Consider the following 70,074-nt stretch of genomic DNA (forward strand, 5'->3'; position numbering starts at 1 on the left):
TAAGGATTCTATTCCTAAAAAATAAAAATGTATTTCTTAATAAAGATATATATTTTAAAAAATATATCTGGCTCTGTTCTGTGTCTCTTAAAGTGGATAAATGCCATTACATGAGAGTATGAAAGATGCTACGGTTTAATTAAATCCTACAGGGTTCGTTTGTGTCCAATCATATTTACATAAATATTGTACGTGTAAATCCAAAGCAGGGGATTTTGGTGTGCTACAAGCTGAATGCTCACATTGTATAAACAGCTGTGTGCAGAGGCTTTTGGGTGCAAAAATAGAAAAATGCATTTCTATCTCACAGTTTATATATTTAATAAAAAATAAAACAAAAAACTCCAAGTAGTTAAAAATAAAATTTGGAAAAAACTGTTTGAAAAACGTAAAAAGAGTCCAAATTTTGCCATAAGTCTCTCATCCAAATCTTAAATAAAAGCTGCTTGTGGTCCCTGGCAGAGCCATCATATCGTATAATATAATATAATATAATATAATGTAATATAATGTAATATCATATAATATCATATCATATAATATAATATAATACATGTCCAAAAAAATGGGAAAAACAGGCCAAGAAATGCTTGGAATATTACAACTATTGGAGCAAAATGCAAATTGTGGGTAAACAAATTCTTACAAAATATTTATATCATATTTAAAAAGAGAGGGTGCAAACATTTAAGCTACTTATTTCTTAAAATACACTGTTTGATCATTTTGAAGGAACATCTGTGAAACCGAACACACTAAATATCTTATTGATATTAATTAAATGTTAAAATCGGTGTTCTTCTAGGGGGCACAAAAATGTGGACTTGACTCGATCTTTCCAGCATGTTCTTATTTATATGCCGTATAAAGAAGACACACATGCTGAAATTAATGGTAAGGGAGTGTGAAAGATAAATGTAGACAAAGCCAGCATTCCTCCTTTGGGCAAAACAATGGTTTTTAATAAAACATGTCCAAGTGGAACACAAAACAAATCAGAAAATGCTCGCTGTGAAGCCAAATGTTAATTTACAGTTGTATGATGTACAAAGCCAATAATGGCACACAACATGATAAATATTATCATGGTGCTGAGCACATGATCAATGCACTCATAAGACTGGTGTCTTGGACCCAGATTAAGCCTAGTGTTTACATGGAGTCGTAAGATAAAACAGGGTCACAGTCTAGGAAAGTTCATATATAAAGATATTATTTGTTGCCTGCAATAACATATACCTGAGGAGGTCATCGATGTCTTACTTTGGGCAGTCTTACCCATTGTACAACACAAAGTTGTATCAGATTTACTCTTTCCCCTACAGCACACAGCTGTAAAACTTACTGTATTGTAGGATAAGTTGACATGTCATTGTCTATTTTCTATTGCAAATTACAGGTCAAATTGACATTTAAATATGTTGGAATCTTGTGCACCATTACTGACATGACTTCAATACAGATCCGCTTATGAAATCTGCTTATTGCATTATTGCTCTTTTTTGCAGAATCAAATAAATTGCCACTTTTAGGAAGATTTAAACGTTTCTGATCATTTGGCTGGTGACTGACATGGAAATGAGGAATATATATCATACATACATACATACATACATACATACATACAGTACTGTGCAAAAGGAGGAGACTACAACGTTTATTTTTTTATTGACTTTGTTTCATTTACTACTGTTTACAGTATTTTATATTTAATGTAGAAACATTTAATTTCACTATTTTGAAGGCATCTTTGCTCTACAGCATTTCTTTGCATGTGCCTAAAACTTTTGCACAGCACTGTGTATATACATACACATACACATAGTACTGTGCAAAAGTCTTAGGCACCCTAAATTTTTAGTACAAACTTTGTTACAGATTTTTATTTTAATAACTTCTACATTATCGAGTTAGTACAAAAACATTTTAGATTTCCAAATATTAGTTTTCCAGGACAAAATTTACTGTTACAGAAAAATGTTTGCACGTCAGTAAAGAAAGCAGCGTATTACGTAAGAGACCACTTTTCAGACAAAAAAAATATTATGAAGGCTGCTGGGTTTTGCTGCAAAAATAAGAAGCGAGTGTGACAGTTAAAATCTCCAGAAAAACCGTGACTGGTTCTGCAAGACACTCAATAAAACTTACAGCTCATTTCCTTATAAAACTGCACTTATTGTACCCGAGACTCCAGTTATTATTTGTTTTAAAGCAAAGGGTCGTCACACCAAATACTGCCTTTTTGTTTTGTTTATTACTGTTTACTGCTCCTAGTAGTTTTTTTTTTTTTATGTAGAAACATTTAAATTTCATTATTTTTGAAGTCATCTTTGCTCTACAGCATTTTTCTTTGCATGTACCCAAGACTACTGCACAGTACTGTATATACATATATACTTCTTTTTTTAAAGGAGTGTATGTAAAATTTAGAAGGAGTTATCATGGATAAGTGGTACTCACCATCCACTTTAATATACAGTTACTATAAGCGAGTTGATGTCTGATTAGTGGACACAGTGTCAAAGACTTGTTCACTTCATGATCTGTTAGCTCTAACTCACTGAGCTTGAACTTGTATTGTAAAATGTTTCAGTTAGTAAGTCATGTGAGAGAACAACATCCACTGAAAGTGTCAAATAAGCTGGTCTCCTAAATTTTCCACAGTTCATAATAACTGGTAGTTTGCTACACTCTTAATTTGCTAGAATCGGAGTTTGATCCTGGTTCATTTCGGTGGCCATAACATAAAGTGGTCCTTTTCACTTTGGTCCAGAGAAAGGGTGAGAATGTCCTACTGGCTCACGTGGCACTGCTGAGCTGGTCACTTTCACTTTCAAGTTGTTCTCCAAGGATGTGCTTGACTTGGTCCAGAGATTCTGCCTGACGAATCTGCTCCATCTTCACCTGAAAAGATTACAGCAGCTTACATGCTTATGTGGAAAACTGCCAAATATTTGTAGGCAGAATATTCACTGGTTTAAAAACCCAATGGGTAGAGCCCTTCACTAGTGACAATCCATGCAGTGCGTCCTGCTAGCTCCATCCCTCACGCACTAAAGGTATGAACTTGGAATAGAAGCGCATGGTATAGGGTGCTATTTTGGACCGGGCCGTTTATTAGCTTGTTAGCTAGCTAGGGAATTCGCTGACTGGTTAATGTTACCTACTCACTTTCTTAATAACCTAAATGTTTGTTTTGATAGAACAGGATTCAGCAGGTTTTAGCTTTAAATAAAAGCATTGATATCAAAAAGAACCTGCGTGTGAACACCTGGCCGAATGAGCAGATGTTAGGTCTGTGTACCTGTAGTGACTGGGAGAGCTGCACAAAGTCCTTCTGCACAGCCTGGCTGGTGTCCAGCTGACTACGCAGACTGATCACCTGACTGCGCAGCTCTAAACACTGATCATGAAGCACTTTCTGAGAGAGAGGAAAGAGAAAGACAATTTGTGGGAGCCAAATCAAGAGAAGTGCAACAATGGCAGCAAGTGGTTTATTTACTGTAATACACACGTACATAAGCCACTAACCCCTCCCCCAAAAAATATATATATATATATATATATATATATATTTATCCATCTGTAACTTTGTTCAAAATGAGACATAGTACACTGTTGTTCCATAGTTTGAATCACACATCATTGCATTTATATGTTTTTTTATTTTATTTTTATAATTCAATACTTATACATATATAATCAAGATTTAAATAAGGTAATCCAAAAGTTGTTGGGAGCATTTGGGGGGAAAACAATTAATAAATATACTGCTGCAATTTTCTACATACATTAATTATACAGGTGCATCTCAAAAAAATAGAATATCTTGGAAAAGTTCTCTTTTTTCTGTAATTTAATTCAAAAATTGTAACTTTCATATATTCTACATTCATTAACAATGTGAAAAATTTCAAACCTTTTTTTTTGTTTTAATCTCAATGATTATAGCTTACAGCTCATGGAAATCAAAAATCCAGTATCTCAAAGTATTAGAATAAAAATATGAAAGTTCCACTTTTTGATTTCAAACTTCTGCATTTGAGTGTATGTTCTGAGAGAGAGCAGGTGAGTGGCGAGGTAGTGCAGATACCATCACATGTTCCACATGCAAATACACACACAAAAGCCAGCTCCTAATACCTTCTCATGTGTCTGGGTCTTGCTATCTCTCTGGAGATGCGACAGTGCCACCCGGAGGCCTTGAAGCTCAGCGAGACTTTCCTGCAGCTCGCCCTCCACCTACAAAATCGCAGAGATCCGCATGCGTGCCCACACACACACACACACAACGAACATATAAACCTCTTCGTCACCTTGTCCTTATTTAAATACACTGGAATACAGGGAAGCATTTGGAATAAATCAAAATGCATACAGGCACCTGTCCTTAGCATAATACTGGCATACAATTTTGGTTAAACTGATCTCAATCTCTAAACAGGACACATCAGAAGTTCCCGCAAGACATATCGTGACATGATCGTGTGAAACAGACAAATTGAATGTCCTATTTTTGTCCATCTGATGCAGGCCTACCATGGTGTAATACATTCACACACACACACACACACACACACCTTTTCTTTTTCGCTTTGGATGCGGTCGGTCTCTGTTTTAAGGCTGGACAGCTGGACTGAGGAAAACAAACATAGACATATATATACGTCATATATACACCACCTCATGGTGTTATTTGTGAAGCAGCCACTGTTTATTCTGTACACATGCTGCAAAAATTGAAAGATGTGTTCGACTCACCCTCCAGGACCTCTGAAGGAGCAGAGAAAGAGCAACAAGTTATTATAAGCACTAGTTAAACATACCACAGGAGGAAAAAAAAAAAAGCACTCAATAAGCAGAAGGCATTGGAAACCAATAAACATACTAACCGCTCTCTTCTGTTCGCATCTCCAGCTGTTCCCTCAAGTTCACAATTTCAATACGCAGCCTCTCTTCCGTGTGTGCTCCCTATACAGACACAGGCTGAGTAAATTCAGCTTATGCATGCACACACACACACACACACACACAAAAGAAGCGTGCTACCTGTAGAGTAAACAGCTCTGCGTGTTCATCTCCGGCTGTGCTCTCTTCCACCTCTCCCCCTTTCAACCTGGACAACTCACTACATACTCTCCTCTGAGACAGAGACAGCTCTTTCTGCAGACGAGAGAAGCAGGTTTACCGTACAATACCCCCAGCCACATATGCATAAATACACAAACATGCTAGACTTGTAAATCAGTAAGCCACTATGGATAAGACAGTCTTCCAAATGACTAAATCTTTCATCACCAATTTATCCAAAAGGATCATTTTGCTCACTGTTTTATCCGTCCTTACTCACCAATCTGCTCTGTACAGCGCTCTGTGATTGGCTGAAAGATTTCTGCAGGTCTTGGAGGAGAGTCTCCGAAGTCTGCACCTGGGACTGGAGCACTGCCACCTGTGTTTCACATACACACATACACATCTTATTTACAAGGTATAACTACTCCTCTGTGATTCTGAATGGAAGCTTGAATTTAAGCCACAGCTGATGTCTAAGAAAAGATTTTTATTTCTATCATCCCCAATATCCAAGAGTGCAGACTAGTCAAAGTGTGAATCGCCATTACATTACATTTCTGCCACATTCTTTTAAGAAAAGTGAAGCTCAAAACCACACACATTTTATTGGGTCATAAAATATAATCTTAAGGACTTATATTTATATAGCATAAATATAATAAATATTAAATCTATACATAACAACCATTATACACTGTGTTCAGCTTTTCAATATGGCGGTCACTTTTTTCACAGTTCTTCCTATGACTTTTAATCCAGGAGCTTTTCTCTACCTGTTTCTGGGTTTCTGTCGTCTGAGTATCCAGCTCCTTCTCAAGTTGTGCCTTCTGTTCTCTCAATTGGGACAACTCCTCCTGAAGTTCTACCACCTGATAATCACAGTAACACACTGAGCAGCTAAAAATGAACCACATCTGCACAGTGACCAGATATTACATACACTGATCAGCCGGAACATTAAAACCACAGACAGGTGAAGTGAATACCATTGACCATTGTTATGTCATTTCAATGGCACCTGTGAAGGGGTGGGCAGCAAGTGTACAGTCAGTTCTCGAAGTTGATGTGTTGGAAGCAGGAAAAATGGGCAAGCGTAAGGATTTTAGCGATTTTGACAAGGGCCAAATTGTGATGGCTAGACGACTGGGTCAGAGCATCTCCAAAACAGCAGGTCTTGTGGGGTGTTCCCGGTATGCAGTGGTTAGTACCTACCAAAAGCGGTCCAAGAAAGGATAACCAGTGAACCGGAAACAGGGTCGTGGGCGCCCAAGGCTCACTGATGCATGTAGGGAGCGAAGGCTAGCCTGTCTGTTCCGATCCCACAGAACTGTACTGTAGCACAAATTGCTGAAAAGTTACTGATGGCTATGATAGAAAGGTGTCAGAACCCACAGTCTAGGCGGTGTGATGCTCTGGGTTTGTTTGTGCGTTTGTGTTTTAACACCATGCCAGCTTCTATGGCTATATTCATGGTGAGAAATGTCTCATAGACTCTATATAAGGTTTTTTTTTTTTTTTTAAAAAAACTAATTTTCCTTAAAAACTCTGAAATTGCATTAGGTTTGACTTTGTTAAAAAAATTTCTTCTAGAGTGTTGACTGAATAAAAAAGGTTTCTCAAGAGATTACAGTACAGTCTAATAAAACATGTTTCAAGGATAATGGATTCTGACAAAAGGTACATGTTGGCGAGTCGTCTCCTAATATTAAAAACTTGTGTGTCGTCCTGGAGTGACCTATTCGACAGCACGTGTAGACGATCTGGTCCCAGCGATTTGAAAACCAAGAAATGTTTATTTTGCCAACAATAGGGCTGATTACATGGAGTTTGTTCATGGTGCATTGGTCCCACTCAGTTTGCCATTTATTGCTAATGTATTATTATGGGTTTATTATGGGTTTAAGGTTTTTCAGTGGGAGGTATTGGACACTTTTTGAAATCTGCTGACAGTGCTTCTTTTGCAACAGTGTCTGCTTCTTCATTTCCCAGGATTCCACAGTGTCCCAGTACACAGCAGACGTAGATATTAAAATTTTGAGCCTCCAGATGCAGAAATTTGCAAAGAATCTTTACAAGCATTGGGTGCTCATGTTTTAGGGATGGCCTTGCTTGAAGACATGATTTTGAATCTGTAATTATCAGAAAGTTTTTCTGTTGCATAATCTTTATGAAGTCCAGTGCTAAGATGATAGCGTTTGCCTCTGGTGTAAAAACTGAACTGTGGTTGGGGATGGATATTCCTTTTTTTTTTTTTTTGGTGATTGTTCATGAATGCAGATGATACATGGTCTTTAGATTTTGATGATGGATATATTTCTCTAACATAGAGGAATTGTTGTTGAAAGTCATTTGGGCGAGTTTCAGATTTTTTGTTTCTTGTTAGGTCTGAAATTATTTGGGGTTTTTTAAAGTTCCAGGAGGGGGGTGTTATACAGAAGTGTATCGGTTCCAGTATGCTCAGATCTACTTTGAGATTTTGTAAATGTGGTTTGATCCGTAGACCAAAAGGTCAGGTATATCTTGGTTTTTGTTCGTATAGGCTTGAAGAAGGGGTTGAGAAAACAAGATGGTAAGCTGGGTTTTCTTTGTTGGTCTTCACCTTTGTTGTATATTGTAGGGCTAGTTTGAGGCCCCTAAAGCCAGTCGTATGCCTTGATGATGTACCGTGTCCAAGAGTCGGAGGTACGATTTCCTAGCTGATCCATACACTATACATCCATAATCCAGGCATGACTGATTTGGCATTCTGTACAGATTTAAAAGAACTGAACTTTCTGCACCCCATTTTGTTTTAGCTAAAACCTTTCAAATGTTCATGGCTTTAAGACATTTATCTTTTTAAATCTTTATGTGAGGGATAAAACTCAGTTTACTGTCCAGAGTTATTCCAAGGAATTTGGTTTCCTTAACCACTCTGATGTGTTCAAGTCAATATCTCTGCATCAAGATGGAGAGAGCGTAGCTGGCAAAGTGATGCTCTGGGAAAATGTTCTGCTGGGAAACCTTGGGTCCTGGCATTCATGTGGATGTAACTTTGACATGTACCACCTACATAAACATTGTTGCAGACCAAGTACACCCCTTCAAGGCAAAGGTATTCCCTAATGGCATCCTCTTTAAGCAGGATAATGCACATGGACACATCAAAAATTGTTCAGGAATGGTTTGAGGAACATAAAGAGTTGTCAAGTTGACTCGACCTCCAAATTCCCCAGATCTCGATCCGATCGAACATCTGTGGGATGTGCTGGACAAACAAGTCCGATCCATGGAGGTGCCACCTCACAACTTGCAGGACCTAAAGGATCTACTGCTAACGTCTTGGTTCCAGATAGCACAGCACAGCTTCAGAGGTCTTGACAAGTCAGAGCTGTTTTGGCGGCACAAGGGGGGGCTTACACAATATTAGGCAGGTGGTTTTATGTTATGGCTGATCGGTGTAAGTACCAGATATTAGTCACAACAAATCTCCCAAGGATTTAAGCTCCATACTGAAATGAAGCAGCAGAAGCGGACAATAATAATGGTAATAACCAATAATAATGCTCATATTTACTCAACAGTTCCTGTATTTATTAAAACTGTAACACAGAGCCAGACAGCTTTAAGTGTTGAGTAAACAGTATAGACTGTTGACAAACTCATTCTGAGAAAGAAAAACCCAGCACTTCCCTATATTTGCTGCTGAGCATGCAGGTGTTGTGAAATTCAACCCTAGTATCAGACTGACAATGGCCTGAAAAACTAGAATGCCATTAGACCTAATTTGACTTTAATACAGCCACACTATTTTCCAAAACAGCATGTCCTGAAGTGTTTTACTCCTCTTACACAACAATCTGCCAATGATTACACTTATTAACTAAATAATGACATCATACTTTTGAACCGATTTGCAGCTACATTTAATGTTGCAGAACATCCACAAAACTATTTAGTTCCTGTTACCATTTACATTAAAACAAAAGCAAGCAGTTGGTCATACACCAGCTTCTCTTTTTCACGCTGTCATACTTAATAAGGCAAAAAACATGCAGCTTATCATGTTAGGTTAAAGTCTGATTTTTTTCAACCTCAAAACTAGCATCAGAATATAGGTTAAATCAGGGACCCCTCCTATAAGCCCATGTATGTTATCTGAATCAACACCTGATTATAGCTGATATACAAATACTGCTATATACAAGCTGTACTGGAGAATACGCCCCCTTGTGGGCCGCCAGGGGGCGCCCAGGGGGCCTCAACAATTTGGTGTGAAAAATAAATAAATGCATGATTTTCTCTTTCTCACTCTCAGACAACCACACACACACAATCAATTCCTAATCTAATGTAATGTAAAGATGCAAGATGTAATTATTAATAAAAGAAAAAAAAGGGGGATATATTCAGAAGTCTGTATTTTTAATGTGTTTTAAAGACATCTTGCAAAAGGGGGGGTCTCGGTCAAATGTTAAATGCCATTTGGGGGGCCTTGCCCTGGAAAAGTTTGGGAACCACTGCTTTAAAGTATCCAACACTATTGTTCCCCATTAAACAACTAACTCTTGAAAAAAGCCGTTGTACTGACTTGTGCTTGGAGTCCATCCCAGTCTGCATGTGTGACCAGCTGGTGTCCTGGTGGGGGCAGGTAGATAGCTTCAGGCACCAGCGTTCCCGTAGAAACCAGGGAAGCAGTGTCATCCTGAGGGGGCGTGCGCCGCGGCAGGGACGGGGTATCCAGAGAGAAGCAGGACAGAGAGGAGGAGTCACTTTGCTGTATGTAGAATCCCTCCATATGGAGCCCTGTCCTCTCGTCGTCAGAGGGCTCGGTCAGCAGCTCCTGAGCCCCGCCGTCTCCCGCCACACCCTCAGAGGACTCATTCTTCAGCCTCTCACTAGGTGGAGAGGTCCTCTCTAGCCTTCCTTTCTTTATGCTGTCCTACAGTTCAAGAGGGTTCGAGTTAAAAAAAAAAACAAAACAACAACAACAAAAAAAAACCAGACCTAGGGTTACACAAAGTGCTGGCAGCCGCAAACTTGTTTTGGAACCAAAAGTGACAGTATGAACTGAATAGAATAATAATGCTCTTGTATGTTTTGCATTAAAGAAATACACAATCTATATTATGTCTTCATCTGCTGCACGTGCGTGATAAACACAGCATGAATTGCCACAAACCAGACATTCAACATGTACCGAGGAATGAATAGATAACTACGTGACTCACACTTTATATTGTAATTTAATGGCAGCTGTTGAGAAATACATATGCAAAAAAATATTTTTGTAAAACACCTTTACGGATTCTTGAGTGAAAGGTACAGCTGTGATCATAAATTTACACACCCCTTGAAGAATATGCAAAATGTTAATAATTGAAAAAATTCAATAAAAAATAAGAGGGATCATAAAAATTGCATTTTTTAAATTTTTTTTTATTTAGTCCTGTCCTGAAGAAGCTATTTCACATAACAGGTGTTTACATATAGTCCAAAGATGCAATTGTTATTATTTTGTACCATTTAGTACTGCCCTTCAGAAGCTACAGAAGATATTTACATTTCCCAAAAGACAAAATAATAACAATTTACAAAGATAATCCTGTTCAAAAGTTTACACCCCCCTGGCTCTTAATGTATCATGTTGCATCAGTGAACGTTTGCACCTTTTGTAACAGTTGTGTAAGAGTCCACAGCTCAATTGTCCTAAGTGTGAAAAGATGGATCTCAACATAGTATAACCGCTGTTAGAAAGGAGTCAAATATGCAGGAAAAGCAAAGAATGTGCAGGACCTGGAGGATTTTTCTGAAGAACAGTGGGCAGTTTAACTGCTCAGGACAAACAAAGGACTCATAAACAACTATCACAAAAACATAAACGCAGATCATGCAGGTAACAACACACAGTATTAAGAATCAAGTGTGTGTAAACTTTTGCACTGGTTCATTTGTGTAAATTCGGGTTATTGTTGTGTCTTGTGGACGATTTGTAAGCACCTGTTATGTGAAACAGCTTCTTCAGCTTCAGGGCAGGGCTAAAACAACGAGATGAAATTTTTACGATCAACCTTTTGTTTTTTTAATTATTAACATTCTGCAGATTCTGCAAGAGGTATTTAAATTTATGAGCAAATAAAGTTCTAAATGTGTACATTTCATCCTCTTTAGAAATGGGACTAATTTTAAGAAAGTGCAAGCCACTAAGGCATTACTCTTCACTGTACTGCTTCATTTTCGGAATGGTGTTCATGTTAATGTGCACAGGTTCTAACGTTTAATTTGTGTTGCACAGAATTTTAAATGTATATATATATACATATACATATATATATATATATATATATATATATATATATATATATATATATATACACACACATATACATTATATATATATATACATTATATATATATATATATATATATATATATATATATATATATATATTACACTTGCAATATAAATAAGCTTCAAATAAAAGAGGATTTTATTCTTTTCTATGGTATAGCTAACTAGATTGAGATTACCGCTCTTGGAAATTGCACATACACTACAGAACCAGACCACGTTGAAAAACGCTGGACTATTCCTTTAAAGTGAGACTGTACTTTTAAGAATTTCCCTCTCACGTAATGCCTTGCTCACATAAACAAACACGCACACACCCTGTTTTCTGGACTGAACCCTGCTCTCCTCCACTGAGCACGTTCTGATTGCAGGGCAGATATTCTTGCTTCATACTGAGAGGCTGTTTCTGAGAAAGGAAGGCAGAAAACAAAAGGTCAGCGAGAACAAGCAGCTTTGTTAAAAAAAAAAAAAAGAGAGAAGCTAAAAATAAGCTATTTTATGCTATTTGGTCCTATTGAAACCATAAACATCTGCTGAAAGTTCCCTTTCACTTTCTCTTCTGCTCCACACCTCTCAGGGCTTCATGCAGTGACTGTATCTCCTGGTCACACTGTCTCTGCAGGTCCTGTAGCTCCTCCTGTTTGCTCATCTCACAGATCTTCGCCACTCCCTGCCAGTGCTCCAACTGCGCTCGGCACTCGAGCAGCTGGAACTGTATATTCATTTCATCTTCAGCCAATGCTGAAGATGAAATGAAAGCGAGAAAGAGACAAGGTTACAGACTGACCCATGCCTTACACACGCCAATGCTTTTTAAACGTGTTGAACACATGGGATTAAACACTGTCTAAGCAGGCAGGAGTGATTTAGGTCTAAAGCATGATTGCAGATCTGAAGGGATCAGATTAAGTCAAAATCAGACAGAATATCTCTCTCTCTGCCTTTGTATTTGATATACAATTCTAAAGCATTAACATCACTGGATGAAAGCAGATTTAGTCTTTTTGATGTTAAGGTGGCGTGCAATTGAAAGACTCGCCTGAAACACCTGTTGATCACAGAAAAAAAAAAACAACAACTTTTCCAGATGCTAAACAACAGTTTAAACCTGGTTATAATGCTTTAATTAAGATAATCCGGCTAGGTGTTTAGCTTTCCATCTGTCAAAGGACAGCAAAGGAAATATTTCTGCCACGTAACAGCAATTACAGCTGCTTGTTATGGTGCAAACAGCACAACAAAATACAATACAATACAATAAAATAAAATGAGTTTAACTGAATAAGACATTACCAAGAGAGACGACTGAGTAACTTTGTTTACAACAATACGCGCCTTGTTTGCTAGTTAGCTAACGTCTAAGATTAGTTTACATACCAGCAGACTCGCTGTCCTCTTTGCTCGTCACCTCCATGCTCTAAAATTCTTTAAACACGACACTTCCTGTCCGTTTCGGCATTATTATCTGTCTACATGAATTTAGTCCTGCTGCATGGCCATGCTGAAGAGTTCAGCCCCGAATGCATAAACCGAGAAGAAACGTCCACAACTGCAAGTGTTCAGGAAACAACTTTCCCCGGTTTAACCCTGCGGAAGTGACGTCACCATCCTTCCTGTAGGCTAGCGCTCTCATGGAAGAGTAGGAAGGGAATTGACCAACATGGAGGGTTTCATTGAGCGAGCTAGTTTATTTCTCAGCTTGTTATCTCAGAATATAGACTTAGACAAGCTGCACTAGCGCCAACAGACTAATCTAATCTGTTCAAATATTAACAGCTGAACACTGCAGGGTCATTCAGACCTTGTGTATAGTACACACACACACACAGACTTGCTGTCTGGGTAATTTCAGATTACAAAAATTAATTCTGGCTAATATGGTCAAAATGAAATATACTAAGAGAACTTTATTACACTACTGCCAGTCACAATATTCTTAGAAAACAACAAAGCAACACAATTTATCTACAAAACTTTCTACAAGTACAAGAAGGCAGGCATTCACAATGTGTGGATCTGGCAGCAGCTTGTTCCTTATTAAACAAGCAGAAGTGTGCACCAGTGGCACTGCCAACAAGTCTAATCCTTCTTGTTGCATTTTTTTATTTTTATTTTTATGCCTGAAATACACTTAAAATATTGCAAACAGGAAGGAAGCTATTAAAGAAGAACTATTTCAGGCATTTGACTTTGCGGTGACATTGACCCTGTTTAGATTGATTCCAAAACCTAATCAGTTCATCTGCGGGTCACGGTGATAATTTCATAGAAATCCTACAAACATTCAACCACTCGTTCTTGAGATCACTTAGATAAACACCTGAGAGGACGGACGGACAGATGGACCGAAAACTGTAGAAGCCAGAGCATTGGCCTTGGCTTCCTAAATAATATGTAATATTATCTCTGTATGAAAAACATGAAGGAAGCTATTGAAGAAAAACCATCCATCCATCTTCTACCGCTTACTCCTATTCAGGGTCAGGGGGAACCTGGAGCCTATCCCAGGGAGCATCAGGCACGAGATGGGGTACACCCTGGACAGGGTGCCAGTCCATCGCAGGGCACAATCGCATACACACTCACACACCCATTCATACACTACGGACACTTTAGACACACCAATCAGCCTACCTTGCATGTCTTTGGACTGGGGGAAAAAACCGGAGTAGCCGGAGGAAACCCCCGCAGCACGGGGAGAACATGCAAACTCGAACCCTGGAGCCTGGAGGTTTTGAGGCGAATGTGTTAACCACTAAGCCACCGTGCACCCCTGAAGAAAAACCATTTCAGACATTTGAATTGCTGTGACCTTGAACCTTTACCAGCTGGTGAGTTATTTTCCAGCTTTCTTATTACCTGTCTAAACTGAGCAATAAACATTTACCATGATCTAATTCTAAAACTTTCTTTGTCTGGGATATAGCATTAATTCGGAAACTTTTTACTTTGCACCAGCACTTACTATCTAGAGGACTAAGTCCAGACAATTTTTGGAACCATCCCCCGGTTCTCTCTCCTCTATAGTACCGAAGTGCATGACTGTATCCGGGAATTTGGTCCCAACTCTCAGATTGTTATCTAGACAAATGATTCATAAAAGATCCAATCAAATTGTTGCTTTATTATTATAATAAGGGAAAAGTAAAATGGTAAAGGTATACAAATTTATGCTTAGTAAAACTTGCATAACTAAACAATTGTCTGTGTATCTTTTGTTATTGAATTAAAAACATACAGTGACACAGTGAGGTGTATATTTTAAGCTGTTACAGTATGAATGACAATCCTGTTAAAGGCAAAGAAAAAATCTTTGGTTTAACACATGGTGTAATGCTGTACGGTTGTAGTGAAGTACTGTATATTTGGTAGAAAGCCTGTACATACAAGATATTGAACAATGCATGCCTTGGTACACACAACCTTGGTTGTGTGTAAACTAATAGTAACCTTCAGCAACACAGTGTGTTGGCATTATAAGGAGAGAAAAACAGTTGATAAATATATTTCTCCTCCTCTATAATGCAGGGAAGTTTAGTGGTGTTTTACTGATTTCCTTCCTAACACTTGTTCATTGTTCTTTCCATTTATCACTCCAGTAGATTTCAACCCAAATGCTTTAGTCCATATCCTGAACACTCAAGCGGAGGTACTCCACATACAGCTTCTTCTGTGGATTCACAAACAGATTTATTTATTTATTTTTAAATTAAAATATACTATGTACAGTCTTCTCTGAAAGTACTGACTTTCCAAAAAGTAGACTTCCTGAAAGTATTTGAGTTTGAGAGCAAAAGATAAATATGAGAAGAGAGTTTAGAATTTCAGCTGTTATTTCCTGGTATTATATGTAGATGTGTTAAATGGCATAGAACATAGCACATTTGGCTATTCACACATGTCCTGGTAAAAAACTCCACACAACTAGTAAAAGAAAAGAATTACACCCGAGGACATACAGTTAGAGTGTACAGGCATATCAGATGTGTGGGTGTATTTGAAGATTTGTTGTCTGCATGTGTATTCAGTATCAAAGCCTCATACAAGTTGTTTAGATGAAGTTCTAGTTTTCATGTGTTGTAATAGGCAGGTTAATTTTCTTGCTGATGTGCTGGTCTTCGGCTGTCTGTTCGCCAGTATGGAGAATTTCTCCAGTCTGATAAGACAAAATCACACACACACACACACACACACACACACACACACACACACACACACACACACACACAATGTAAATTTGCACTACAAATGCTACTTAATAGTCATAAACCAACAGAAAATTCAATTAAAAATGTATAAATGTAGTATGTAGGAAATGATCCTGTAGCTCAACATTACCTGTGTTGTCCTCGATGGCTCCATTGTTGACCTGTGGCTTTACCTGCTCTGCTATCAGATCCATCTGAGGTATCTTAAGCACCATGCCACCCTGACCAATGACAAAAGGTAACACCAGATCAACAAAACACTACCAGCACTCCAATTAGACCTATTCCATGGAAATGTTAAAATAGAAACAGAGGAAAAGATGAAGATATTAATCTGACCTTCTGCAGCGTGGTGTCTTTCTTCTTCAGCAAGGGCGTGGTCTGCTTTTCAGCCGGCATCTCCTACTTCATCCTCTACGTATTTTCCTGCTCCATTTGTTGTCATGGACAGAGTACGATACAGTTTAAAAGTCTGAGTCCACTAGGAAGAAGTTTCTTCTCAGTCAATTTTATTCTGTATAATTAATATACAGATTTATACAAATTTGTGCAATAATGCTTCCTGAACAAAATTACATCATTCTTCACTAATATACAAATAAAAAAAACTATTTAGAAAAATATATAACTTTATAAAACATTTTTGAAAACTAATTAATGAAATAGTTCTTGGTGCACAACGCAGACTTTTGGACTAGGTTTAGAATTAATGAATGTTTAAATGAATGAATTTATATAATGATTAAAAAATAATAATATGTCAGTGTGTATTTTCCCAGTAAATGCTCTCTTCCTAAGAGAAAATAGCCAGTTTAATAACACTGTGGAAGCAGGGGCGTGGTAAAATGGAAGATTTGTGTATGGAGGGTGGAGATGGAGAAGGTGAGTTCTGTGTTTCAGTGAAATGGTGATGAGGATAAACTGGGGAGAGGCGAGCACTGAGAAAGACAGAGAGAGAGAGAGAGAGAGAGAGAGAGAGAGAGAGAGAGAGAGAGAGAGGGGAGACCAGCAAAGAGCCGTTGTGTGCATGTCTGTGTTTGGTGTACTGAAAAGCAAAAGTAAAAATAAAGAGCCCTTTTGAATTGTCCTCAGCCTGCCATCTGCTTCCTCATTTCCGACCCAAACCAGGAGAAGTGTTACACTGGTGCTGAAATCCGGGCATTGAGGAAGAGCGCCGTCATGGACTCCTCACCACTGGCCGAGATCATCAAGTCCCTTGCCAGCGTTCCCCAGATCCAGCATCAGGCACGTCCAGAGAGCAGAAAGAGTCAGGATCACTGGCATCTCCATAAAATCATGTGTGGCATGCGTGAAGGAGAAAGGGAGAGGGTGGTAAAGAGAGGGAGAGATTGTTCGGTATGCAGAGTAAATATGTAATCAGAAAGCATACTTCTAGCTGCACATGGTCCTAGTAGAAGTAGTTCTGTCTTATCAGAATTAAGTAAAAGGAAGTTAATAAGCATCCGATGTCTAATGTCCTTTACACATTCCTCAACTTTATTAAACTGCTGTCTGTTGTCTGGCTTTGCTGAAACATACAGCTGTGTATCATCAGTATAACAGTGGAAGCTAATTCCATGTTTACGAATAATTTGACCCAGAGGTAGCATATGTAAAGTAAAAAGTAGTGGGCCTAAAACAGATCCTTGTGGAACACCAAATTTAACCTCAGTATGCAATGAGAAGTCACCATTTATATCTACGAACTGATAGCGATTGGTCAGATAAGACCTGACCCAGGAGAGGACCGTTCCCTTAATGCCAACAACATTTTCTAATCTATCAAGGAGAATAGTATGATCTATAGTATCAAAAAGATCAAGATCACTAAGATCAAGCAACACAAGCAAGGAGACACAACCCTGATCAGAGGCCAGTAGTAGGTCGTTTACTACTTTAACTAACGCTGTCTGTGCTATGATGAGGACCTGAAGCAGGCAATGTTGCAATGGGTTGGCTGCACCCTGAACAGCACCATCAGCATTTCCACTCACTGACACTCGGTGAGCATGGCCACCCATTCGCATTCGCCAAGCAGCTCGGGGAGACCTGCCGAAGATTACTGGTGGCAGATGGGCATAGACATCGGGATGAGTGAATGATAGGATTTTTATTTTATGTTAATTATAACAAACAATATACATCTCAAATTTATTATGACAGCTTCATATCCCTGCAAAAAAAAAGAGAAAAGAAACCGTAACAGAAATTCTAATGGTTTCCATTACAAACCACCAGCTGGTAACAATTAAAACAATTACCATTACTATTATTGGTCCTTAATGGTATTCACTAGACTAGTGGTCAGCAACCATCTTCTTTGAGATCTATCTTCCAGCAGGTTACATCTCCAACCAAAGTCTAACACACCTGCTTTAGTTGATCAAGAACCTCTTAAAGCAATTATTAGATGGGCAGGTGGGCACAATTATGGTTGGAGCTAAAGTATTCAGGAAGGTAAACCTCCAGGAACAGGGTTGCTGACCACTGCACTATCCCACCAATAGAAGGCAACAAATTACCAGTAGAGACCCACAGGGACCATTACAATTTCCATTAAAACCAATACAAATTCTTTGAGGGTTTCGGTTTGTTTGTTTTTTTTCAGCAGGGATGGGCTAGCTGCAGAATAATAGCATCATATAGCTGTCTTCCCTGTCCTGCTCTCTCCTCTTTTTCCTGTTTTTCTTTCATTTTGGTATCCGAATTTTGGCTGTGCCAGCTCTTGCCATCTACCTGATGCCCATGTGTGAAATAAACCACTAATGTCTTAAGGGGATACACACACTTTGCACAATCTGAGGGCAGTCATTATAGCATGCTTCTTAACAGGTTACTTGTGTGAAGAGGCCAACAGTAACATTAGTCTACTTTAACCATTCTTTGGTAGAACGACTTGTGTGCTTAGGGTCGTTGTTTTGCTGCACTTTCTCTTGAGATTCAGGTCACGGACAGATGTCCTGACATGTTCCTTTAGAATTCGCTGGTATAATTCATAATTCATTGTTCCATCAATGATGGCAAGTCGTCCTGGCCCAGATGCGGCAGAAGAGTCCCAAACCATAATACTACCACCACCATGTTTTACAGATGGTATAAGGTTCTTGTGCTGGAATACAGTGTTTTGCTTTCTCCAAACATAATACTTCTAATTTAAACCAAAAAGTTCTATTTTGGTCTCATCTATCCTCAAAACATTCTTGGAATTAGCCATCTGGCTTGTACACATCATCTTTAGCAAACTGCAGATAAGCAGAAATGTTCTTTTTGGAGAGCAGTGGCTTTCTCCTTGCAACCCCACCATGCACACCATTGTTCTTCAGTATTCTCCTGATGGTGGACTCATGAACATTAACATTAGCCAATGTGAAAGAGGCCTTTAGTTGCTTAGAAGTTACTCTGGGTTCCTTTGTGACCTCACGGACTATTACACTAGTAGTCTTTCTCTTTAAGTGATCTTTGTTGGTCGACCGCTCCTGGAGAGGGTAATAATGGTCTTGAATTTCCTCCTTTTGTAAACAGTCTGTCTGACTGTGGATTGGTGGAATCCAAACTCTTGTGAGATGGTTTTGTAACTTTTTCCAGCGTGATGAGCATCAACAACTCTTTCAGACTTTAATAGATCCCTGTTCTTTAAATAAAACAGGGTAAGCACTCACACCTGATTGTCATCCCATTGACTGAAAACACCCGTCTCTTCAAATTAACTGCTAATCAAATTAACTACTAATTGAATTAACTGCTAATCCTAGATGTTCACATACTTTTGCCACTCACAGATATGTAATATTGAATCATTTTCCTCAAAAAATTAATGACAAAGTATAATATTTTTGTCTTATTTGTTTAATTGGGTTCTCTTTATCTACTTGCAGAAATATAGACAATTCCAAAGGGTTCACAAACATTCAAGCACCACTGAAGATGGCATCTCTCAAACATCACGTTGTAACCATGGAGACGTCGTGGTCACTAAAATTGGCTGGCTGACCTCTCATTCAGGATCACTGTAGTGTCCTCGATGGTATAGCTGCAGATTTCTGAATCGCCTTTTCAAGTGACAGATACTAATTTGGAAAGTGTCTAGCACTGACAACCATGAGGCTGGATAGACAGATGTACTTTATTGATCCTGAAGGGGAAATTTGTGGAAAATATAATCTAACTCCATGTGTCACCCAAGCTCAGGTTCGAATGCAGGAGAGAGAGAGCGAGAGAGAGAGAGAGAGAAAGAAAGAGAGAGATAAAGAGTACTTTATTGATCCCCAAGGGGAAATTTGGTGTCATGACAGCACAAGGAGTAAAAACAAAGCAAACAAAATCACAAAAATACACAAAAAACCAAGTACAAAAAGACACAAGCTGTTGCAACCGGCTGCCACTCACACGGCACCGGAAGTGCAAGGAGCTTGGAGCTCTAAGGTGGAAACTGTGCCACTACACCAGCTAATTTCTCTCAAGGCAGTCCCTGATTAAAGCAAAAACAGATGCATTCAGCCATTACGTATATATATTCTCTTAAGCACTCATCATATTCAGTGTATTATCCTATTACAACACATACACACACACATACTACCTTTTTAGTTTTCACCACCTCTTGCACATACTCCAGTTTTTCCTGCAGCTGTATCTTTTGTTTTCCAGACAGAGTCGTGTTAGAGCTGCAGAAACAGAGAAGCAGATAAGCATGAAAATTCCAAGGATGTGTACACATACACCCAACAAACACAGGTTTACTAACTGAAAAAGGAGGCCAGCCAGGATGAGCAGAACTATCGAGAGTTGTATCAAGAAACCAGAAATAATGAGCTGAATTTGCACTGGCAGATAATCAAGCGCCCTTATGACTGGAGCCTACAAAAAGAGAGCAAACACACATAATTAGTATTAAAAAGACATGCATGGGTAAAATCAGTAGAGCATGTAGTACATTATTCACACACTAAATTCAAATTCATACATACAGGTACCATACAGGGTTCATACGTACAGGGGAAAATGTCATTTCTTTCCGTAATTAAATTCAAAAAGTCGAACTTTCATATATTCTACATTCATTGCACATAAAGTGAAATATTTCAAGCCTTTTTTTGTTTTAATCTCGATGATTACGGCTTACATCTCATGGAAATCAAACATCCAGTATCTCAAAATATTAGAATAAAGAAAAAAATACATTTTTTCCACGATATTATAATTTGTTGAGATTCACCTGTATACCAACAAGCTAGACGCACTGTAATGTTCTGCTAGATAATTTCATTGGTCCTAAAATAAATAACACTATCTGTATCTGTTTAGTAACCATTGCTTGATGGCCTAGATAGGAAGTGGGCTTTTATTTTGGAATTAAATATGAACGCTATCACTATGCCACCAGAAACACTGGAACGCTGCTGGAAAAAAAACTACTATCAGCGTGGTCTGTGAATTCTTGCTCTGATATCACTCGAGTTGAGATGTGCACTGGACCGGTCACAAAGTTGTTGTTTTTTTTCTACAAGCTTCCGACATGTTCTAACAAATTATGTTGGGTCTTTCCCAAATCAAACTGGTAACCTCACTGAAAGCACCTCAACCTGGACCAGGCAGTGAATAAGAATGAATGAACTGCCGTGGTAACTGGATTGTGCATTCAGCACATTCCTGTTAATGAATCCGTTTATGATTAATGTTAATGGATCCGTAATGTTAATGTATCCGTTTAGAGCACAGTACTGATAGTATTGATTCCAAATAATGTATTCATGTTGCCTAGACAATGACACTCACCAGACAGAGCAATAGTATCTCAGTGCCATAAACACCCAGTGCCAGCTCCAGCACCTCCCTGTAGAGGCTACCCAGCATCACGGTAAAGAGCAGCAGCACACCGAAGCTCAGCAGGGCCAGGACATAACTCCTACTGCAGGCACGCTGGTTGTCCTTGTAAGACTGTCTAAATCAGCAATACAAGTGCTTGTTAGGGCAGTATTAGTTCAACATTTAAAGCTCTGAGTTAATGATCAGCAAATCAGGGGTTCAAGCTGCCACTGCAGGCCCTTGAGCAAGGCTCTTAACTCTCTCTGCTATGGGGTGAGATATCATAGCTGTATCTGTGCTCTGACCCCAGCTTCCTAACACACCGGAATATGCCAAAAAAGAATTTCACTGCGCTGTAATGTATATGTGACAAATTCTTCTTCCAGGCACCAGTAGTTAACTGTTATGTTTCCTTTGGGTTAAAAGGTCCCACTTTAAATTTACACTAAGGGAGCTTTCACACTGGCAGTTTAGTCTGAAACAGAGCACAGTGTGCATGAAAAATTGGCAATGTGAAAGCTGTCATGTGGACCGGGAGTACACCACGGCACCCAACCCGAGACTACCTGTAAGAGGTGGTCTGACTTCAGTTGCACTGGAACTGTGCTGCGATTCCCATGAATGTGAACGCAACTCGTACTCTGTACTCTGCATGTGTTCAGGAAGTAAAGTAACCTGCGCATGAGTTTTAGCCAATGACGACAATATTAGTTTCCACAACACATGTGTACCATGAGTGGCGGGGGAACGCTGTGGGACACAGAAGAGGTCCACTGCTGTACATAATATCTGCTGCGCATAATAGCACAAAACATATGGTGAGTCGAGTTGAGTTCTCCATGGGTGTTTGTGATGACGTAAGATGAACGCAAATGTACCGGGGCTCAATAGAAGCAAGTGAGTCTGAAACCATACCAGTGCTGTGGGGGGTGCTGGCAACAATCAATCGCACTCAGATTCAGACTGCAGAAAATGTGCCCAGTGTGAAAACTACCTGAAAGTCAAACTACACCAACTGGAAACTTTAGGTGTTTACTATATTTATGAATTGTTTTTATTCTTCCCCAAAATCAGCTTAATTCTATATTTAGGTCATTCCAACCCCGGAAAAACAAGGAGAAATAAAGCTGTTAAAAATTAAGATGTGTGCATCCAGACCATCAGAAGGGTGTGGATTATTTATATATTTCCATCAATTCTGCTTATATTGCTAACAAACTAGATTAACGGGGCACCCACTGACAAAGTATTGAACATAGCATGAGCATTAAGTATGATACAGATTATGTAAATGTGTAAAGCTGTGCTACCGGTCGTTGTTGGACGTATCAGTAACAGCCTCCAAGAGGAACTCGCAGTCCTTCTCCATCATGCTGAGGGTGTTCTGTACTGTGTAATTGATGGTCTTCTCTATGGTGTGACACACCTTTTCGATCTGATTCACACATCGACTGGGCTTAAAATATTAAGACAAACAAACAAAATATTAAGAAAAATATGAATACTATCAGTCTTCATTTCCCACCATTTTATCTTTTCGCATTGGTAGAGCTTTAAAGACATATGTTTTTAGTCATGAAAACAGAGGCGACTTTAGCACCTTGGTAGTACCTTGTTGGGATTGGGGATATAGATGCTAGGCATGTCAAAGTCACGCTTGTTGAATCCTGGACGTTTACACAACTCTTGCATAATCTGCATCATCACTCTCTGTAACAAGCAAATCACATCCTGCCATTAGGTCTGACAAAGTGTGACTATGTCGTAAAGAAAAACAAAGACTAGCAATTATAGCACCTCACACCTGTCTGTCTGACTCTCCGCCAGCCTCATCAGCTTTGCTGAGGTAAAAGTGGAGTCGATCTCCCTGCCGTTTGCTGAGTTGCTCCACGATGTTGAGCGTGCGTTCGCACAGAGCCTGTCCCATCGGGTCGAAGAAGACCAGGATCAAGTCACACACTTCACCTGAAGAAGACAAACATCACAACATATGTAGCTAACATCGTATTTTATAAAAAGTCAAAGAAGGTGGACAAGACACAAGACAATTAGACAACAGCCTAAAGCCTTGTTGGCAGAACACACACACACACACACACACACACACCTAGCCAAAGGATTGCCTGGTCCACGTCAAAGGGATACTTCATATCCTCGTCCACCAGTCCAGGAGTGTCCACAAAAGTCACCAAACTGAAACGCTTCTGCCGAGAAGTGCAGATCTCGGTGCCAACATATTCAGACACGCCTTAAACAAAGAGAGAGACACACGCCCTTAATTAGATGATTTATTTATCAAAAGGTCGTTTCAAATGTGGCAATTTGGGATCATGTTTCTTAAATGCAAGTACATTTAGTTTTCGAAAGCAAAGTGCGGCATGCAAAGTTGTAGTGTATTTATGTTCCAGATAAATATGTCTATAAATATGCACTGTATATTCAGGGAAACTTTATTACAGTGCAGGAAGTGCATTCCATTTCACACACAATAAACTTATTTTAACGTCTGCTTTTTGATAACTAACCTTTAACCTCCTGAAGTGTCTTAAAGTGTGGATACATTTGGAAGGTTGCATTGCCCTAAAAGAGTAGAGGTGAAAGGTCAAATGAGAGACAAATCTGTAATACATGAGGCCAGATTTCACACATGCACAATCTCTAAAAGAAAATAATGAACCTATTTTACCGTAAGAGACGCTCTCTTACGCCCACTAGTAACAAAAGTGAAGCCCTGTGTCCCGATCGCAACTCCGGTCTTTTGGATGTGCTCCTCTACATACCTGCAAAGAAATGTCTGAATGAGAAGCATATTTACTTGCAGGATCATCTTAATCATGCATTTCCAAACACAATGTGTCAAAATGCACATATATACCAGTTGATGAAGGAGCTTTTTCCAGCCGAGTGGTTCCCAATCAGCATCACAGTGATCTTCTTCCTGGGAGGCAGCAAAGTCACGCCAACGGACTGAGCTATATCTATTAATCCTACAAAAAAAAAAAAAAAAAAATGACCTAAGTCCAGTTGTATTTTAGTAGCTTCTACTTCATTACTCCGTTCCCAGTTTCCTGACATGCTAGGGTTTGCGAAGAAAAGAATTGCACTGTGCATATGTACATGTGATCAATTAAGTCTCATTACCATTATTAAATGAAAAAATACTGTATAATTTTTTTTTTTTTTCAAAATTCTGAAAATCATGACCACAAATCTGCTATTAGACTAGCAGCGTTAGGCAGGATACTACAGCTGAATAAGATTATTTTCTTGATTGGGGGGCTGTAATGATGTAATGATGACAATTGTGTATACATATGAATACGAACTTATAAATAAACATGTAAGGCCCAGAACGATATTCTTTCAGAAGGCCCAGAATTCCTAGCTATATTCCTGTTGAGCACTTACAGTGATGTTGGTTAAACCAGGGGTTCCCAAACTTTTCCAGGGCAAGGCCCCCCAAATGGCATTAACATTTGACCAAGGCCCCCCCTTTTGCAAGATGTCTTTAAAACACATTAAAAATACAGACTCTGAATATATCCCACTTTTTTTAATTAATAATTACATCTTACATCTTTACATTACATTACATTAGGAATTGATTGCGTGTGTGTGTGTGTGTGTGTGTGTGTGTGTGTGTGTGGTTGTCTGAAAAAAAATCATGTAAAAAAAAATCATATATTTATTTATTTTTCACACCAAATTGTTGAGGCCCCCTGGGCGCCCCCTGGCGGCCCCCACTTTGAAAACCACTGGGTTAAACCATGCGTGCTGCGATGTAAAAATTGTTTTGGTTGTCAAATGTGGCTTGGAGACACAAATATATTCAGACTTGTAGTTTTGTGAGCCAGACTTAGCTTTCACTAGAGAGACTGGTGCATTTGGTCATTTCCAAACCTTGCAGCCTTCAAGATTTCGAAGCTAAGTGTAAAAAAAGATATGAGAAGCTGCATGAACTGTGGGCAGAGCATCTGAGACTGAAGCTAACATCTGGAAAACATGTCTCTTGAAGTGATTTGAGTGATTGGATTTCAATCTGATGGGCAAAGTTTACATTTTTGCTTAAGTACGACAATTTATATTCACTAGTAGTTAGTGGTAATAATACTACCCAATGTTTATTATCCAGAGGGAAGGTTATAACACAAGAATTTCTGAAACAACAAACCCAACATGTTCAGAAAGTGGATTCACAAAGTAGAAATAAAGGACATAGAGATCAGTGCATCCATAAAACAATCCCATACTGGTATTTTGGAGCCATATAAGTGCACTCCTATGTCCAGGAAGTGATTCATGACTGGGATTCTTTTCTTTTTTTCGCCCTCATCGTTGTTCCTGGGCATCAGTCACTGACATAACTTAATTATGCCTTATCATTCCACAATCTCGCAGAGTTGTATAAAGCAATACAATAAGCAATTTGTTTGAAAAATAAAAAATCAAGCCCTGCCTAAATCACAGATTTGCATGTGTAGTCTACTGAAATTTGCATTGGAAATATCCTTTCAAAGTCAAACCTGCCTGGCACGCCAGAAGGCTTTACTAGTCACTGACAGGACTGTGAACAATGTTACAGATCAGACTGGTCACATTTTGAAGAGGATTTCATCCCCCTGTGTGGGAAACGTTTAAAGTTATACCTTATATACATTATAAAATAGCCTATACATGTTTACAAATCCAAATTTGAAAACCAGAAACTAGCTTGCTGCAGTTTATTTTCTCACGTGTTATTGTATCATGGATTTGTAGTCAATGTAATTCTGAATAACTAACCCCAATGTTCTCAAAGTGGGGTGTGAGGACCTTCAGGGGTCCATAAAGCATAACCAGTGGGTTTATGAAGTATTTTTTATTTATTTATTTATTTTTGGGAGGAAATCAAAGCTCACCATTATATTACGTATAGAACTGAGTTATTAAAGTTGTTCACCTACACCGGTTATTTGAATTGAACAGCTTGAAACCAAACCCTCATTCATTCAGTCATTCATTCATTCATTGTGTGGTTAAATCCAAACTCTCATTCGTTTATTTATCTTCAGTAACCGCTTTAGTCTGGTCAGGGTTGTGGTGAGTCCAGAACCAAAACATGAGAATACACCCTGGACAGGAAACTCATTCAGACATGGAAAGAACATGCAAAACCTTGCATAAAGAGTGCTGAGCTCAGGATTGACCCGGGGATCCTAGACCTGTGCTAATAAATGAAAGTCAACTTATATCTAATGTGAACTTTAATAGAAGCTCTCTGGCTTAATAAATAACCACAATATTTTTGGTACCTGTTTAAATACTGAGTCCAATACAATAGTTATATAATAATATAACACAATATTATATTATATGTTATGTTTATTAAATAAATATGTACTGAAGGAGTCTATGTCTTTCTTTTTTTTTACAGTCAAAGGGAAAAGGAAAATATGATACATGTCATATATTGTTTAAAACACACACACACACACACACACACACACACACACACATATATATATATATATATATATGTATATATATATATATATATATATATATATATATATATATATATATATATATACGTATATATATATATATATTTCCTTTCCTACCTGTATAGAAGAAAGCTATGGTTCATAACCAAAAAAATAAATCCCTCCCCTGCACGTCGCAGTGTGTGTGGTTGTGTATGTGACCAATAAAATTTGAATCTGAATTGAATTAGAGGCTACAAAAAGTTTTTGGAACCCCTGCACTAACTATAAGCTCTTTACCACAGTGAAGTACTGAATAGACTTCTTACCTTTGTTTAGCACACTTGGTAAGGATCAATTAAAGAGCACGAGACGAACCGCATAAGGCTAAAGTACAGTGGGATAAAATGAGCTGATGGTTTATTACCGCTGTCTGTATCCGTGTACATCTGATGGCAGTCGGTCAGGATGCGCTCATCACAGGACCCCGAGTCCGCTTTCTCCACGTTCCTGCTCTTCATTATCTTTGACATTCTGAAAACTCTAGCTTTGTCCAAGCAGTGATGCAAGGTGAAGACACTGAAGCTTTGCAGACTGTGAAATGTCCCTAAAGCAGTGTCGCCTTCCCACAGTCACGTGATCGACCACACCAAAACACCAAAAGCGCACACTTTCACCTTGTTCCGGCGCTGATGGATGGATGAGACTACATTTGCTCTGTAGTGAATATATATATATATATATATATATATATATATATATATATATATATATATATATATATATATATATATATAGTATTAGCCTATTATAGAAAAGTTGTTGATAGATTTTTCTGATATCTCTACCTGTTTGGTTTACAGTTTACGTTGAGTCACATTAATGTATACTTTATTTTAGTGGGATAGTGACTATACTTTATTTTACACTTCAACCAGTTAAGCAAGTTGGAAAGAAAGAAAAAAAGAAAGAAAGGTTTAAATTATACTATTTCTAAACATCTAAACAGTCACAAACAATGCTTAAAATGTTGTGTTACTGGTTTGACTGTGAGTCATTCCTCAATCCTGTTCACGAGAAAGCATCAATTCCATCTGTTTATCTATCTATCTATCTATACGGATATATCTATATCTATGCATATCTACATATACATCTATCTATCTATCTATCTATCTATCTATCTATCTATCTATCTATCTAAATCGATAGATAGATAGATAGACAGACGCTGAGTTGCTTTAAACCTCCAACTGAAGTAGTGACGTGTCGTTCGCCAACGAGTCGGATCTTTGAATCGGCTCTTTTAGGTGAACATTCAAAGCCGAGTCTCACGCGTGAGTCGGCACTCACTCACTCTCTCACTCACTCTCTCACTCACTCTCTCTCTCACTCACTCACTCAGTCACTCATTCTCTCTCACTAACTCACTCAATCACTCTCTCACTTTCTCTCTCTCACTCACTCACTCTCTCTCACTCTCTCTCGCTCACCCACTCACTCTCTCACTCTCACACATTCACTCACTCTCTCAGTTTCAGTTTACATGTGCTTCACTGAGATGACAAATAATTGTACATTTGTATTGCCAAAGCAAGTACAAAGGAAGCACAGTGCAAAAGCAGGAGAAATAGAATGAAAAATAAAACAAAACACTATACTCTGGGTACTTCGGTTTCCTCCCTCAGTCCAAAGACATGCATTGTAGGCTGACTGGCATTTCTAATTTGGCTATGTGATTGTGTGTGTGAGGGTGATTTTGCTCTGAGATGGGCTGGCACCCTGTCCAGGATGTCCCTCACCTTGTGCCCCCATTCCCCTGGGATAGGCTCCAGGTTACCTGTGACCCTGTGTAGGAAAAGCAGTACAGAAAATGGATGGATCTACATAAATTAAGAACAAAATAAAGGTACTGTATACAGAATTTTTTTTTCAAGAAGGATGAGTAAAATTACAGAACAACAGTGAATATACTAATAAAGGTAAGAAAAAGATATAAAACAATAATAATAAAGGAGAGCAATCATAACAATTAGAAGGGTAAGGCAGATCGCTCACTGTCCCTCATATTGTGTCGCTATTAAACAGCAGTCTTCATGTTCTACTAGTAGGAGAGGGAGTTTGGTGTGCGTTTAATTTTGGGGTAGAATTTTTCTCGGATGTCTATGTATTTTGTGCATTCTGTTAGGAAGTGCAGCTGTCTCAACTGTGCTACGGTTGCAATGTAGACAACCTTTCTTCCTTTTGGGAGTCATGTTTTCATGTGTCGGCCTTTTTCTATTGCTAGGTTGTGTCCACGGAGTCTGTACCATGTCAAGGTGGTTCTCTCTTTATTGTTCGCCACTGTATACAGATAGACTGCCATGGTGTACTGTCTTTTTACGGCCAAATAACATTGCATTTTACTCTGCTGTTGTGTTTGGGTTTCCCAATAGGTGACTTATATAACTTGGTCTAATCTGATCTTTGACATTGTTGTTCTTGTCTAAAGCATCAGCATGTTGGGGGTTAGTAGGTGTTGGTGATCCTTCAGGACTAAAGCATCAGACCAGCTGAGAGAGAGGACTGTCTTCCTTGATCGAATCTTTGTATTGCAGGGCTTTGTAACAATATGATTAGGGGTCACTGAGTTTTAGGTGCCCCCCTCTCTCTCTGTCTGTCTGTCTGTCTTTCCCCTTCGTTTGTAAATGTACGAAATGTCATTACTATCTCAGTTTAAAAAAAACCAAATGTTTCCACATAAACCTCTGAACTATTTATTGAATGAATAGAGAGATGTATTTGAATCTCAGGTGTGTAAGAGGCAGCATGACAGGGAGGATCTGCTTAACTGCTGCTTGTTGAAGAGGAGTTCAGTTACCAGGATAATGCAAACAAACATTCTTATAAATAGAGAATACAACTTAGAAAAGTGGCTACAAGTTCAGGAAGAGCACAGAAGTGAAAATCTGACAGGAAATATTAAGGCAGGACATTTCCAATAAGGCAAAAAACTCGATTCAGTCGGACCCTACTGTGACTTTATGCACTACTACTGTATGTACATGGAGCAATTTAGGATTCTACCAACAGCCCCGTAAGAAATTATGAAGAAGCCTGAGATATTTCACCTTTAATGCAAGCCATGAGTTCAAGGAACACACTAAAGAGCCAGTACACTTGATCAGATTGTATATTTTACTTTATTATGAGTGCTACAATAAGAAAACAGTTAAAAAAACGACAAAAGGCACACAAGCACTGTATTCTTGTTTAGTAAAATTGCTGTCCTGACACAGCTTTCGTCCAAGCTTCATTTGGAAGTTGTATTGTAAACGATAAATGATCGTTTCTTTTCATGGTGTTCAAATCACACAGTGAGGTATACGTTTTAAACTTGAAATGAGAATTCAAAAAAAAAAAAAAAAAAAAAAAAAAAAAAAAAAAAAGCACAACGAATGCACGACATAAAGGCAGTGCAAGGCATTTGCTTCAAAAACGGATCATGCAAAGCTGTAAGGTTGTAGTGGAGAACATGTGGCAGGTAACATGTTAATAAGATGGTTAAAAAAAAAAACTGAACAGTGCATGCCTTGGTTTGGACATGATCTAAGTGCGTGCTACAACAGCATCCTTGAAAACCATTGATAAACATTTGATAAATTTACACCCCTCCCCATCAGAGTTGAAAAATGCTGGTGCGTAGCTTCTGGAGGGTGATCCTGAAAAGCTTGAGTCTACACCATCACTGCTCTTCTACAGTACAGGAATGATTTGTGGTTATTGATTTCATTATTACTATTTGTTCACTGCTGTTTCCATTCATCACTCCAGTAGATCTTCAACATAAAACCTTAGTTCATATCCTGATCACCAACACTCTGCCGGAGGTACTCCTCATACAGCTTCTTCTGTGGAGTCACACACAGAGTCTTTAATATACTGCATAGTTATCCCCCTTTGTATATTGTCATTTTAACAAAAAAAACAAAATACATTTTTAAAAACCTTCTCAAACTACCTTTTTTGTTTTCACCACCTCCTGCACATACTCCAGTTTTTCCTGCAACTGCCTCTTTTGTTTTCCGGACAGAGTCGGCCTCGTGCTGTAGGCAGAAAGAAACAGATAAGCGAGATGATGTCAAAGGCACAAAAAAAAAATAAATAAAAAAACCAAACACACAGTACAAAGAGGGCTAAAAATGTTTGTGTTAATTTACGGTAATGATCAAGTGATTTAAATATAAGATGTAAATCATCTGTAAAAAAAAAACATGTATTTTTTTTTTTTAAAAAGAGCCTTAAATTGACTGTCCATGAGTGTGGACACGAAGCATGAAACATTTTTGGAAGGAGTCGTCAGTGTCAGCACTTAGGTAAAGCAATAACCTCTATATACACAAGTTTTCTGGCACGGGAAAGTCTTAAGCATGGAAGATGTCACTTTTTTGCTGTTTATTAGTAACAAGCTGCTTTTTGGGTCCTGTTTTGCCTTAACTCTTGTCAGGGACTAAAAGAAGAACATGGGCTCTTCAAATAGCACTCAAATCGTGAAATCTGTTGAGACAGCCTTAAGGCACACAGACGTACTAACCGAGAAGAGAAGCGGGCGAGGATAAGGAGGATGAAGGAGAGCAGCACAAGGCCACCACAAACATACAACTGGGTTTCCACAGACAGTGAATCAAACGCCTTCACTACCGGAGCCTGAAGAGAGGAGGGGGGGGGGACAACAAAAAAACAAACAAACCAGTAAATAAAGAGGAGCCATACACACTGAAACACTTCACTGTTTCTCTTCAGATGAAAAAAACATGTGCTTATGTACATACTCACCAGATAGAGTGAGAGTGTATCAGTGCCTTCAGAACCCAATGCTAACTCCAGCACTTCTCTGGACAGACTGCCGAGCACCAGAGCGAAGAGCAGCAGTAAGGGTACGCTGAAGCCCAGCAAGCCCAAAAAACAACTCTTACAGCGGGCACGCCTGTTCTCCACACTGCACTGCCTGTGGATTTTAGGGAACCAAAAAAAAACAAACCATGTGTTACATCTTTATCATTTGGGTGTGGGTTCACATTACATCCACAGAACAACCAACTGTTTATTTTAGTACCGGTCGTTGTTGAGCGTATCAGTAACAGCCGTGCAGATGATCTCGCAGTCCTTCTCCAACGTGTTGAGGGTGTTCTGCACCGTCTGGTTTATGGTCTTCTCTATGGTGCGACACACCTCCTCGATCTGATTCACACATCGACTGGGCTGTGGACAAAATCGAGCAAAAACAAAGTTTTTTTTATTATTATGCAGTTAATTATTTGTCATGCTATACGTTCAAACAAACGACAGCTTGAAGCCGTGGGCTGCGTCCGAAACCGTGTATTTACCTACTATATAGCAGGTCAGGACATGGTTTGGGACGCAGCCGTGCTCGTTTGCCGTTAAACAGTTGAGCACTTCCGTGTGTGTGTACCTGTCCTGTAGCAATATGCGGTGAAAACTCACACGGTGTTAATAATGTGATTAAGGTGTGTACATGTCTGTAATACACTTCGATAATGCGACTAAAACAGGAATACTCCACACGTCTCAATTCGATTTGTGTTTACTCCGAGTATGACTTTAGTCGGATTAAGGTCATCAATAATCGCTGTTTACATGCTAGTTTCTTCAAGGTCTCTTTTGAGTAAGAATAAGAGTGCGTGTTAATGGTACCTTGTTGGGATTGGGGATATAGATGGTAGGCATGTCAAAGCCACACTTGTTGAGTCCTGGACGTTTACACAACTCCTGCACAATCTGCATCATCACTCTCTGTTACAAAGCAAATCACAGCCTGCCATTAGGTCTGACAAAGTGCGGAGTCGCAAATGATTCAAGAAAAACAAGGACTAGCACCAACACCACCACCCTCACACCTGTCTGTCTGACTCTGATCCAGCCTCATCAGCTTTGCTGAGGTAAAAGCGGAGCCGATCTCCTTGCCTTTCATTGAGTTGCTCCACGATGTTGAGCGTGCGTTTGCACAGAGCCTGTCCCATCGGGTCGAAGAAGACCAGGATCAAGTCACACACATCACCTGAAGATGGGAAACTTCACTGTAACACATGTAACTAACATTTGGATTAAGAAGTCATAGAAGACGATCAGACAGTCCCAACACTGCTAAGAAGTAAACCGTGGCAAGCAGAGAGGAATAAGATCATTTCGCTACAAAAACTCATCTCTATGTCGATACAGTCCCACCCTCTTGTTTTCTATTGGTTCACAATTCATGAATGAAGTTCACTTTTATAAAGTCAGGGAAGTGGATGTAATCGTGACGAGAAGCAAGTGCACAACTTTCACATCGTTTCAGTGAACTGGTTTTAGCACCATGTGAATTTCATGCACAGTTTGCTGGTGTAGTGAAGAAAGCAGAAAAGCGTTAAAATAGTTTTCAGGTGTCTCCTGCATCGTCGCTGTACAGACTCAAAATTGTAAATGTGAACCATAGATGCTGGCACGTCTGAGACAAGAGTCTAATACGCAGACATCAAATAAATCCTACCTAGCCAAAGGATTGCCTGGTCCACGTCAAAGGGATACTTCATATCCCCGTCCACCAGTCCAGGAGTGTCCACAAAAGTCACCAAACTGAAACGCTTCTGCCGAGAAGTGCAGATCTCGGTGCCAACGTATTCAGACACGCCTTAAAAACACCGAGAGAAGAGAGTCAGAAAACATGCATGGCAAGCACAAGATGTTTATTAAAACAACTGCTTTTGGTTACTCACCTTTAAACTCCTGAAGTGCTTTAAAGTGAGGGTACAGGTGGAGAGTTGCATTTCCCTAAAGTAGAAGAGGTGAAAGGTCAAACCAGAAACAAAACGGAGATCATTCATTTCAGCTACTCGGAAAAACTTCACAAGAATTTCATGATTTCATGCTACAATTGTTTATTTACCGTGAGCGACTCCCTCTTACGCCCGCTAGTAACAAAAGTGAAGCCCTGTGTCTCAATCGCAACTCCTGTCCTTTGGATGTGCTCCTCTATGTACCTTAAACAAAATGTTTGAGAAGAAATGTTTGAAAAGACCTCCTAAACTGCACACAAGTCATTAAAACATGTAAGAATGCACATATATACCAGTTAATGAAGGAGCTTTTTCCAGCCGAGTGGTTTCCCATCAGCACCACAGTGATCTTCTTCCTGGGAGGCAGCAAAGTCACGCCAACAGACTGAGCTATTGCTATTAATCCTACAAACGCAGAAAATAAGATTTCATCAAAGTTATCTCTTTATCAAACCACAGCTGCTCTTAAGACTGCATTTTATTTGCTAAGGAAAGCCCAGCAGGCTGTATGGTTCAATGCTATAAATGATGCCAAGTCACATGCATAAGTTTGCACACCCTCAGGTCAATATTAAGGGTACGGCTCAATCAGCTCCGTAGTTCAGTAGTCAGGGCGCTGATCAGGGAGTTGATCCCAAAATCCTTCCAGTGCACTGGAACCTTCACTCCCAAAACAAATATCCCTCAATGCACTGCAAAAACCAGGGAGCATCGATGCTCACCATGCTCCCTTACTGGAAACGACGTCATATTTTCTGAAGCCTCTGAGCTCGAAACAAATGGCAGATGAACTCTCAAGGAACTTCATCTACAAATGTAAGTAGCTCATTATTGTAGCTCTCAAATGCTTTTTAAATCACTACATTTTTAAAATCCACTACAATCCTGCCTGAAGTACCATGACAGAAACACACATGATTAAGCTAACAAATTTCTATGAGAGATGTATGCATTATCTCCGGGTACTCCGGTTTCCTCCCCCAGTCCAAAGACATGCATGGTAGGCTGACTGGCGTGTCTAAAGTGTCCGTAGTGTATGAATGGGTGTGTGAGTGTGTATGTGATTGTGCCCTGTGATGGACTGGCACTCCGCCTTGTTCCCGATGCTCCCTGGGATTGGCTCCAGGTTCCCCCGTGACCCTGAAGAAGGAGTAAGCGGTAGAAGATGGATGGATGGATGCATTATATATATATATATATATATATATATATATATATATATATATATATATATATATATATATATATATATATATATATATATGTGTGTGTGTGTGTGTGTGTGTTTCAGAAAAATATCGGTCCTGCTTGTTGTTGATAAATGCCTGCGGTGACGTTTTACAATACGAGTATGTTGTCGTGTTGCCAGAGTCATCAGTGTCCCAATGCATAGTGAGCGCCATGGTCCTTACCAGCGCCCCAACTCGTGTACACCAAATATACTGATTCACAAACTAGGGAGCAAGGAAGCTGATTGAGATGCACCTTAAGACAAAAATATTATTTGACTCACAATGGATCCTGAGCTTGAATTACTGACTGTAACTGTCCAAGTGGCTTTCCTCCAGTTTCTCAGGCTTCCTCCCACCTCTCAAAAACATACCGGTAGGTGGGTTGGCTACACTAAATTACCCCATGGGGTGTGTGGGTGTGTGTGTGTGTGTGTGTGTGTGTGTGTGTGTGGTCCCAGTCAGGGTGTACTCCCACAACCCTGATCAGGATAAAACACTTATGGATGTATGGACAGACTTCCACAGGAAGGACGGTCAAGCAAACATACAAAAGCACCGACAAAAAGGTAGCAAGGCTGGAAGTAAGTATTGAAGGACAGCTGGATGAATGGATGACATGAATGAATGAATGAAGACATTTTGGGTGTTTAGTTTTACAGGTGCTCCTTCCCTGAGGCAGTCAGATTACTCAACACCAACGCTCACCTGGGCTAGTCAAACACCTAACCTAGTATGACTCAGTACCACTGCACACCTCCACTGTTGTGTATTTGCACTTTATGTAGTCTTGTGTACGGCTCCGGGTTCCACCGTGGTCCAGAAGAAACGACGTTTTGTTCTGACGTATACAAGTTATGAAGAGGAATGACAAAATAAAAGACCCACTTGACTTTCCATGACTAAGTAGCGATGCTCTTGTGTCAGACCCACACTTGTTCTGGATGTTCAGAGGGGTTTGGGAGGGTATTAATATTAAATATGAATAGGGGTAAATGTCGATCTAATGCAAATGAAATTATTTCAGAATGAACTGTTTAAAAAAAAAAAAAAAAAAAAAAAAACCTGGGAAAGGTAGTTAAAATCATGATGAATTTCTTCCATGTGTTTCAATTTCTATCTTAGGTGTCCCAAGGTCATTAATTTCTATCTTAGGTGTCCCAAGGTATTAATAAAACTGCAAGTCGGATAGTTTTTCTATTATTTAAAAACTCAAAGCTAGACAAGTAGTCAAGATGAAAGTTTTAAAATACAATAGTGCTACCAAAAGGTTTTGTGTTTGTTTGTTTTGCGTCCTTTGACTCTCTAGCAAACTAGCAGAGAGTTTAAGAGAAACAAACAAAATCAACGAGTACTACAGACAACATTAATACACGTTAACATAACGAATAAAAAAAGAAAATTCAGAATTAAATCCGATAAATTTCAATGAGTTCAAACTCGCCTTAGCAACAGAAGTTCTCACAGCGCGAGCCGGCTAAATGCTATTAGCTTAGAGTCACCGCATTGAAGATAAGAGTGCAAATCAAACAGAAGACTGGAGTTATAACAGCCTGCAGTCGTGATTTATTATTAAAATTATTATCATTACCGCTGTCTGTGTCGGTGTAGAGTTGATGGCAGTCCTTCAGGATGCGCTCATCACACGGCACGCTGCCCGACACCGAGTCCGCGTTCGCCGCGTTCCTGCTCTTCATTTTCCCCGACATTTTCTGACGCAGCTACAAAGAGATAGACGGTAAAACGTCAAGAAGAACAACGGACAAGAACCAGTTTCTTTTTTTTTTTTTTTTTTTTTAACCAGCAAACCGGAGGAGGACGAAGCAGTTAAGGGCTGAACTGAATTTAAATCGGCCCGGTATGCTGAACAACGCCGGCCACGTCAACCGACGGTCGTAAAGTCGTCTGGGATTTGTAGTTGTGTTCAGATTTGGTTTGCGACAGGTCCTGTAATTACGGTAAATTCTGAAATGCGCGTATATACCGGGTTATACGGTAACCACCTGGGGCTTGGGGAAAATAAAAGCTACCGTTTGTCTGTTTCTGTTAAAGATGGGGTGTCGGACATACTGCACAGGTCCCGATAAAAGAGCACAAATTTAATTTAGAACCTGTGTTTTAGTATTAAAAACGTTTTGGGGTTTGTTTGGACCGTAACGGAATTAAAGGGTCCATAAAAGAGCTAGTCTCTGTTATGCCACTAGGGGGCAAAATAGAGCAATAAACTCAGGGCAGTAAACACGGTTACTGGCTACAGGCATGTGGTAATGATATGAACAGCAATTCTTCATTATCAAGATAAAAACTGATTGTGAAGCCATGTCTCCTTCCAAAATATCTAATTTAGGGGTTTCCCAGCAACGTGGTGAATACTTATTGCAATCATAATAAGTACTGTTTTCATTGTAAATAATTTCACAAACTATATTAGTATATATAGTATATTCACTTTTCCAACATTTTATGTCACAGCCTTATTCCAAAATGGATTAAATTCATTATTTTCCTCAAAATTCTACAAACAATACCCCATAATGACAACATGAAAGAAGTTTGTTTGAAATCTTTGCAAATTTATTAAAAATAAAAAACAAAAAAGCACGTTTACATAAGTATTCACAGCCTTTGCTCAATACTTTGTTGAAGCACCTTTGGCACCAATTACAGCCTCAAGTCTTTTTGAGAATGATGCTAAGTTTGGCACACCTATTTTTGGGCAGTTTCTCCCATTCTTCTTTGCAGGACCTCTCAAGCTCCATCAGGTTGGATGGGGAGCGTGGGTGCACAGCCATTTTCAGATCTCTCCAGAGATGTTCAATGGGGTTCAAGTCTGGGCTCTGACTGGGCCACTCAAAGACATTCACAGAGTTGTCCTGTAGCCACTCCTTTGTTATCTTGACTGTGTGCTTAGGGTCGTTGTCCTGTTGGAAGATGAACCTTCACCCCAGTCTGAGATCCTGACTAGTCTCCCAGTTCCTGCTGCTGAAAAACATCCCCACAGCATGATGCTTCCACCACCATGCTTCACCATAGGGATGGTATTGGCCAGGTGCTGAGTGGTGACTGGTTTCCTCCAGACATGACACTTGCCATTCAGGCCAAAGAGTTCAATCTTTGTTTCATCATGGTCTGAGAGTCCTTCAGGTGCCTTTTGGCAAACTCCAGGCAGGCTGTCATGTGCCTTTTACTGAGGAGTGGCTTCCGTCTGGCCACTCTACCATATAGGCCTGATTGGTGGAGTTCTGCAGAGATGGTTGTTCTTCTGGAAGGTTCTCCTCTCTCCACAGAGACACACTGGAGTTCTGTCAGAGTGACCATCGGGTTTTTGGTCACCTCCCCGACTAAGGCCCTTCTCCCGCAATCGCTCAGTTTGGCCGGGCAGCCAGCTCTAGGAAGAGTCCTGCTGGTTCCAGACTTCTTCCATTTACGGATGATGGAGGCCACTGTGCTCATTGGGACCTTCAATGCTGCAGAAATGTTTCTGTACCCTTCCCCAGATCTGTGCCTTGATACAATCCTGTTTCAGCGGTCTCTAGACAATTCCTTGGACTTCATGGCTTGGTTTGTGCTCCGACATGCATTGTTAACTGTGGGACCTTATATAGACAGGTGTGTACCTTTCCAAAACATGTCCAATCAACTGAATTTACCACAGGTGGACTCCAATCAAGTTGTAGAAACATCTCAAGGATGATCAGTGGAAACAGGATGCACTCAATTGAGCACAATTTTGAGTTTCATGGCAAAGGCTGTGAATACTTATGTACATGTGCTTTTTTTGTTTTTTATTTTTAATAAATTTGCAAAGATTTCAAACAAACTTCTTTCACATTGTCATTATGAGGTATTGTTTGTAGAATTTTGAGGAAAATAATGAATTTAATCCATTTTGGAATAAGGCTGTAACATAACAAAATGTGGGAAAAGTGAAGCGCTGTGAATACTTTCCGGATGCACTGTACATGGGCCTTCCCCCAAAACTGTTGCCACAAAGATGGACAAATGTGACTGTATAGAGCAGGGGTGTCCAATCTTATCCACAAAGGGAAAACCTGCACCCACACCACCCCTTGCTAGATAAGATTGGACAACACTGGTATAGAATGTCTGTGTATGCTGTAGCATTACAATTTCCCTTCACTGGAACTAAGAGGCCCAAACCTGTTCCAGCATGGCAATGCCAGTGTACACAAAGCAAGATCCATGAAGACATGGCTTGTAAAGCTTGGAGTTGAAGAACTCGAATGGCCTTCACAGAGCCCTGACCTCAACCCCACTGAATACTCTGGGATGAACTGGAACACCAGCTATGCCTCAGGCCTCCTCACACATCATCAGCGTCAGACCTCACTAATGCTCTTGTGGCTGAATGAACACAAATCCCCACAACCATGCTCCAGAATCTAGTGGAAATCTTTCCCAGAAGAATGAAGGTTATTATAACAGCAAAGGGGGAAAATTAAATTAATATTAATTCCATGCATTTGGAATAGCTTGTTCAACAAGCACATATGGGTGTCATGGTCAGGTGTCCACTTACTTTTGGCCATATAGTGTATCATTCGGATAAATTGCAATTTATGAACACCGTTAAGATGGGTTGTTATGTTATTGGTCACTAAACCGATTTTATTTGTTAGGCCATCTTGACAGTGGACTAGTGTAATGTGGCCCATCACCTAACAGCCTGCAAAAAAGGCTTCCGCAAATATTGATCACAATTTGTTGGCTCGCATACAGAAAACGTTTTCATGAAGTTTCGCTTTGAGCACAGGCTTCCATAAACCAAAATACTACACAATTTGAAACCAAAACTGAATCGATCAGTTGATCCTCCGAAACGGATTCCAAAGAATCAGTAAATTGAGTCGATCCATAATGTGACTCATTTATAGCAAACATTGACATATTTAACAAGTAATGCTTATGGAATCAAAAACTTGTGCATGCACCAAATGTGTGGATTTAAACACATTTATGTGGTTGTTAAACTGAGAAAATTTTGGAAAAACACAGGTTGCGACACAGGTTGGCTTCAAGCACAAGTTGATTTGGATAAAAACAATTGCCAAATTTCTTGTACTCATTCACTTTCAGTAACCATTTTATCCTGGTCAAGGTCATGGTGGATCCAGAGCCTATCCCAGGAACACTGGCCATAACACAGGAATATACCCTGAGTCACAAGTCCATTTCAGTGTACCGCGTGCACACAAGCACACACACACACTCGGGCGATTTAACTTGGCCAATCCACCTACCAGCATGTATGTGGGAAGAAACTGGAGAACCCATGGGGAAACGCACTTGGACAACCACTGCCACCCAAATTATATATACACAACTTTTTAAAATAAATAAAGTTTCATAACACATTAACACCACATGTAAGTAACAATCCTTTTTTATTTATATATTCTGTATTTACATACACTAAAGTAAACATTCATTCATCACAATTTAACAACACAAATTGATAAAACAAACCTAAATGATTTTGCATTTACAGACATTTGTACACTGACTAACTTTTTAAGATTCTAACATGATCAAATGACTGCCTTTATTTATAGTTCCTTAAGCAAAAAGTCACAATTACATTCTAAATTAAGCTGTAACTGATCTGTCTCAGGAAATAATGTACACCATCTGGCCTACATGATACAAGCCATTAACATTCCCAGGATTCCTTTATACCTTGAAACATTTAAAAGAAAAACGACAACATTTGAAACACTTTCACTAGCTCAAACACATGCACACATGCACGCACACAAACAAACATATTGCACATCGCCTTCAGTCTCTCAATGCATTTCACACTGAAATAAAAATGATACCTCAAGTGGTAGATACCACACAATTATGCAGAGTAAAACATTTCTCCAAAACAATCATTTGCTACCTCGTGCTTTTAAACCTGAACCTAAAAATGGAAAACAAAAAAAAGTCACTGGATCTTTCAATAAAGGTAAAGTTTGCCCAGCCTACACTTAATGGACTGGGTTTCAAAAGCTGTTTATTTAATGTCCAGCAAAGTTTTGGAGATTAATTTAAGCTCCTACTTTTTTTTTTTTGTACAACTCTCAGATACACAAGAGCGTAACGCATGATTTTTCTGATTTTCAACCACATTTAAATGTAAAACTGATGAACTGGGTTATCAAGGATGAAAAAAAGTGCTCAATAGTAATGCAAAAACGTGTATAAAAAAAAAAAGCGCATCATGCTTATGTTAGGCGCCGAGAGCTTCAGTCCCAGCCGTTGTCCTTAATCATGTGGGAAAGTTCAATAATGTACTTTCCCTCCTTATACTTCTGACTCAACTCAAACGCCTGCTCCTGTGGAGAGACAGAAAGAATCAAGTCTGAGGTAAAGCTCTTCACATGGTTAAAAGCAGCGAGCAGCTCACACAATGACTACATTTACATGGACAGCAATAATCTAATTATTGACCTTATTCTGAATAAAACAATATTCTGATTAAGGTGTTTACATGAGTCGCTTTTAGAATATTCCTTTCATGTTCCCGTTTTACGTTATAGAACATAGATCGATTAACAGCAGACGTCATTATGTACCCATGCCATGCCGTCCGACATTCCCTCCAGAATTTTGTTCTCTTTTTACGAACGCTTCAAGTGCAGTTAATCATTTGTCATGCTATATGTGTTAATAGATGACTGCTTGAAGCCGTGGGCTGCATCCCAAACCGCGTACTTACCTACTATATAATATCTGAAATACATGCATCTCGCCTACTATATAGCAGGTAAGTACACCGTTTCAGACACAGCAGTGTTCTCTTGTTTGCCGTCAAACAGTTGAGCACTGCCATGTGTGATCGTGTCCTGTCGCAAAATGTGGTGAAAACTCCCACACGATGTTAATAGTGTGATTAAGGTGTGTATATGTCTGTAATGCAAAAAATTTACTTCGAGTATGACTTTAGTTGGATTAAGGTCATCAATAATCACTGTTTACATGGTAGTTTCTTAATCTGAATATTGTCATAATCGGGTTAATATTGGATTACTGTTGTCCATGTAAACATACTGAATGTCAGATCAAGACAATAAGTTTTTACATGTAGACAAACGGATAACTGGAGGAAAATCTGTCAGTCATCTGAATTATTTTAGTAATGCTGTATAATTTAAATATTTAAATGCTTGTTCCTGTAGCAAGGTGGAAGCGTTGCTACTTCCTAAAACCAAGCAGCTTGTAGGTGGTATTTTATCCAACTGATAGCCGGACCATGCAATATTACTTTCTAAATTTCACAAGATTTGATATTTAGCCTTTCATATTATCTATATTTCTAGTAAAATTTACAATACGCACAATAACACGTTTTCTCATGTTACAATAGACATCTAAATCCATCATCATTTGGATGACACAACTAACGTTAGGTTAATGGCTGCTAACAATTTGCTTTAATGGTAAATATTTGGGAGTTGGAATTCTTGCACATTGCATGCAATACTGTGCTTCTTTGATCGGTCTCCATTTATATCCAAACACACACACACACACTGCCTCTTTTCCTTCATGCACTGCACAGATGTAGAATAACTCGATTTGTGGGCTAAAGTTTATTAAGCTTTCCTGAAATCCAATAAAGATATTGCAGTATGTTGTTTAGAGGAACACTGGTGACTGCCAAAATCAGATATGTAAGGAATAAGATGCTTGGGGCATGCTGTAATAAGAAAAACCAACAAAATCCCAAAAACGTTTCCCCAATAGCAGCACATCCCAAAATGTTTAATTCCTTGTATAACCACTTCCTAACGAATACTAGTTTGAATGTATTAATGATTGAACTATTTATAGTTACATTCACCAGCTCTAATTTAATAGGACAAAAAAATAAATAAATAAATAATAAAAAAAAAAAATCTGCAAAGCCCTGAAGACTCTCCTATGGTGTAAAACGTACTATTACAAAGAGCAGACACTGGAACCTGTTTCTTTGTTAAATAAGAGTTACATTTGTATTACTTTTATATTTTGTGGTGTGTCCACCATACTTCATGTGCATTTATATAAACCTGCAATTTGCCTTACATCCAGAACCACAGGGTGTCTCAAAAGTCTCCATACATAGGGGAAATTAACACTTTTAAGCAAAATGACTCCCAATGTTTCATACTTAGTTTATATTATACTTTTTTTTTGCCCCCCTCCAGATAGACTTTAAGCTGGATCAGGAAGCTGTCGTAAGGTTGGGATGGACTTTAACAGGAAACATGGCAAGCACATCACACACACAAAACATTGTAGTTCTAACAAAAGTTAACAAATTCAAACAGACTGGAAGTGTTGTGAACCAGTTGAGAACTGGATGTCCACCAACATCCACTGACGAGGGCACAACTGACGTGGTGCTGTCAAACTGAGGCCCTGTTTACACTAGTGCATTTTTGTTTTAAAACTGCGTTCTAAAATGAAAACAATCCTGGTCCACACTGCCATTTCTGCTGTGTTTCAGAAATGATCCGAGTCCACACTTCACGACCGAAAACGCATGTCACATGACCATTCATGCACACTGGGTATGCGCATACAAGTGTAAACAGGAAGTTGGTTGCTAGTCCAAACCAGCGTTCCATGTAGGGCTTACACCGCTTGAAATGAGATTTGATGCCGATTACTCTAATCATAGCTTGCTTCTTGCACATGTGGGCAGCTGCAGTATTATAAAATACAGAATTTAACTGCACAATGGCTGCGAAGAACGACAACAAAGCCAGCAAAGCTTGCGGTAGAGTATGTAAGGATGTGCTTACATATTTCCAGCCCAAAGTGGTGTGACAATTCTCGCAGTAAATATCAGCCACAGCATGAAGTCCAGTCAGCAGCAGCCTCTCCTCAGCCGGTCCACAGCCCACGTTCACCCTGAAATCGTCAAGCACCAAAACAATATGACAAAAAGATACATGCCAATACTAGATTCACTACTTTATGAACGGGTCCAGATACTCACACTGAGTTGAACAGATAGGCACGCCCCTGGCTGCCTTGGAAAGACTGAAAATGAAGAGGTTTCTCAGGCTTGTGCTCACAAATGAGGTGAATTTCTATATGATGATAATCACAACCTTTAAATCTTTACATCAGCTCACCTTTGAGATGAGCTCATCGTGGTTGGCTAGGTGAGCGCGGCAGTGGACACAGCTGTAACGGCGGTGACAGGAATCGAGGTACGCCTGGAAAGTTTTGGCTTTAGTCTCTTTCACCATGGCTGAAGAGAAAAGGGAAAGAAAAAAAAGAAAGAAAAGAAAAACAGTCAACAGATCGAATTCCAGAAGGACGAGAGACCCATCCAGACCGGCAGAGCAACATTTACATGAAATGCAAAGGTTCTCAAAGCATGGTCACAGTGGTGGACAACACAGTACTGAGTTCTTATAGGAATTAACTATGAAAGTATTACTGGAGCAATCGAGCTCCTGTGACCTGGAATTTGTAGTTGTAGAAAATAGTCTCAGTAAATTTGAAGTCACACAGAAAAATGTTTCAAGTTACAAACTTGAAGGTTTTTTTTTTCTCCTCTCCCCCAAACAGTTAAACCTTCTCAGATTCTTCACTGCAGGTGCACAATTCCTACTCTATGAAATCACACATGGGGACCCCCCCCCCAAAAACCCTCAAACATTCACTTTTTTTTTTTTTTTAGCTATGGTGAACATGGTGCAAAATATATTCACACGCCCGAATGGGAAAAAACGTGAAGTCATGGCCAAACTATGCACATCCACAAGTCAGTATGTGAATTCATGCAATGGAGAGTTGCACACCTGTAGAATATTTTCCTCACAAATAATTTCTCTGATTGGCAAATGTGCAAAATTTGTCCACGACTTCACATTTTTTGATACAGGTGTGTGAATGTGTTTTGCACCATATTCACTGCAGCAAAGTGTAACAAAAATGAGAGTTTCTTCATTTGCGATTTGTAGAATAGGATTTGCAGCTGCAATGAAGAATTTGAGAAGGTGCGACTGTTGCGTTGCGTTTGTGGGGGGGAAAGGAAAAAAAAAATTTTAAAAAAAAGGGAGTCCGGCCTTAAAAAACCTTAAACTGACTTTGCCGATAATCTTTGCAGGCGTTAAGGAAAAGCAAGTTGTCTTTTTAAAAAAATAAATAACGTAAAATCAACAGCATCCGTTCAGTACCATTTAATGTGTGATTACTGAAAACAAACAAAATCATACCAACTATCTCAGAAAAGTGTCTTGCATATAATCATTTATCACGATATCCATATTACCACCGATATATCGCCCAGCCCTACAGTTTTCCACAACGCCAGATTCCACGGTCACAAATGCTCAGTTGGTTTGCTCCAAAAATACCTTCATATCAGATCTTCATAGTTAACCTGCTTGACTGGTCTCTTGAACTAAATAAACTAAACCTAAATTTAAAAAAAAAAACAAAAACAAAAAAACCATGCAGCCTGTAAATAATAGCAGCTTGGACCGAATGTTTTTAATGGTTCTAATGAATACACAGAATATTATTGTATACATTTAAACAAAGAGGAGTCTGACATGTAAATAGTTGGGCAGATTAATGTTGAGAAAAGTTGAGTCTGTAGAACGGTACAAAAAAACAAGTGAAAAATGAACTGGTTTATAGTCTAGAAAACGTTAAACGTGTAACCACTGAAACCTGCTTTGTGTATGTTATCAGCAGCGTGTCGAAATAATTCGAGCTACTTCCGGGTTTAATAATCCAACAGGACACACAAACCCTATATCCGCCTGACCTACTTGGCCTGGTGTAGCCTTCCTTCACTGTAGCTGTGCTAAGCAATATAGGATGTCAGTGCCATGCAGAAATAAAGAGAATTCGGTATTAATATTACATTTTTTATTAAATAGAACATGCTGCAAAACTGCGCAACGTCGCGGGCCTCAAAAACACACAAGACAGACTGCAATGCAAACAGGATAGAACAACAACAAGAACAAGAACAACAACAACAACAACAACAACAACAACTTCTACTACTACTACCACCGACTAGCATGACGGACATTTATATCACATTAATACATATCTGAATAGTTGTGCATTGCAAACGCACGCATCTTGAAATAAGCTATAAATAAACAAACAAACAAACAAACAAACAAACAAACCGTCCACGAGGCAGCTAACGACAGCTAGCTAGCTAAACATCAAAACAGACTCACCTAAATAGGAATAATTTGCGATGGTTGAGGTATAATTCGTATAATTACATATAAAAATTTAATTAAAAAAACCCCAGCCAGGTGAAAGACATCAGAAGTTGACGTTGTTATGAAAATCCGAACGTCACTCGGTTTTTCCCAAAAACAAGTAAACAAACGTGCGCCACTACTACTGCACTCTCTTCTCCTCTCCTCTCTTCTCTTCTTCACTGTCCGCCTTCAGACCTCTCCAAAACGCTGAGTCTGGACTGAAAATAAAATTTTAAAGAACCCAATAACGGATAATGCACAACAAAATGTTAACACAGGTTCCCCAGCAGGTACGCAACCAAAATATTTGCTGTTGACGTTTGTTTACCGCGTCGCCTTAAATAATTTCACCACTCACGTGGGGTAAAAGTGACCCACCGTTGACCAATCACGATTCAGAAAGCGAATTCTAGGGAACCGGATCAGCCAATCACATGCGGCTTTGCGTGTTCTAACAAGTTCTCGTTTCAAATTTTGTAATAAACACGTTCTGCCAGCCGGGGCTGTGCTGGTATAGGAAGATAATCACCACACAGGATTAATAATAATTACCACACTGATGTGGATTATTTTCTCATAACGTGTCACGATTGCTGTTTTTAATATTCATGATTGACGTTTTTTTTTTTAACCTTTTAAGGTTACATTTAATGTTGTGGAGTTGTACAAGTCATTATAGCAGCTACACTATATTGCCAAAAGCATGTGGATACCTGACCATCCCTTTCCAGATTTTGTCTGCCTTTTGCTGTTATAATAAGCCCCGCTCTTCTGGGAAAGCTTTCCTAGATTTTGGAGCTTGACTGTAGGGATTTGTGTTCATTCACCCACAGGAGCATTAGAGAGGCCAGGTGATGTTGGGCAATGATGTTGAGACCTGGGGTGCAGTCGGTGTTCCAGTTCATCCAACACAGAGGTATTCATTGGGGTTGAAGTCAGGGCTCTGTGTAGGCCACTCGAGTTCTTCTGCACCAACCTTGGCAAACCATGAACCTCGCTTTGTGCACAGGGGCATTGTCATGCTGGAGCAGGTTTGGACCCCTTAGTTCCAGAGAAGGGAAATTGTAATGCTAAAGCTTACAAATGCATTTTATACAATTGTGTGCTTCCAACTTTGTGGCAACCGTTTAGAGACGGAACACATATGGGTGTGACGTTCAGGTGTCCACAAACTTTTGGCCACATTCGTTCATTCAACTCTCTTTCTTGAAAAAAATTAGCTTGTTATGTTACAGAGAAACAGAAGAGCACAAAGTCCTCTGTTTCCTGTAATGATAAATGTACTAACTGTTACAAAACCCTGACACTGGAGACTCCTTCCATAAATTTTAAATAAACATTCCCTTACAGAAAACGTCACCATATGAACAGTTATACATTTTCTTATTCCGTATATTATTCAGCGTAAATTATGTAGATCATCTGCTACACAATTATCTGTGAATGAATCATTACTATAGAATAACATCATCAATAATATCAACAATAACAATCATTATTATAGAATAACATATTAGACAGAGTGTGTTAATGTAAACTTGTTTTTAGAATTCCAGCCAGAGCTACAGTTAGAGCTGCTGTTATAGAAAATTACTGAACAGCTCCAGATTCAAGAATTGAACAGCGTTGTGGTATAAATCGATTTATTTGACAGTGATCATACAGTTAAACATTATGACATCAAATGTATCAGATATAATGTCATGTGAAAATATGAAATCATTTTCATTAAAGAAAATTATAAAAAATAATCTACAGTTGAAAACATTGTTTTGTTGCTGTTTGTTGCTGTAATTGAGTGCCTCTCTGCACAACAGTATGCTGAGTTGATTAGAAATGTCGTCTCTGTTTCGAAATGTGACACTGATTTGAAGTTCAAGATCAAGTCCAGGTTGAAGTTCAAGTGGCTTTGTTGTCATTTCAACCATATACAGCTGGTACAGTACACAGTGAAACGAAACAACGTTCCTCCAGGACCATGGTGCTACATAAAACAACATACCAATCACATGACACGACACAGAACAGAACTAAATAAGATCTACACTATGTATTTCTGAGAGAATTGCAAAATCCAGGAATGACAAACTATTTTTGAGAACAAGTAGTCATATGATTTGTTTTATTGCTTTGGACACTATTATATATTCCTCAGAACCTGATGTTCTCACAGAGATGATGAAATCTGTAATCTGGAGCAAAACCAAAAAAAAGAGTAAAATCCAGAAACAGGGAGGTCAGTAGGCCATTCAAAACAATATTCTCGTTCTAAAATGATATATTACTCATTATCAATTTTAACAAATGTTTACAATCATTTAAAATAATCTTCCCTGCTGTGTATTACTATATTATTATTATTATTATTATTATTATTATTATTATTATTATTATGCAGTGTAACATTCAACTCGTCCTTCACGTGGCCTGTCTGTGCCTCCTAATGTAGTCTGATAAGAGAGTAGGATAATCAGTCATGACTCCCGTTGCTCCCGCTGCAAAAGCAGCCTCAATGTCCCGTTCTTCATTACAAACAAACAGATGGATCTGAACAACACAAAAAGAAAGAAAGAGTAAAAGACAGAGAAAAAAAAATGCTGAAATATAACTCTGGCATGTGTAAACTGTAGACTGTTCTCCAAATTAGATTTCATCTGTAATTGAAGACACAGAATGAAATTGGTGAATTTCTACCTGAATTCCTCGGTCTTTGAGATGCTGAAACAAGCTTTTCCTCAAGGTCAGCCTGTACCACAAATGAAACAAACAATTATTCAGTAGTACAAATCTTGCACGAATACAAAAGAGTCTGATGCTGTTTTTTGTTATAGCGTTTAATCTTCTACTTTTGTAGTTTGCACTGTTTCGAAAGTGCAAAACGGTTTCATTTTTACATACTTTTGAATTAGTGAGATGACAAATCTGTTCCTCAGAATGCCAGGCTCAGGGATGTAAGTCCTAAAGGAAAATTCAAATTGATAAATGATTAAAGCCTAGTGCATTGTACAAATACTGTAATGCATGACATGACAAGAGATATTGTACAGTCTAGAGCAGTGGTTTTCAAACTGGGGGCCGCGGCACCCTCGGGGGCCGCCAGGGGGCGCCCGGGGGGCCTCAACAGTTTTGGTCGGAGCCACCAAGCCCATCCCTCCCACTAGTGTGTTTTCTCTTTCTCACTCTCAGACAACCACACACACACACACACACACACACACAATCAATTCCTAATGTAATGTAATGTAAAGATGTAAGATGTAATTATTAATAAAAAAAAAGGGGGGATATATTCAGAAGTCTGTATTTTTAATGTGTTTTAAAGATATCCTACAAAAGCGGGGCCTCGGTCAAATGTTAATGCCATTTGGGGGGCCTTGCCCTGGAAAAGTTTGGGAACCCCTGGTCTAGAGACACCACGTATACATTTAAAAATACACAATAAACACTTTATATATACACTGATCAGCCAGAACAAGCCAGGTCTGACTGATCAAGGCATGGACTCTACAAGACCTCTGAAGGTGTGCTGTGATATCTGCTATCAAGACGTTAGCAGCAGATCCTTTTGTCCAGATTGAGATCTGGGGAACTCTTTGTCATGTTCCTCAAACCATTCCTGAACAATTTTTGCAGTGTGGCAGGGTGCATTATCCTGCTGAAAGAGGCCACTGCCATAAGGGAATATTGTTGCCATGAAGACGTGTACTTGGTCTGCAACAATGTTTAGGTAGGTGGTATGCGTCAAAGCAACGCCCACATGAATGCCAGGACCCAAGGTTTCCCAGCAGAACATTTCCCAGAGCATCACACTACCTCCGCCAGCTTGCTTTCTTTCAGAACGAACTGTCCACTTACTGCCTGATATATCCTACCACTTGACAGGTGCCATTATACCGAGATAATCAATGTTATTCACGTTACCCATGAGTGGTTTTAATGTTATGGCTGATCAGTGTATATGAACACTATGAATAACTAATGAGTTAATAAGAGTAGAAAAACGAACTTGAGAAATAAAACACACATACGTGTTGATGACTTGGGGCAGGTAGTACTGCAGGAAGCTTTCTCCCAATGCGACGAAGGGCAGAAGGCCTGTGTAGTAAAGCAGGAGCAGCTGTAGGCCACGCATTTCCGTGAACATGTAAGGCATAGTGGAATTCTAGCACAACACAGACAGGGAGAGCACAACAGAGGACAAGGGTGAGACAGTCAGAAAAACAGGGAACGAAGAAAAAAAAAGTAAAAATCTTCAGAAATCTTCTAACCAATGTCTCAATACTCAATGTAATGTGATTGTCAGTGATTTTGGTGGTCAGTTTGCTGAAGCGAGCAGTTTTAAACACTTGTCTTTTCACATTTCCGCGCCTCCAAAACACGCCACCTAGGCTCGAATATTTAATTACTTTTGCAAAAGGCATTTTCTGAATTGAATGTTAATGATATTCGGGTGGAGATTCCCCCTTGTCCTGATTGGGTGGATGTTGTTGGTCCACATCATTTGTGTTATCCTCCTACTGTATTTACAGAGTGTGGGGCACCACAGTGTTATGTAGTAACGCACTCACACACACACACACACACACACACAGACACAGACACACACCACTTTACGACATTCCTTCATGATAGACGACTCCACAGATGCCCAAACTGTGATGTCCTCTCGGTTATACTTCTTCACAAGAGCAGATACCTGAGAGAAAAAAAACCAAGAAGAGCAAGAGAACATGAGACAGAGTGAGATGTTGTGTGGCATACAACTGCACAATAGAAGGTGTAAAATGGGGGTTTCATACATAGCAAACCAGATACCTTGGGCGGAACATCTATGTTCAAGTTGGAATGAGCCCCTTAAGACAAACTGCAATCCAGTTGTAGAATGAGCTCTTACCTTTTCAATCAGCTCCCTGTTGTGCTCTTTCACCTCGACGTTCACAGGCATCCTAGGAAACTTGCAGAAGACGTCTTCTAACAGGACAAACTTTCTGTCTGAGCCAGTGCTGTAGTGACCTGCAGTGTATGTTAGAAATGACTTATAAATATATAATACATACTGATTTTGTGATTGTGTGTGTGTGTGTGTGTGTGTGTGTGTGTGTGTGTGTGCGTGTGTGTTTGGATACCCACCTGTGTAAAATGTAACCTCAAGTTGTTCCTTATATAGTGGTAGCTCCTGAACAACAAAAATTAGAAATGAAATTAGCCATCATGAAAATATTTGTTATTTTATTGTATTTATTATATATACACACAGTATTCTATTGGCGATAATCTGCCTCTTCGATCTTTCTCATCACAGAAACAGAAAGAAATATCTGTCTAGCTGCGCTTTCTTTTGTTATGCTGTACCCTTTTGAGGTGAATGATGATCTGTATTCCTCGAGGTTACATAGATTTTACTTAGTTTTTATGTATTATTATTATTATTATTATTATTATTATTGTTAGTATTATTACTAGTGTGCATTACTATTATTATTTGTAAGTCTTATATGTCTATGAGATTATTTGTGGTTTGATTGACTGTTTGGGGAAAAATATCCTGAGAACTAGCACTGAAGAGTTAAGCTAAGAGCTATTTTTAATTAATGATAACCAAAAGTACAAAAGTAAATAAATTAATAAGTTGAAATAATTTTTTTAAAACTACAGCTGAACAAAATTGGGTATATTGTTTTGAAAATGAGAATAACATAAAATGCAAGTGTGAATTTGTTGTTGCACGGCAACAATGACAAGTTCTAGTTTATAATAACATACTGTATATAATTATTTTAACCTCATTCAAGTATTCACTTATTTTATTGAGTGCTTAAAAAAATGATTTAATTACATAAAAAAGGTATTCTAGTTAAATGTATTCTTTGCAAATAAATACTCATTTTACAGAAACATGAAAATAAGTATGCAATATTTACTGTACGTAAGTATATGATGACTCCACGTTTACTTTTCTCACATTCAGACAAATGCATATTTTACTCATTCTAAATTTGAGTAAAATAAAAAATTTGTAAATGAGAAATCAATTTTAAAAACAAAAATATCTTCCCCATTTCAATTCTATTCAGTATTATTGGTTATAAAATCCAAATTAAGCTGTAACACTACAAAAAAAGGAAAAGTTCAAAGGGGGTGAAAACTTATGCAAAGCGCTTTATATGTCCTCTTTATGAACAAAGGAAGCATAACATAGTCAGCGTGTACAGTGCCCTTCATTAATACTGGCACCTTTGGTAAATATGAGCAAAGAAGGTTGTGAAAAATTGTCTTTATTGTTGAACCTTTTGATCTTTTTGTTAAAAAAAATAACAAAAATACTCTGCTCTCATGAATATCAAATAACTGCAAACACAACACATTTTTATCCAAAAACAACTTTGTTAAATATACGTGTGCAACAATTATTGGCACCCTTTTAGTCAGATAATTTGTGCTACCTCCCTTTGCCAAGAGAACAGCTCTGAGTCTTCTCCTATAATGCCTGATGAGGTTGGAGAATACAAGGGATCTGAGATCGTTCCTCCATACAGAATCTCTCCAAATCCTTCAAATTCCAAGGTCCACGCTGGTGGACTCTCCTCTTCAGTTCACCCCACAGGTTTTCTATGGGTTTCAGGTCAGGGGACTGGGATGGCCATGGCAGGACCTTGATTTTGTGGTCAGTAAACCATTTTTGTGTTGATTTTGATGAATGTTTTGGATCATTGTCCTGCTGGAAGATCCAACCACGGCCCATTTGAAGCTTTCTGGCAGAGGCAGTCAGAGTCCATGATACCATGTATCCTAACAAAATGTCCAGGTCCTCTGGCAGAAAAACAGTCCCAAAACATTAAAGAGCCACCACCATATTTAACCGTGGGCATGAGGTACTTTCCCATATGGCTACCTCTCTGTGTGCACCAAAACCACCTCTGGTGTTTATTGAGAAAAAGCTCTATTTTGGTTTCATCTGACCATAGAACCCGATCCCATTTGAAGTTCCAGTAGTGTCTGGCAAACTGAAGACGCTCGAGTTTGTTTTTGGATGACAGTAGAGGCTTTTTTCTTGAAACCCTTCCAAACAACTTGTGGTGATGTACGTGACTTCAGATTGTAGTTTTGGAGACTTTCTGACCCCAAGACGCATCTAACTTCTGCAATTCTCCAGCTGTGATCCTTGGAGATTTTTTGGCCACTCGACCCATCCTCTTCACAGTGTGATGAGACAATATAGATACACGTCCAATTCCAGGTTGATTCATAACATTTCCAGCTGATTGGAACTTCTTAATTATTGCCCTGATGGTGGAAATGGGCATTTTCAATGCTTGTGCTATTTTCTTATAGCCACTTCCCATTTTGTGAAACTCAACAACCTTTTGCCGCACATCACAGCTAAATTCCTTGGTCTTACCCACTGTTATGAATGACTAAGGGAATTTGGACTATGTGTTGCCTCATATTTATACCCCTGTGAAACAGGAAGACATGGTTGAACAATTTCCTGTTACTAGTCACCCAGGTGTACTAAACAATAAAAATAAATAAATTATATATATATCTATATATATATCAAATATATTTTTCTCATATGAATTCATAGAGGTGCCAATAATTGTTGCACACCTATATGTAACAAAGATATTTTTTGGATACACCTGTGTTTTGTTTGAAATAGTTTGATATCCATGAGAGCACGGTATTTTTGTGAATGTTTTGAACAAAAGCTTAAACAATAAAGACAATGTTCACAGCCTTCTTGGCTCATATTTACCAAGGGTGCCAATATTACCGGAGGGCACTGTACATACAGTACATGCTTAGTCAAGAATAAGCACTTAATAGAATAATAGAAGTTACTTTAATTTGAACTCTTATCCTCTGACCTCTAAGTTTAGATCTGAGATGTTGGCATCTAGCCCAGTCTGCCGCAGGAGGTTCTCATCATGCGATACGATCACGTGACCATCTCGAGTAAGGTGACAGTCCAGCTCGAGCATCTCAGTGCCAACCTCCACAGCGCTGAGGGAGAAGAGGGAATTTGTGAGACATCAGTAATGAATAACAGGCGGAGGTGATTGATGTAGCATGATTATAACGAGGGGTGTAAGAAGAACAATAAATAATAGAGTCCCGCCATAAGAACTGGCTAGGCAAAGTGAGTTTATGTGACCTGATCTGAGATCAGTTATCACTCACTGTGTGAAGGCCTCCATGGTGCTTTCGATTCTCTCCCCAGAACCTGGAAACAAAGCACTGAGTCAGAGATACATGCCGGGTGTACGGGGTGGAAAAGCCTTTTAAAAATGAACATGCCAAATATTTAAAAACTCATAAGCCTCAGTACGCCCAAAATACATCATTTTATACGGTATGACTATTCACAGCATAGGTTCATGTGAGCAATGATGTACTGATTATATTCTGTCAGTTGGGCATTTTTTCACAGTTCAGAAAGTGTTTATATAAACTAATTTGCCAGTTTTTGGCCCATTGTACTGACTATTATTAACCACATGATGAATGTTGTAAATTCATAATGACCGTAAGTATTGACTGTTAATGACTGTAACCCAGATCTGCCATGAACGCTGTCATATATATATATATATATATATATATATATATATATATATATATATACACACACACACACACACACACACACACACGCTCAATCCGGTTTCTACTATGACGAGGTTGAAGAAAACCAGCGTTTTTTAATCTCTGTCTAATTATCATTACCGTTAAATTTATTCATAAAGTGTTAGAATTGACACTTAGTTGAATAGCTGAATAAGTGTTATTTTTTGTCTATTTTACTCCAATAATTTAAGGGGTTGTCGAGTAATATCAGAGCGCAATGGTCAATCATTCCAGAGTCATATATTGATTGGTCATGTGCCATTTTTACTGAGGAAATAAAAAGAAGACGACTCTTTTGTCGTAGCAGCAATGTTAAAATGTGAAATACTTACATACTAGTTGTATACAAGTTGTATACGTACTAGTATACAAGTTGTCAGGTCTGTGCTACTCTCCATGTGTCAGTCCCTCTCTACACATTCATATCACTCAATGGAAGGGGAACATCAACCAATCACTACTGATTAACTCTTTTTACCAGAGTATTTTGGAGGTGCCCGTGTTCAGCATTAAATTTATTTGTGATGTCATACTCCACAGTAGTGATTGACGTATTAGATGAAAGTAAATACTCAGGGATTTAAGAATTCGCAGTATTTCTTAAGTATTTCTTTTTTACATAGCCTAGTAGGTTTACATGTCATAATTTTGTTGTGGCAGTTGTATACAGTTATTTTATTATCAAATAACCTTTGGTTGTGCTGTCCATTTTGTCTCTGTAACAATGTCATTGTGGAGAGGTGTGAAATTTCGCCCAGCAGGAGGCTCACACGTCTCCCCTTTCTCATTGCCCTGCTCACCAGCAGCTAAACACAGAGTCATGATACTCTACACACAGAAACCCAACAGTGTCCTGAGTTATCTTATAACAGACTTGCGGTGATAAAACAATTCATTTGTTAATACTGACTGAAAATGTCTGATAAGTCAATTTCCATTACGCTGGCAGAATGGAATGCAGTGTAGTGTGAGAAAGGGTTAATGGTGGTTTCTTCACATCACAGCAGGTACACTGGCATGATGATGTCAGTGTATGGTGCTGGTACAGGTGTATCATGTGCAGCAGCAATGTTTTTGTTGTTGTTGTTGTTTTCTTTCTAAAAAAAAACCTCAATATCTCCATAGGGTTGAGGAACCATCAGCCAATGAAACATACTGAACGGTGGTGCTTTGGTGAAAATCACTGATGACGGCCTAGAGGATGAGTAAAGATATTCTGCATAGGAAAAATTAGCTTTCGGTTCTAACTGTACACATACAAGGTGTCTAATAAAGTGGCCTGATACACCCATACCACAATACCATATGAGTATCACCATATGTTCTTAAGAAAATAATCCACCAAACAGATAACACCTAGGCAGTGGTGGTCTTATGGTGGTCCCTTTGGATTGGTAGAGTGGGGGGTTATATATTGTACATAGCAACAGATGCACTACAGTCAGTAACTGACTTGCAAAAGGAGCAATAAGTGTAGATACAAGGAACAATAGGGTTAATTAAGTGAACTGTACACCTGTTATATCAAGTCATTCTTTTATTCTGATAAGAGAGTAGCACAGTCAGTCATAAAATCCATAACCCGATTGTGCAAACACAGCCTCAGTATCCTGTTCTTCATATGATCACAGGGTAAACATATTTCATAGGGGAGCGGTTTTCAGTCTCAGCTCTAACACTCCCATGGATTACATTCTGGCTTCTACCCCCCTGGACCCAGCTAACAATCGGTGTATGATAATTCCTTAATGTCTACTGTTAAAAGCACTATGCAAATAATGTGAATAAAGTGAATTGAATTGCATGTCTCTGTATACAGGTTTTAAGGAAGTTTGCGTTCCTTCTGCTGCTGGTTCTAGGCTAATTACTGAGCTCTGAGCAGAGCAAATCCATTGCATTCCGTCATGCTAGTATCGTTTGTCTGTGTAAGTGATATAAGGTGAGGACAAAGTAAAAGCAGGTGAAACTCCAGACAAAATGTACCCATGTGAGACTTCAGAGAACAAACATATACCAGTAGGACTTTCACCAGAAACAGTGGTATGGTCACATATTGTAAAACAGCTATCATGCATCAGATCTTTTATTTGTTTATTTATTTTGATAAATCTTTGTTCAACGTAATTATTTGTGCGCCACGGCTCTCAAAGTTGGGTCGGTATGGTCTGGGGACCTTCAATTTGAAAATTCACTAATTTATTAATTAATTAATTTTTAAAAACAATGTAAGGATAATGGTGCTCACTATCAATGACTAAGGTTGAAGTTGTTAGTACATATCTTGGTAAATGCGCACTTATATAGCGCTTTTATCGAAAGCTGTTTACACTGTCTCATTCACACACACACTCACACACCAATGGGAGCAGAGCTGCCATGCCAGGCGCTAACTTGCCATCAGGAGCAATTTGGGGTTCAGTGTCTTGCCCAAGGACACGTTGGCATGTGGAGTCACGTGGGCCGGGAATCGAACCGCCAACCCTACAATTAGTGGACAACCTGCTCTACCACCTGATCCACAGCTGCCCCATCTTAAGCTTCGTTGGTTGGTCACGTAAATTGAAGGCGCTTAACCACTATTGTGTTTCTCATAGAAAATCCAATCCAATTTTCTACATGAGCATAAAGTCATCTTGCAAGGTTTCAGGTATATGGGTGGAATATCCAGGAATATATCTATTTTTAAAAACCTCTAATGACTCCTGTAATTAAATATGACTAAATGTGAAATGTGAACACCTTTCCTTAATGTGTGCAATATTTCAGTTTTTGGATTGTGTTCATAAAAATAAATCTGTGCTGCTATCATAGGTAAAAACATTTTTTTTTTTACAAAATCGTACAAGTTTTCTCATGAAAAACTGAGATGTTACATGTCCTATTCACTATATATTGCACTTTTTTCCCCCAAGGATTGTCATTTTTTTATTGATGAAACTATTAAAATTCCACAATGCCCTGTGACGAGTATTATCCAAACGATGAACCCTAAGTCTTATGCATTGTGTTTGGTTTCATTTATGTGCACATTTATAGGAATGACAGTGAGCTACAGTACAATAGCACCATACCTTCAGACTTCTTACAAATCAAAAGAGAAGATGAATCATTTTGGGGAGTCATTTCTATAAATTCACATGTTTGTTTTATGACTGTTCTCCTGAGGTCTTATACAGGCCAGAATGTCTTGTGTAATACAATGTACTGTAAATCATTTCCTTCATGTGTACAAGTGAGATCATTAACTTTAATCACAAACTCTGTTCCTTATAATAATTGCCTGTGTACAGGGACAGGGATTAATGATTTGCACACACTGAAATGGACCGGGAATGTGAGAGAGACCTTACCTCCTCTGTGCGAGATGTGAGTGCAGTGGAAGGCTGTCTGTTTTTCCTTGTGCAGTATGTGTGGATTCTTCAGCAGGTAGCGGGACGCTAAAGCGTACCCCCCTACTGCTGGGAGCAGGTAATACATGAAACTGGACATAATTTCCACAGGCTGTCAATCCCAAGGAATCCGGAGAGTGGCAAGTCACTGCAGGAAAAGAATTCAGCAGTCAAAGCCAGCCTAGGCTGATTTGTATTTGGCATTAAGAAGGTATTTCCAGATTACCTGATTCTGATTTATCCTTTGTGTGTCCACTTGTTGCTTTATCCTTATGGGAGGAGAATGCAGAGAGAGAAAGAGAGAGATGGTTTTGATACCGTTCCCACAGACTTTGCTCGCTCTATTTCACTGCTGACCTGTTTGCTGTCTTTATCTACACCTTTCCTTTCCCCCCAACTTTCCCCTCCTGCAGTGATTAAGCCCAGAACTAGTCAAACCTGACTGAGCAGGCAAAAGACTGAAAAAAGGTGAAACTGCAGTCACTCCTTCTAAACAGACCATAAAACCTAAATGTTGCAACAATTCCCCTCCTTTCCAGTCATGCTCTCTCTGGAAGTGCATCTGTGGTTAGTATAACACTGTTTGTGGTTAGTCAATGATGACCAGCAGCTCTTTCATACCTTCTGTTGTCCCTCCTTTCCTGCAATTGTGTGTGTGTGTGTGTGTGTGTGTGTGTGTGTGTGTGTGTGTGTGTGTGTATACATGCAGGTTTGTAAAAGAAAGAATGCGGTCATTGTTCATGTTTCATTGCTCGTGTCTGAGTGTTTGTCCATTTTTCAGAATTGCATGTGTGAAGTTCAAATAAAACTGATAATAAAGTAATGACTGAACTGTCTTCTTCTTCTGAGCTGTTGATTTGGTTCCAAGGTTCTTCTTGATGTTGACCGAATTTCATTTTATAGTCAGGTGTCTACTCCATGATAAATCCAGGACAAAAGTGGGGTTGGGGTTAGGGTTAACAGAGAAAAGAGCCATATATATATATATATAGAGAGAGAGAGAGAGAGAGAGAGAGAGAGAGAGAGAGAGAGAGAGAGAGAGACACACATACATACACACACTTCTTGTTCTTCAACTAAAAAAAAATTATTTGAAAAACTAAAAGAGCACAACGTTTTTTTTTTTTTTTGGTGTGTGTTTGTGTGTGTGTGTGTGTGTGTGTGTGTGTGTGTGTGCGCGCGCACATATGGATATTTGACAAAGGTTGGGCACAGGGAGAATGTAAACTGTATCACACACACAAAAAAAACACCTTTGTGATCTTTTAGTTTTTCATATAAATACTTTATAATTTGAAGGAGAAAGAAGACGTAAAAGAAGATGATTTATGTGAGGGCCCAACTCTCAACATGTTCTAATACTTCTGCATATTGTTATGGGCACATTTGTTCTTCACTATTGGCTGAACCATGCAAACACACACACACACACACACACACACACACCCCATTTCTAAAGTGAAACTTCTGTCTGTCAGCAGATGTTTTCTATCGTGTGGATTTGTATAGAAAAGCTGACAGGCAACATATACAGAAACACACACACACACACACACACAATCACACACACACACACACACAGAGCTAACTAACTTATCTATGCATAGTTACCTAAGCAAATACGTTAATGTTAGTTAGCTAGCTAACTAACTAACATATCTTTTGCTACAAACATAACAGAAACATAAGACACTAACTAACTTAGCTATCAGTCTTGGCTTTCATTCATCTGTAGCAGCTGGCAGGGTCCTGGTGGTTTAAATTAGGCTACTAGTTTGTTTATATTTTGAGAAATAGGACCAGCAAAATCAGAGTAAAACACTGGAATAAAGTTGGTTTGACATTCAATATTCGCAGAAATGCGGAAATTAAGGGACCATCTCTAAAGTTACATACGCCATTGTTAAACACGTTTCTAACTTCAATAGCATTTGAAGGGAATGACTTACAGTCATATAACCAACTGTAAAGTGTTCATCTAGGTGTCAGCTATAATGCACACCTCTTAGATTTTTGATATTTTTGAACACTTTACAGTTGGTTGTGTGACTGTAAGTAATTCCCTTCAAATGCTATTGAGCTTTAAATAATGGTATATTTCGTGTATGGGCCCATTCTGTAGTGAAATACATGGCAATATTTATATATGATTTAATAGCTTATTTTGTTAAATATCAAAAATCTAAAAGGTGTGCGTCATACCTGACACCTAGATGAACATTGTCCAGTTGTTTGTTTGACTGTACATCATTCCCTTCAAATGCTAGTGAGCTTTAAATAATGGTATATTTAGTGTATGAGACTATGCAGTAATAAAATACATGTCAAATTTAAATGTGATTTAATAACTCCGTTTAATAAATATCAAAAATCTAAAAGGTGTGCATCATACCTGACACCTATTTGAACACTTTACAGTGGGTTTTGTGACTGTACATCATTCCCTTCAAATGCTATTGAGCTTTAAATTATGGTATATTTTGTGTATGGGCCCATTCTGTAGTGAAATACATGGCGATATTTACATATGATTTAATAGTTTATTTTGTTAAATATCAAAAATCTAAGAGGTGTGCATCATAGCTGACACCTAGATAAACACTTTACAGTTGGTTATATGACTGTAAGTCATTCCCTTCAAATGCTATTGAAGTTAGAAACGTGTTTAACAATGTTGTATGTAACTTTAGAGACGGTCCCTTAATTTCCACATATCCGCAAATATTGAACGTCAAACCAACTTTATTCCAGTTGTTTACATTTTGAGAAATAGAACCAGCAAAATCAGTGAAAAACAAAAAGTGCTTCAACTTTATTTTGTTATGCCTATATTTGATCCAGGACCTGGCTCCACCTCCTGTCCTGTCATTGCTCTGTTCTCTAAAGTATGCACCTGTTTTCAGTTCAGCCGTTGATTCGTTTTTCTATTTATACCCTGTTGAGTTTTTTTTTTTTTTTTTTTGGTCTAGTTGTGAATTTTTACCATGCCTTTCTATGTCACCTTTATAAGTCCACGCCCTGTTTTCTAGCTCTAGTTAATTAATTGATTAATTAGAAAATAATAAAAATCAGTTCCAAACTGAAGCTAAATAAGCAGCCGGATGTATCTATGATTTACGCATAATAAGGATGATTTACAATAATTTATTAATTATTTTTCACATTTCTGGTATTTTGATTATTTGTGTGCTTTTGTAAATCGTTGAAAATTGAGATGTCTGTAAAGGAGATGCAATTTAAATTAGGTTACTAGTTTGTTTATATCAGTGGTTCATATCTTTTTTGCAAGTGCAAAAGAAATGAAGAATGACAATGTTTTGCGACACCAGTGTTTTGGATTACTCGCTCAATGGGAAGGTTGGGCTTTGATGGGACATGAGGTGATCCAGTCGTGGCTCAGTAGGGCTGAGGGAAAGGTGCAAACTATGTTCGTCTGGCTCTATACTTGTTCTTCAGGTACACCAGTGCTGAAAAACCAGCCTCACAGAGATAGGTCGATGCAAATGGGAGAGTTTTTTTCAACGCCATGTCCCTCAGTTCTCGGCATTTGGCGTGCACAGATATCCAAAAACCTGCCAGTGGCTTCTGTGTGAACTTCTGTGTACAGTCGGTTTCCCACAAGCCCCCTGCTACCACTTTGCTCACCTACAAATTGGGTGGTCTGATACAAAACGGGCTATGTTCTATGTCGTTTAACACATCTACATATAAATACCAGGAAATAAAATCTGAAATTCATCTCATATTCATCTTTTGATCTCAAATGTCTTCAGTCTACAGCAAAAAAATTAAAAGAAGAGAGGCCTGTACGTATGTATATACATATATTCTTTGATTCCTTCTGTATTTCATACAATATATCTCTTTTTTTGCATCTTGTGGCATGACCTCTATATTTCTGCTCTCAGTACACCAGTGGATCCTTTCTTTTCAAGACATTTTAAATTGTTGTATTGGCTGTGCCCAATGTTTGTGCAATTCCTCTGATTGATTTTCCCTCTTTTGTCAGCTTCAAAATGGCTCGCTTTTCTCCCATACACAGCTCTCGGATCTTCTTGTTGGCACATCCTTCTTTTTAACAACAAATGCAGTCTTCACAGGTGAAGCTGAAGGCTAAAGCCAAGAGTACATGTTCAGAGCTGTTTATTCTGTAATCACTCAATCTAACAGGACACACCTGGGTAACAAGAAACACCAGTCAGTTACATGTTCCAATATTTCTGCTCGCCTACAAATCGGGTGGACTGATACAAAATGTTCTGTTCTATGTCACCTACACATCTATATGCAAATACCAGGAAATAAAAGCTGAAAAATCAAAACTCCCATCTCATATTCATCTTTTGACTTCAAACCCAAATGTCTTAAGTGTATAGCAGAAACAATAGTATTATCCTTGCTGTTCCAATACTTTTGGAGGGGGCTGTATATAAAAGAAAGGAATAAAATCCCCCTTCCAGATTAGGCCATGCCCACTTTGGGGTTAAATCTGATTACAGATACAGATATGGGTATTTGGAGCACTAAACAGAAACGGGCGTTATGTTACACCCATAGCCTGCAAGGGTTAACTCTGGGCTCTCTGGTTTTTGTCACCTTCCAAAAACATATGAGTAGGTGGACTGGCTACATTAAATTGCCCCTAGCTGTGAATGAGTGTACCAATGTATGTGTATGGGTGTGTGTGTGAGACACCTTGAGTTCTATCTAGGGTGCCCAGTTTTTCCAGGAAGATGAATGAAAGAATAAATGAATAACATTACTGATGGAGATATTCTTGTAAACCTAAAATGTGCTTCAGGTGTGTGCTCTTCTGCTAGATTTTATAGTGTGGTTTTAGCTGGAGTAGATGCTTTAGATATTAAGTAGGATGTTGTATTTTTTCTTCTTTTGTCTACAGCTTTAAAACCCTTCTACATGGTGAACGGCTTTGCCAGAACATGCCTTGGAAGCTGATTTGTGGTTGAACTGGATAAACTATCCAAGAGCAACTGGAGGACACAATCCCTGAGAGAACCTCATGGACAGACTGCTTCATCAGCTCAAAGCATTGCTAAGAGTAAATCAGCATTGATTAGAAATGTTTAGAGCACTAAAATAATAACTGGTGAGGTTTATCGGGTCATTACTGAAGGAGTTATTGCTGGTGGAGCTCTGTAGTTGCTTTTGTAATCCTGCTCCTCAGCACAGCTATCAGCAGCTGTTGGGACACGCCAAGCACTCGAGTAAAAACAGGACAAATAGCCCAGCCTAAAAGTCAGTGCAGTTCAAAATATATCCATCAAACTCACCAAGCAAAGTTGTAGTTCATTGTCAAGCACAGGAATAAATCAGGCTTGCAGTATCTGGGTACGAATATCTCAACTGCTCAATTTTTTTTCCCACATTTTAATACACATGTGTATTTGGCATAAGCAAGAATTTGAGGTGATTAAAATATTCGCAGAAAATATGCACAGTGTCCTGGGAAAAGCAGTCAGGTGTTGCTGTGTGGCAGGTTTCTGGAAAAACAAAACAATCAGTCAGCCTAAACATGTCTAAAGCCTTGCTAGCTAAGTGTTATTTTCTCACACAGTGAAAGTCATGCTTTTAATGCAAGAGAGGCCTGTAGTTCCTTTGATGTTGTCTTTTGTGACTTCCTGGATGAGTAGTTACTGTGCTTTTGGAGAAATTTTGGAAAGTCATCCATTTCTGGGAAGGTTCACTACTGTGCCGAGTTTTTCCATTTGGAGATAACGGCTCTCACTGTGGACTTTGGAGTCCCAGAGCCTTTGAATTAGCTTTGTAACCCTTCCCAGACTGATATATTCCCAGACCTTCTTCCTCATCATTTCTGGAATCTCTTTCAACTTTGGTATAGTGTGTTACCACGTAAGACCTTTTAACCAACTTCTTGCTGTTGACAAAGTTCTATTTAAGTGCTGATTTGATTGAACAGGGTTTGCAGTAATCAGGTAGCGTCTAGTCCAGCTACCTGGACTAGACCTCATTATGAATGCAGTTTCATAGATTTGGGGAATTCGTAACTAGGGGGGCAAATACATTTTCACACAGGCCCAGTTAGTAATGGATAACTTTTTTTTGCTTCAATAAATAACTATAATTTGAAAACTATATTTCGTGTTTACTCAGGTTGCCTTTGTTTTATCTTAGCTTGATTTAATTTCTGAAACAATGTAGTATGAGATATACGCAAAAAAACAACAACAATAAATCAGAATGGGGCAAATACTTTTTCACAGCACTGTACATAATATAAGGCAGGTGGATTTAATGGCTGATCGGTGTATACATGTACTGAGGAGGAAATAGAAGTATAGAGTGTTTTCTTAAAATCATATTCAGTTCAAAGTGGAAGTAGTGAGTCAAATACTAGTTTGCAAGTTTAGTGTCCACGCTTAAATGTATTTAAAAGTAAATGATTTTAACTCAAACTAGTTGTCAGGCATGGGCTAAACGATGGTGGGGGGGGGGGGGGGCATCTTGTTTAGACCCGTTGAGTCGTGTGAACAAGGCGAGTTACCTGGAGCTCATTCATATGCTAATGTTCTACTTTCCACAACACTCACGCTATTTTTAGTTTTAAATCCTGAAGTCTGGCAAAAGAGAAGACAAAAATTATTTGCGTTGTAGTATTACATGTAACAAAAAAGTACTCAAGTAACTGACTGTATAACAAAAAAGGCACATGCAAATGCATTTCGAAAAAGTATTTATAAGCCCTTGATTTTTTTCCCCCTCAATTTGTTATATCTCGACACTACCACAGATTCTTTTCCCAAAAATCAAATAAATGTTTTAAACATTATAAAACACCATTTAAGCGTTTTCACTATGGCGTATATCAGATGGAAGAGGTAAAAATGTAAAGTGAAAACTCTCTAAAGGCACTAGTATTTGAACACTTAGACATTATATAAAATATACTTTTCATTAGGACGCCAAAAACACTTGTGAACAAAGGCTTCCTGTTTAATATATGGATACATTCTTGCATTATGTTAAGAACATTAACTTTGTTTAAACACTTTCTAAAGCATCCAAAATCAATTGTGTCATGATACGAGCGGCGGAAAAACGGGTAGAGACTGACGTCTTCAGCAATACCGATGAAAACATTCGAAAGAAGAAGGAAGAAAAAAAAAAAAACCACACACAACACGTCACAAATTACAGTATCAGGAATTTTATTTAATATATGTATATAAGTCTGTTTCTTTGTTAATTGTTTAATTCATAATACCCATAAGCATGTACATACACTAAAACCATCCATGGTTCATATCTCTTGACAAATCTACTCATAGCTTTACATCATCTTTTAAAATAAATTCTTAAAAGATTCAGGGGGGAAAAATAGATTTCCGAAAGAAAGCGTGACGACACACCCAATTAATTCACAAACACAAAGAGAGAAAGAAAGAAAGAAAGAAAGAAAAAAAAAAAGACAACGTTTTACATCCCTTTTTTTTCAGTTCTTAAAAAAGACTCAATAGAACAGCAATAATTATAAGAACAGCCATTAAAAGGACATTATTAAATCTGCCTCGTTTGTAGGTCTCAAATCATATACTGTTTGTGTGAGTGATGGATATCTGTAGATGTGCGCTGTGTGATTGTTCAGTCCTTATGGTCCCGTTTGTAAATAAAGCGATACATCGACAACACCGCGGCATAACAAGTTTTTCCTTGGTAATGATTTGTTCCCCTCGGCTCAGTGAGCGGCATGGAGTCACTCGCAGCGAGAGGACGCGGAGGAAAAAGCAGCTCAAAGCTGAAAGACGGACAGACAGACAGACATGCAGACACAGACATGGGGATGCAGCCCGACCATCTGTGTCTTCCTGTCCCACAATGCACCAGCAAAGCAAGAGAAAACGCATCGAGTGCCATAGAGGAGAAAAAGAAAGCGAGACCCAAATAGAGCGAGTACTACAGGAGTTATGTAACGTCTCCATCGATCAAAACGGTTCTATAAAGAGAAGACAGGAAAGAGGACAGAGCAAAACTGCACTAGTTAAAAAAAAATAAAAATAAAAAAATGTAAAAAAAAAAAAAAAAAGGAAGGAAGAAGAAATAAAACATAAGCATTTGGTCGTGAGACACAAAGTGCAGGTGCACAACTTGAAGAACGTCATTCGACCGATGTACGAAACGTGCTGTAGGGTGCACTTTTGTCCCCCCCCCAACACACACACAAAAATATCAACAACATTAACACCGGTGTAGAAATCAAGCCCGGCTTTTATTCAAAAGACGAACACACCCCACTATTTAAAAACTTCACCATTCCCACTATCTAGAGCTAGCTTTCCTCATCGGCGACCGGACAAAAAGCGTAGATCTGCGTGGTTACAGGCGTTTTAGTCAGTTGCAGGAAACAAACGAGGCAATAACACTTCTTCGAAACGAGCAGGAAAATAGGAAACGCTACCTGTGATTTGGTGCATGCAAAGTCAGCCAGTCACAGACTACATTATCACAAGATCAGCCAATCACAGGCGAGAGAGGCTTTGAGGTCAGCAAGCCCCGTGGGAAAAAAAGCCCTTTTTGAAGAAGAAATCGTGACATCACCGGGGGGGGGGGGGGGGGGGGGGGGGGGGGGGGGGGAGTGTGTGCTATGGCTCTGAAAGCGTTCGGCTTGGCTATGCCTCCTCAACTGGCGACGTGTGAGGAGAAAGAATGTGAAGGAATGCTGCAGGTGTTGGAGGAAAGCGGTGTCAGGGGATCAGCGGTTAAAAAGCGGGGATAAAATATGCTTCTTCGAAGAGAGAGCGGGGAAAGAAAGAAAAAAGAAAAAAAAAAAAAAAAAGGAGTCTTAGGCAAAACAACTGGGAGAAAATCTACACACTAAAGGAACATTGAAGAAATGAAGCCTCAATGTGTACAGCATGATTGCAGCGGTAAAAATGAACCAATTAAGAGCAAATAGAGACACTGACAGAGAAAAAGAAAGGGATGTGGGGATGATATTTGAGTTTGATGATACTGATGGCTTCATTTTCCAAGAGCACTGACGAGAGCGTTTCAAAAGAAGAAAAAAAGAAATAAAGAAAGAAAAAAACCCCACCAATGGAATCGGATATGGTACAGTAAGTAAAGCAAGATTCAGTTCTGTACATCATCATCCTGTATATTTTCCTTTTTTTTTTAAATCTGCATTGGCTTTCACAATCTGGAGCAACTAAAGCTCACCAGGAAAACTAACCAGGCTTCTTCCCACATGTATTTTGTTTAAAAAAAACAAACAAACAAAAAAAAAAAAATCTAACAAATACTCAAATATAAACTCTCCACATACAAAACACGTTTTTGCAAAGGATCATAACATTCAAATTACAGTGTACAAACGGATCTCGGACATACAATACTCAGAGAGAATGCAAAAAAACGTCCAAATTACATATACATATACGTACACTCCCAGCCGGAGCCCGTAGTAATGATATGCTCTCTCTCTCTCTCCATTCTTTCTCCATTTAATGGCATAAACAGCCCGATAACAGGAATGAGATGAGAGAGGGAGAGAGAGAGTGAGCGCAAAGAAGAGAAAAAGTGTGAGAAGATAAGCAGGAAGGGGGAAAGAGTAGGGGCTGTATGCAGCATGGAGCGACACGGTGGATACAGCTGCCCACGTTCGATGGCATTAACAAAGCGGGGTTAGAAACCCAAACAGAGCCTCCAGGCGAGAGAGAAAGAAAAGAAACGCTCAAGTTTTCCATGTACATTTTTTTTTTTTGGATACCATGTGTGTGTACATCTTTTGTAGCTTGTTTGGAGTTATCTTGTTCTTAAGCTTTAGCGTGGCTTGGTCGCTCTCCTGGGGTGCTAAATAGGGGGGAAATAAAAAAAAAAAATGAAGGACAAACAAACTAGTTAGAACATATTCACAGACTGAGCAATTTCATGTTTACAGTTGTTATGCTGGGTTTTGTGACTTTCTAAGAAGTAGATTTAAACAGATGGATTAAATCATGGCTTTTATGCTGCCTTTATGCATCAAGATAGAACAATGCAAACTGGAGGATTCATGTTTATGCATCAAATTGAGCAGTGATGGAAATTTGGGCCATCAACCATGGCAGTAAACCAGAAAACTGCGAAAATAAATAAGTAAGTAAGTAAGTAAGTAAGTAAATAAATAAATAAAAGCCCGGCAGACCGGTCGATCAAAAGTTAAATCTTTCAAGTATGAAATGTACAAGCGACTAATAAAAGACTCATTATCAGTAAAAACCTTAACCTATTGTACTATAAGAAATAATTCAAGGTGGTTCTCATTTGTTTAGCAAGAGGACATCATGGACTATGTTTACATGCTCGTCAATATTCTAATTAGTACTGCGTCATCTAAACGCCGCAATCTGATTGCCGATTCAGATTAAGACGATATTCTGATTCCCACCCCTGGAATAGGCCTGTTTTAATCGGAAATGTGTTGCATGTAAACACCTTATTCAGAAAATCCACTGGAAGGAGATTATATGCACACGCTCAGTCCAAAAGGAATTGAGAGTACTAAGAGATGCTTAGCTGTAGGCTAGGTATTTAGGAATGGCAACTCACAATTATAAACATTCCAACACCTGTACGCATATAAACATCGCATTCGGAATATGGCTGCGACCCGAATATAGCCCTTAATTGAAATTTGGTGTGCATGTAAACACTCACTGAGTCACTTTGGCCTAGTTTGTTGGCCTAGAATTTTTTCCTTGCAGCTTGCAATATTATAGGTGCAACATGTGAAGCTTTCACCATGGCAACAATTACACAGCTGCAGGCTGGCATCAAAGTGTTTACACTGGTTCTGTAACGAAGCACAGTGACTTATTATCATTATTGCCCCCCCTACAGTTTACACATAAAACACAGCATTTGTGTCATTCATGGTTTTTTTCCTGGGGGTGGGGGGGGTGCTAGAAAAAAAAAAAAAGAGACAAGCTACAAAATTACCAACATAACTGCAGATCAATTCTTTTATTTAATCACTTTGGACAGTAGAGGACATGGCACCTTGAATCAGAGACCATTTTTACACGCTATTACTATTTAGGAATTAAAAAAAAAAAAATTAATTATTATTATTATTATTTTTTAATTATAACCAAACTCAAGCTAAGCTTACTGAGCATCTGCACTTTGTTATTTTAAGGAAAATATATATTCTGTAAAATTCAATACAAAATTTTAATATCAAATCAAACGCATCTGATCCAAATTTAAAAAGTATGAAAAGACCCCACAATTGCCTAAACATGTCAGAAAACTGTACTGATATATAATTCAATTATATCAATACTACATCAATCACAGTGACCAGCCCTACTTTGAATCATTAAAAACTAGCTGTTTTTAATTTCAACTTTACCTTGCTGCCCTTCAGGAGCCTTGGTAGTTGGCCTGGAATCGTGCCGTTTCCTCAAAGATGAGTTCCTTCAGCTTCTCCTTAGGAAGGTCATCTAGCTCCATGTTAAAGGTGAAGGGCTCCTCAGCCACCGGCTACATGCAAACACACAAAACGTGAAAATCACCACAAACATTATTCAAACACGCCGAGTTCATGGTATAATGAAGCCTGTTTAACCAGGATTTCACGATTGCAGAAATGAAGGCAAGGTCAAGCAAACTCTGAAATATTCGCAGGAGCCTGAAATTTTTCAAAATTACTGCAGAGTTCCTGCAGTTTTGGGCCGAGTGTGTGAGGTAAAAGCATGGGGATGTGTTGACTAGGAGAGGGAGGCTCGCTAATATTTCTTCACCAGAATTGCAATTCACCCTTTCAGGCAGCAGAGGGCTCTAAACATTACAAAACCACACCTTTAAAGTACTTTGCTCGATGGTATACATTCCCGAATTCATTTTCCGCGACAGCAGTCACCTCATAGCTT

General features: G+C 38.8%; 7 protein-coding genes and 1 long non-coding RNA gene across 17 annotated transcripts in view; 1 reads left to right on the plus strand and 7 right to left on the minus strand.

Annotated features, from left to right (window-relative positions):
- The window catches only part of atp2a1 (ATPase sarcoplasmic/endoplasmic reticulum Ca2+ transporting 1), a 19,503-nt gene extending 19,441 nt beyond the window's left edge, over nt 1-62 (plus strand). For both annotated transcript variants that reach the window (XM_053615755.1, XM_053615746.1), the window contains one exon: nt 1-62. This exon is cut by the window's left edge and continues 295 nt beyond it. The gene's annotated coding sequence lies outside the window, so the exon portion shown is untranslated.
- A 1,579-nt stretch (nt 63-1,641) lies between these two features.
- Nucleotides 1,642-12,999, minus strand: rabep2 (rabaptin, RAB GTPase binding effector protein 2). Of its 2 annotated transcripts, XM_053615767.1 has the most exons (13): nt 12,782-12,999; nt 11,975-12,145; nt 11,722-11,810; nt 9,644-9,994; nt 5,847-5,942; nt 5,351-5,449; nt 5,050-5,163; nt 4,893-4,971; nt 4,762-4,773; nt 4,581-4,636; nt 4,144-4,242; nt 3,305-3,421; nt 1,642-2,904 (listed from the first exon to the last, which is right to left on the minus strand). In XM_053615767.1, exons 1-13 carry the CDS (start codon nt 12,816-12,818, stop codon nt 2,800-2,802), a joined length of 1,425 nt encoding a protein of 474 aa, XP_053471742.1. In that variant the 5' UTR covers nt 12,819-12,999; the 3' UTR covers nt 1,642-2,799. The 2 variants fall into 2 exon arrangements, with proteins under 2 accessions (XP_053471742.1, XP_053471751.1); XM_053615776.1 differs by lacking the exon at nt 4,762-4,773.
- Nucleotides 13,000-13,687: 688 nt separating this feature from the next.
- On the minus strand, nt 13,688-16,581 carry LOC128602198 (uncharacterized). Its single transcript, XR_008384812.1, has 3 exons — nt 15,952-16,581; nt 15,743-15,833; nt 13,688-15,560 (listed from the first exon to the last, which is right to left on the minus strand). It is a non-coding gene; the product is annotated as an uncharacterized LOC128602198 (long non-coding RNA).
- A 2,909-nt stretch (nt 16,582-19,490) lies between these two features.
- On the minus strand, nt 19,491-27,550 carry LOC128602175 (uncharacterized). Of its 6 annotated transcripts, none has more exons than XM_053615828.1 (11): nt 27,307-27,550; nt 24,293-24,404; nt 24,104-24,197; nt 23,943-23,997; nt 23,525-23,665; nt 23,222-23,382; nt 23,029-23,127; nt 22,728-22,873; nt 21,388-21,553; nt 20,357-20,469; nt 19,491-20,276 (listed from the first exon to the last, which is right to left on the minus strand). In XM_053615828.1, exons 1-11 carry the CDS (start codon nt 27,410-27,412, stop codon nt 20,156-20,158), a joined length of 1,314 nt encoding a protein of 437 aa, XP_053471803.1. In that variant the 5' UTR covers nt 27,413-27,550; the 3' UTR covers nt 19,491-20,155. The 6 variants fall into 6 exon arrangements, with proteins under 6 accessions (XP_053471803.1, XP_053471813.1, XP_053471785.1 ...); XM_053615838.1 differs by lacking the exon at nt 27,307-27,550 and having other exon boundaries at nt 19,491-20,080; nt 20,192-20,276; nt 24,293-25,142; XM_053615810.1 differs by having other exon boundaries at nt 19,491-20,469.
- Nucleotides 27,551-29,244: 1,694 nt separating this feature from the next.
- Nucleotides 29,245-36,791, minus strand: si:ch211-11k18.4 (uncharacterized). Its single transcript, XM_053615860.1, has 12 exons — nt 36,515-36,791; nt 33,988-34,099; nt 33,805-33,898; nt 33,635-33,689; nt 33,409-33,549; nt 32,777-32,937; nt 32,574-32,672; nt 31,975-32,120; nt 31,695-31,866; nt 31,453-31,565; nt 30,880-30,964; nt 29,245-30,769 (listed from the first exon to the last, which is right to left on the minus strand). The coding sequence occupies exons 1-12, from the start codon at nt 36,630-36,632 to the stop codon at nt 30,713-30,715; spliced, it is 1,353 nt and encodes a 450-aa protein (XP_053471835.1). The 5' UTR covers nt 36,633-36,791; the 3' UTR covers nt 29,245-30,712.
- A 3,520-nt stretch (nt 36,792-40,311) lies between these two features.
- On the minus strand, nt 40,312-46,537 carry ypel3 (yippee-like 3). Of its 3 annotated transcripts, none has more exons than XM_053615873.1 (5): nt 46,134-46,537; nt 44,055-44,173; nt 43,916-43,959; nt 43,719-43,827; nt 40,312-41,264 (listed from the first exon to the last, which is right to left on the minus strand). In XM_053615873.1, exons 2-5 carry the CDS (start codon nt 44,169-44,171, stop codon nt 41,175-41,177), a joined length of 360 nt encoding a protein of 119 aa, XP_053471848.1. In that variant the 5' UTR covers nt 44,172-44,173; nt 46,134-46,537; the 3' UTR covers nt 40,312-41,174. The 3 variants fall into 3 exon arrangements, with proteins under 3 accessions (XP_053471848.1, XP_053471866.1, XP_053471857.1); XM_053615891.1 differs by lacking the exon at nt 46,134-46,537 and adding an exon at nt 45,288-46,127; XM_053615882.1 differs by lacking the exon at nt 46,134-46,537 and having other exon boundaries at nt 44,055-46,127.
- Nucleotides 46,538-47,777: 1,240 nt separating this feature from the next.
- On the minus strand, nt 47,778-58,811 carry gdpd3a (glycerophosphodiester phosphodiesterase domain containing 3a). The gene is made up of 11 exons (XM_053615902.1): nt 58,410-58,811; nt 58,145-58,331; nt 54,348-54,390; nt 54,035-54,170; nt 51,294-51,339; nt 51,058-51,176; nt 50,770-50,859; nt 50,192-50,325; nt 49,062-49,121; nt 48,858-48,909; nt 47,778-48,710 (listed from the first exon to the last, which is right to left on the minus strand). Exons 2-11 carry the CDS (start codon nt 58,281-58,283, stop codon nt 48,582-48,584), a joined length of 948 nt encoding a protein of 315 aa, XP_053471877.1. The 5' UTR covers nt 58,284-58,331; nt 58,410-58,811; the 3' UTR covers nt 47,778-48,581.
- Nucleotides 58,812-65,353: 6,542 nt separating this feature from the next.
- Nucleotides 65,354-70,074, minus strand: part of mapk3 (mitogen-activated protein kinase 3) — a 14,490-nt gene continuing 9,769 nt past the window's right edge. The window contains exons 8-9 of the mRNA XM_053615912.1: nt 69,555-69,685; nt 65,354-68,011 (exon numbers count right to left, since the gene is read on the minus strand). Coding sequence (XP_053471887.1) covers nt 69,566-69,685 — 120 coding nt within the window. The 3' untranslated portion in view covers nt 65,354-68,011; nt 69,555-69,565. The remainder of the gene's footprint in view (nt 68,012-69,554; nt 69,686-70,074) is intronic.

Source organism: Ictalurus furcatus, chromosome 2, assembly GCF_023375685.1.
Source record: "Ictalurus furcatus strain D&B chromosome 2, Billie_1.0, whole genome shotgun sequence".
In the NCBI taxonomy this organism is placed as follows: Eukaryota; Metazoa; Chordata; class Actinopteri; order Siluriformes; family Ictaluridae; genus Ictalurus; species Ictalurus furcatus.

Coding starts and splice junctions, on each gene's coding strand:
- rabep2 (XM_053615767.1), bottom strand. CDS start 12,818: ATGGAGGTGACGAGCAAAGAGGACAGCGAGTCTGCTG. Junction 5,164..5,350: donor GCGCTGTACAGAGCAGATTG/GTGAGTAAGGAC, acceptor TCTCGTCTGCAG/AAAGAGCTGTCTCTGTCTCA. Junction 2,905..3,304: donor AGCTCTCCCAGTCACTACAG/GTACACAGACCT, acceptor TAATCTTTTCAG/GTGAAGATGGAGCAGATTCG.
- LOC128602175 (XM_053615801.1), bottom strand. CDS start 24,528: ATGCACAGTGCAATTCTTTTCTTCGCAAACCCTAGCATGTCAGGAAAC. Junction 23,128..23,221: donor GCGGAGAGTCAGACAGACAG/GTGTGAGGTGCT, acceptor TGCTTGTTACAG/AGAGTGATGATGCAGATTAT. Junction 21,554..22,727: donor GATACGTCCAACAACGACCG/GTAGCACAGCTT, acceptor TTGCTGATTTAG/ACAGTCTTACAAGGACAACC.
- si:ch211-11k18.4 (XM_053615860.1), bottom strand. CDS start 36,632: ATGTCGGGGAAAATGAAGAGCAGGAACGCGGCGAACGCGGACTCGGTG. Junction 33,899..33,987: donor AAAAGCTCCTTCATTAACTG/GTATATATGTGC, acceptor ATTTTGTTTAAG/GTACATAGAGGAGCACATCC. Junction 30,965..31,452: donor CTCGCCCGCTTCTCTTCTCG/GTTAGTACGTCT, acceptor TTCTGCCTACAG/CACGAGGCCGACTCTGTCCG.
- ypel3 (XM_053615873.1), bottom strand. CDS start 44,171: ATGGTGAAAGAGACTAAAGCCAAAACTTTCCAGGCGTACCTCGATTCC. Junction 43,960..44,054: donor ACGATGAGCTCATCTCAAAG/GTGAGCTGATGT, acceptor CTTCATTTTCAG/TCTTTCCAAGGCAGCCAGGG. Junction 41,265..43,718: donor CCACTTTGGGCTGGAAATAT/GTAAGCACATCC, acceptor GTCTCTCCACAG/GAGCAGGCGTTTGAGTTGAG.
- gdpd3a (XM_053615902.1), bottom strand. CDS start 58,283: ATGTCCAGTTTCATGTATTACCTGCTCCCAGCAGTAGGGGGGTACGCT. Junction 51,177..51,293: donor TGAGGTTACATTTTACACAG/GTGGGTATCCAA, acceptor CATACACTGCAG/GTCACTACAGCACTGGCTCA. Junction 50,326..50,769: donor TGAAGGAATGTCGTAAAGTG/GTGTGTGTCTGT, acceptor GTGTTGTGCTAG/AATTCCACTATGCCTTACAT.